The sequence below is a fragment of the Dermacentor silvarum genome, chromosome 3, assembly GCF_013339745.2.
Source record: "Dermacentor silvarum isolate Dsil-2018 chromosome 3, BIME_Dsil_1.4, whole genome shotgun sequence".
NCBI lineage: Eukaryota > Metazoa > Arthropoda > Arachnida > Ixodida > Ixodidae > Dermacentor > Dermacentor silvarum.
In genome coordinates, this window is record NC_051156.1 from 51,518,203 (window position 1) to 51,590,291 (window position 72,089).

Here is a 72,089-nt window from a genome sequence, read left to right on the forward strand (position 1 = left end):
CAATCAGCTTAGGGCTGCTAAGGATGCTTATCTCGTGGGAATTTTAGTGACCCGGCCAATCAAAAAAGTGATGTAATCTGGCGCAAATTGAATGCTTTGTTAAAGCCTAATTCAATTTCAGCTATTCCAGATGTTTTGTGTCATAACGGGCAGAAACTTTCCGGAAATGCTATATCAAACGTGTTTAATGAAATCTTCTTATTAAAACCACTGTTCAATGACGTTGATAGTCTCAGCAGCTATTCTCAATTCCTGCCTGTAAGCACGTTTAGTAACACTTTATTTCTTGCCCCAACTAGCCCCTGAGAAGTCTTTTCTTGCTTCAGTGATTTAAGTAACAGCCGGTCCCTGGATGCCGATGGTATCCAGATTCGCCCCATAAAGTATGTCCTTGATATTATATGCCGTGTTCTTACCCATATTTATAACTTAATATTATCTACAGGCATATTTCCTAAACAAATGCATACTTCACCAGTCTTCAACCACGGTGATAAGGGGGCACTAAACAACTATCGACCTATTTCGATAATTCCAGTGTTTTCAAAAGGTATTGAGAAATTATTGCATATAAGATTGCTATCATTTTTAATCACCAGAATTTGTTTCAAGATTTTCAACATGGGTTTAAGAAGCATCGCTCTACCGAAACAGCCATCTTGACTCAAAAAGAAATAATTATAGGTGCATTCAGTCGTAATCAAATGGCATTAGGCATATACGTCGATTTTTCCAAAGCATTTGACCTAATTGATTATACCATCCTCTTTCGCAAATTAGAAAACTATGGTGTGCGTGGAACAGCGCATGCGCTTCTTGAATCCTGTCTTTCAAATAGGACACAATTCGTAGATACAAACAATGAAACATCTGCAAGGAAGCCGGTAGTAGTTGGTGTGCCACAAAGAAGCATTCTAGGGCCACTCTTATTTTTTATTTACATAAATGACATTGTACACTGCACAGACAACGCAACATTCGTTTCGTATGCTAATCACACGACAGTTTTTATTACAGGGAATTTGGAAACAGAGATAGAAGCGATGGCTAGTAGAACGCTATCTAACTTAGCTGCCTGAGCCTCAGTGAATTCTTTAAAAATAAACCCTTCAAAAGCACAAGTTATTTTGTACACGCCTAAAGGAAAAACGCTGACAAAGAAGCTGAATTTATTTCTTAAATTAAATTAAATTATGGGGTTTTACGTGCCAAAACCAGTTCTGATTATGAGGCACGCCGTAGTGGGGGACTCCGGAAATTTAGACCTCCTGGGGTTCTTTAACGTGCACCTAAATCTAAGTACACGGGTGTTTTCGCATTTCGCCCCCATCGAAATGCGGCCGCCGTGGCAGGGATTCGATCCCGCGACCTCGTGCTCAGCAGCCCAACACCATAGCCACTGAGCAACCACGGCGGGTAATTTATTTCTTGGCTCTCAGCAGGTAGAGAGGGTGGATTCACCTTACATGGAATACACATGTTGAAAACCTTCATTCAAAGATGTCATCTGCCATTGGTGTCCTTGCAGGTACGGGATGTATTCTTTCTACAAAAGTGAAGATTATGATCTGCAATGCATTAGTGTCCACTCTGTTGCAGTACTGCAGCATAGTGTGGTGTACTACAGGTGTAACAAATTTGCGCAAGCTGTATTTGCTGCAGAAAAGAGCCATACGACATATTGTTGCTGTGCATTATGCTTCTTCTACAAAACTTCTTTTTGCAAAGTTCGAAATTCTTCCTGTGTTCTGTTTACATAATTATAGGCTGATGTTGTGTTATAAAGCTTTTGTTAAATATGGTACTGATACCATAATTAATCTTGCTAAGTTAAAAGTAAACACAAGTGTTCCTCTAACTAGGAACAAAGAATTGTGGGCTGTACCCACCCCTAGAACTATTTATGATGAACAATGTTTGTCCTACAAGCTACCTTCCTTGTTAAACTTATTAAACCATGAAGGCTTCGATCCTTCGTCCAATCAAAATTGTCTCATTAAACACTTCGCCCAGTCCATTTGTTCGCAGGAATAGCACATCCTTTTGAATTTTGTCCCTGTTCTTGTCGATCGCTGCTTTTTATGTTCATGCAATTTCAAGCCTATGAAAATGAGCTCTATTGTTTCGCGCTTTGTTACAAAATTTTCTGTTACGCGATGTTATTCGTCAATTTATGTGAACTCTTCGTGCATGATTGACCGTCATCCTGCTGTTTTGCCAACTGTAACCGGGTCGAGACCTCGTCAAGCTGTTAAAGCTTTTAGTTCCGTACTTCTCCTATTTAAAGGAAATAAAGGTTGATTGATTCATTGATTGATAATCTCGATGAATCATGTTTATTTTTGTGTATGTTATCAATGTGGGGTGGCATTGTGTTCAGTGTAACTAATTTTAGGAACCATAGTTCATATTTTAGTCAGACGATGTCGAAGCACCCTCCTGCCAGACATGACTGCAGCGTAATGTTTGACATGACATTGAAGCTTAGTTTCTCCTTACACAATTTATATTTCATTCATTTTCTGTGTAAATAAATGTGTGGGACCACAAGTGAGGACGCACTTTAGTCGTTTAATGTTTCCTGCTTTTCAGTGCCAATGAGTCACTTTGGAAGTTCCGCATGGCGACTATTCAGCTATGACGTCACAGCTTCTATTGCAACTTATGTGACAAACGAAATTACACAGTGCTTCCTGGCATACTTTAGCGGCATCATTTTTCCTCTACATTTGCAGTACTGACATGTACCGCATTTGGCGGCGTTTGCTGCCAGCATTGCCGACGCTTTCGACGTTGTTTTCCACCAACTACTGTGTTTCAGCTCACCCGCCATTGTGTGTATGTGCCGTGTTTGTGCCTTATCATCAATGATTGTCACGTGCGCCTCATTTGTGCCGCCGATGTTTTCATGGCCACAACAAAGAATAATTCCACGTATAAACACCGGCATCTTGTCAATAATAATTACTATGTGGTGGACATTATGAATATCTTGTTCAGTACGGCTCGTTCTGGTCCCTGAAATAAATGCACACACCACCACTACTCCGAGTGGGTGCCTGGCGTCAAGCTTTGCACTATATACGCATCACTGCTGTTGCGTGATAGCTCAGAGGCTACTGTGTGACCATTGCTTGAGCAGTGCTCCAATGAGTACTGCTTTACTGCCAGGGGCTCGAGTCCTGGTGGAGGAGCTTGTAGAGAAGTTCTCTTTTTTAATGCGAAAGCATTATACTGTGTTTGATTTTAGTTGCACCTAATTTTTAAAAATTGCCTGCGGCAGATAGCACAATTAGAATCCTTGATCTGAACTACTCAACGACCTTCACTCCTTGGCTCGGCTGTTCTAGGCGAACCTCACGACCTCCCCACTGCCGGCCACCTTGGTGTGTAACTAACCTAGGACCGGATCCTCCGCCGCTTCTTTTGGCCAGGGCTTGCTCGCTCCCTTCTAAGATACGTAGCAGCGTGTGAGAAATGCCAGCCACGCAAGGCACCATCGACGCTCCCTGCCGGGTTCGTTCAACCACTCGATATTCCCGTGGAGCCATTCTTTCGGGCTCGTTTGAACTTACTTGGCCCTTTTCCTCTATCTACATCTGGGAAGAAGTGGATTGCTGTGGCCACGGATTACGCCACGCGCTACGCCATCACCCGAAAGCTTCCTACAAGCTGCTCCACACATGTCGCCGATTTTCTTCAAAGTGACGTGATTTTATTACCTGAATCTCCACGACAACTTCGCACAGATCATGGCCGCACATGCGTATCAAAAGTTATCGCAGACATCCTGCAGTCGTGTGCAACGAGGCACAAGCTCTCTACGTCATACCATCCGCAAACAAATGGCCTCACAGATCGTATCGATCGCACTCTCACAAACATGCTCGGGAAGTATGTCTCTTCAGACCACACTGACTGGGATGTCGCTCTACCGTTTTTCACGTTTCCGTATTATCCTTCACGCCACGACACAGCCAGTTATTCCACATTTTGCCTTCTGTTCGGCGGAGAACCACCACTGCCACTCGACAGAACCCTCCCTGTTCACGTGGCATCGACCAGTGATTAGGCACTTGCGCCATCGCCCGCGCACCCACGCAAGGGAAATTGGCCACGACGGTCTTCTGAACTCCCAAGAGAGTCAAAGGCGTTTGTACGACCGGCGACACCGAGACGTGCACTTCCTGCCTGGTTCTTTGGTGCTTCCATGGTGTCCGTCGCATCACTTCGGCCTGTCAAAAAAACTGCTGTCTCGCTACACAGGCCCATACCGAGTGCTTCGTGCCGTGACTCCCGTCACCTACGAGATCGCCCCTGATGCCCCCTCTGCTTCCCAGTCCAGTGATAACGTGCACGTTACACGACTGAAGTAGTATCACCCTCCCAGTGATTAAATTTAAACGCTCCAAGACGTCGCTTCTGCCACCGGGGAATTATGCTACACGCGTGTTGTATTTGGTTGTTCGAAGGAGGCGCGCGGGCGCCCTCACTCTAGAAAAGAGGAGGAAGAATGAACTGGGCTCACGCTGTGAATCCAACTGGTCAGTGCTGCAACCGCTGTTGTAAATATATTCTGCAAATAGTTGCTCGTCTAATTGACTCGTCCTTCGCGTAACATTGTGGTGGAGCTGGAAACAGCCTAACTGAATAATTAACATAAATACCCTAATGAACTTTATAATTCTTTATTTTACAGCACATCTTTCAATGTACGAATTATAGCCACTGAGTTCGCCAGGCGTATCCACTTGGAACGAGTTCTCAGGACTGAACGAGTTTCGAGATAATTTTCAAAGTATCCGACGAAATGCATGGGCGTTCCAGTTAACTTTGTGCTTCAATGCATAAAACAGCGTCTTCCTCAAAACGAGAGTTTTTTGTTGCAGGTCAGAATGGTCGGCATTTTCAGAGTTATCCATATTCAGAAAGGAAGAGGGAGCACAAATGTTTTTCTAGAATCACTCTATTTCAGTCACCACAGTTCCCACATTTTGCCAAGAAGGAATTAGTCTATTGTTTTCATTCAGTAGCTTTTACCACAGCCAAATCCTCGCAGAGCAGAGGAATTTGGCGCTCATAGAGGCAAATCTCTTGAATGGGAACAATGCTAAAGTGCTCTTCTAGCAGTAGGTTTAGGTCGAGAGTAGTTTGGCTGGAGAATACTTGTCTACCGCCAGGCACAGAATATTTCGCTTCGGAATATGCCTTCCTCATTGCCCGGCATACTGGTATTCGAAGCAACTGCAATCAACCAAGGACCGACAAAAGATATAACAACAACTCGCGGTGCTGTCCACCGTGGCAGGTCTTTATTATATTTGTTCTTTCGTTTGAGCATCACTGGCCCCATCTCGCTGACCTGGTCTCAAAAGAAAGGCAAAAAAGAACTGGATGCGCTCCTGCTGCCCACTTATGACACACCACAAAGAAAAAAGGGCTGTGGAAACTTACGGTTGTTGTGTACATTGGTACATGCGAAATTTCTCATTTTCATCCATGCTTCCCTTTATTACCTTTGCTTTGATTACCAGTATGACGGGAAATGAGGAAGGCATATTTAGAATCGAAATATTCTGTGCCTGCAATAGACAAGTACTTTGCAGCCAAACTAGTCTCGACCTAAACCTACGGCGAGAGGAGCAATTTAGTATTGTTGCCATTCAGCAGCTCTGCCTCTAAGATCGTTCGTCCAAGGTAGTTCCAATATTCGTGAGCACACCAGTTGAGAAACGTGCGCATTGTGAACTTCTTGAAAATGCCAATAAAAGCTATTTTTTTCTTTTCTTTCTTTGTCGGTGGATAAAAAAAAATAGACCCGTAAGCATCTCATTATCTTAAACAATCAGAAAGGGCCGCTTTTCTTACAATTAAACGTCCGAGCAAACAGAAAAAAAAAACACGCATTCACTTATCTACTATAAAGGGTGTCCAGAATTAAGATTTACCGCACCTTTAGAAATCGCCTCTGGCAGGTAGCATAATTCTTATCACTGAGCTAGGTTATTCGTTGACGCGGACATTGCTTGCACGAGAAATTGAAACACATATTCAACTAATTAACGAATTAGGTCGGTGAGACTGCAAGACTCATCCACCTGAAATTAATTTCCAGGATGACACCAGTTTCGAGATATTATCTCCCAAAATGTGGGACGAAATGCATGGGCTTTCCAGTTACTTTTGCGCTTCAATGTATAAAACAGCATTTCGGTATACAAGTAAGTGAAAGAACACAGAATTTTTACGGCGAGTTTGATGGCGCATATCTCCAAAGTGCGGTCATTCTGGAAATTCTTCCCAAGTGTATACGCCTGACAAGCTCACCGGCTACAATTCGTAAATTGCAATATGTGTCGTAAAGTAATTACCTAAGAAGTGAATTAGTGAACTTTTGTTACTTAGTTGAATATGTGTTTCAATTTCTCGTGTCCGCTTCATCGAATAACTCAGCTCAATGATAATTATGCTACCTGCCACAGGCGATTTCTAAAAATTCCGGCAAGCTTAATTTTGAACAGCCGGGATATACTTATACGCAAATTGTGGGAAAGAAAGGCTGTAGTGACCTACAACATCGGTGTTTCTTTGTGACTGTGTGTTTACTATGCCTACGACGGCTGTGATTCGCAGAAAAGGCGAAAACCGCTTTCAGTCGGCCTGAATAGTGATGAAGTGCACGTTTTTAAAGTTTTTTTTTGCGCTATTGACGTGATCCCGAGCTTCCGCCAGTAAGGTGGCGTCGTTGAGTTAAGGCACTTGAAAACGCAGCGTACCCGACATGTAAGTTGCATATAGCAGTTGCATGCTGCATGTAACCGCCCCTGGTTAACTCAGGCAGGGTAGGTGACTATTTCTCACCAGCCCGTTTTGAAGATTCCAATAACCGATAATCATCATCATCAACCACAACAACGTACCGTGCCACGGGTCAAGGGATGTGAGATGTGCGCCACGTATTCTGGATACCTCTTCGGTACAGGTTACGGTGTCTGCTCGCAAGGTACGAACCGCTGCTGAAGAAGCGAATCGTAGAGCTACGTGCACGGCTACAACCAGGCATCATTGGGCTCAGCAGACTGCTGTGCAGAGAGCACTACAAGCCGCAGCTCGCCGTCGACGCCGGGCGGACAGTTCAGATCGTTCTCGTCAAAACGAGGCGAACAGACTGCCGCGAAAATCCTGTTGTGCGTGGTGCCGAAATTGTGGCTACTCTTGAGCCGCTCCACCAGCCTACGCTGTGACTGTGCTGCGTGTGCCGCGCAGGCCTGTGACTTTTTCTAAAACTAAGGCTTTTTCTTTCAATTACGGGTTTGCAGCTGCATTCCTTGCAATCATGTAAAGCACCCATCACCAGGTGCTTCCTATATTTTGTCTTCGTTAGGAGATTATTTTAGACACTGACTTATCAATTGTTTGTACCATTTTCCCAAAAACAATAGCATATGGCTGAGAATAGTATCGAACTGGGCAAGTTCAGATGGGTTCATTTCAGAAAATGCACAAAGAACAAGGGACAAGACGAAGCACAGTATGTCCTGTCACACTACTTTGCCTTTGTCTCTTGTTCTACATGCCTTTTCTAGAATGAATTGTAACACAGAGTGTCTTCTGCTTTGATCTGAACTAGAAGGTTTACAGCTTATGGCTTCTTTCACTCAAAGTTTTAGCAAGACAACATGTCTTGGTCCCACACCGTTCAATACAAGATTTCATTACTTTACTCGCATTGTTTGCTTGATAAAAGTGAAGAACAACGTCGTTTGTGCTCCTTATTGTTAAACAAGCAAGCTGTTGTGAAAATGTAGATTGACTTCGATTCCTATTGACAATGAAAAATTCTCAATGGGAATCGAAATCAATTGCCGCTTAGGCCGGGCTCCGTCCTAAGGTAAGGGGGTGGCAGGCCGGGCCGGGCGGGTAACTTAGTTTATTTCCGGGCCCGGGCCGGGCCCAGGTCTTGCCATAAAAGAACCCCAGGTGGTCCAAATTTCCGGAGTCCCCCACTACGGCGTGCCTCATAATCAGAACTGGTTTTGGCACGTAAAACCCCATAATTTAATTAAAACTTTTGGTCCGGCTCGGGCGGGCAGACCAACGTAAAAACAGGCCCGGGCCAGGCCCGTGCAGTGCTCTAGGTAGTTTGCTGCTTCATTCCACACCAGTTTTTTGATCCGTTCTGTCGACACTAATTGGCTGCTTTTCAAAAATAAAATGCTCGATTTGTTCGCAATATACGTACCCGTTATCACCCTAACAGAAAAACGGTCATCCCCGTGGTTTACCATCACAGTAAAACGTCTTAACAATTAAGAGAAAAGTATTGTTCGCTCGGCTCAACGGTTTAACGACTCAAGCGCAACAAATAAATATTACCTTGCAGAAAATGAATACGAAGCTCTAGGCAGCAAAGAAAAACGCGCGTTTTTTTGCAAACGCTGCCGGCTATGTTAAGAAATAACCCCAAAAAATTCTGGAAGGTTATTAACCCTAATAACTCCCAGTCATTAGCTCTGTTTGATGAACAAAACCATCGTATTCCCAATCGCGAAACTGCTGAACAACGTAACCGTGTTTTTTCTTCCGTCTTCACTATTGAACCTGTTAATTGAACCTCGCTTACCTAATTTGGATCATGCAGTTACGCCTGATATTTCTTTTTGTCCTTACGGCATTGAGAAACTAATTGATTCATTAAAACTTACATCATCATCTGGTGTCGACGAAATAAATGCTAAAATGCTGAAATACACCAAAACAAATGTGAGCGCGATTTCATGTGCTATATTTCAGCAGTCATTGTCATGAGGAGTGGTGCCGGAAGACTGGAGAGTAGGAAAGATTGTTCCAGTCCCCAAAAAAGGTCTTCCATCGTTGTGCACTAGTTATCATCCCATTTTACTTACAAGTGTTTGTTGCAAACTAATGAAACATGTTATTTTTTTTTCAGATTGTAAACTTTTTAGTATCCAATAACCTATTTCATCCTGCTCAACATGGCTTCCGTAAAGGTCTTTCTTGTGACACTCAACTACCTTTGTTTCTTCATGATCTAAGTTCTAACCTCGACTTGAACGTACTTGTAGATGCCATTTTCGTAGACTTTGAAAAGGCATTTGACAAAGTCCCACACCAACGACTACTCCTTAAACTTTCCCGTCTCAACATTAATCTATTTGTACATGACTGGATATGTAGCTTTCTCACTAAAAGGCAGCAGTTTGTATATACTAACACTTAGTCATCTAAACGATCTTCTGTACTTTCGGGCATACCACAAGGCACAGTTCTCGGACCACTACTCTTTCTAATTTTCATTAAGGACCTTCCTACTGAGATCTCTTCTAATATTAGGTTGCTCGCAGACGATTGTGTAGTTTATCGACGCATAACTAACACTTCAGACATAGATTTGCTTCAAAATGACCTAAAACGAATTCAATTATGGTGTAAAGAATGGTTGGTGTCTTTGAATACTAAAAAAACATCACTAATTTCTTTACATCGTAGACAGCATCACCAATCAGGGAATTACACCATATATGGCTCCGAAATATGATCCGTTGACTCATATAAATACCTCGGCATAACCTTTTCAACTTGGTCACATCACGTCATTAACATAGCCAATGCCGCGAATCGAACCCTCGGTTTTTTCCGCCGGAACCTAAGACTTGCTCCCCCATAAGTAAAATTATTAGCTTATGTTACATATGTCCGCCCTGAATTCGAATATGCCTGCTCTGTGTGGGATCCTCATCAACATAACCTATCTAATACACTTGAATCAGTTCAAAACCGTGCAGCCCGGTTTATTTACTCCGAATATTCTTATCATGCAAGCGTGTCTGAACTCAAAACCCGTGCCTGTCTTACTAATCTAGAATCACGACGTCATATTTCTCGACTGTGTCTTTTTCACAAATTCTATAATTCACCACTCCAGATTTCAGCTTTATTACCAGCTCATCGTCAGTCCAGCCGCATTAACCACAGAAAAGCCGTGTATCCTCCCCCAGCGAAGACTACCTCCCACCTACGATCATTTTTTGGGGGGAAAACCGCAAGGGACTGGAACGGTCTGTCTGCCGACGTCACGCACCACTCTGACGCACATCACTTCAAGGCTGCTCTCGAATCACTATTTTGTTAAACTAAGCCCATCCCACAGGTAATACCCCATCTTTGGGGCCTTTGAGGTACAATAAATAAATAAATAAATAAATAAATAAGAATTTCTTGGAAGTAAGCAGTATCTGTTAATGTGTTTTCTTTATCCCTGCCTTCATAAGAACTTGAAATATTAAAGTGAGTGATGCATGGGAGCCTTACTTGTGGTGCGTCATGTACTTTTCTTGACATCCAAGTGCATCAAATCATTTTGCAGGTACAAAAGAGGTAGACGGCTAGAGCGATCAATGAAGAAATGGCTTCATCTATGATGGCTCGTCCCTGGACATTGGAATCAAGCTAGACAAAGGCATCACCAGCGTCACCTGTGCCCTGAAACATGGTTTTGGATGCGACTGTTTTTCAACGTGGCATGGCCAGAAGATTCGTCACTACATACATTGCTTAATTCAAGATCTAAATTTGTACAGGAGGCCAGAATAAATGACCCTCCATGCCCTGAATCTTTTGCCCCTTTAAGGCAAAACACTCACATGTGATTACGTGTTTTCTCCCAAAATTATTATACTCTGCATCTGAAAACATACGCACACCATCCATAACATCCCTTACAAAAAAGTTGCAGTATTGCTGCAGAAATCTTACAGACTCTGAGTCACCCGGGATGCAGAATACGTGCAGACAGGTGACAGACTTTCTGTCACTTCCTGTCGCCTCCCAGCGGGCAATTGGTACACTCTTTCTGCAGAAAGTCTGCAGAGCCTGTGTAGCCGCAGGATGCAGAATGTCTGCAGAAAGTCTGTCGAGACTGTGGTCACAGGATGCAGAAAATGAGCAGATATTTGTCAGAACCAACAAAGCGAACCAACAAAGGCACACACACGATGATGAAGGTCACACAGAACTAAAGATGAGGATCGTGCAACGTAGGGTGATGATGATAATATACAGATGAAGAAGGCGTGCGTAATAAACGCCCACACTAGTCAGTTGCAATCGCGGCAGCTAAAGTTAGCGATCACTGCCTGGCGATAGCATGTTATATACGCAGAATGTGTCACGTAAGTTAAAGATAACTTACCGGGAAGGACTTTTAGTTCAATCCAACGAACGATTAACGACTGCCCTCTTTTCGCGGGGGCGAAACGAGGGTGATACAAGATTTTTCTTGGATGGCCTTGGCGCAGCTGCCGCCTGCCCACTGAACGGATCGTCTTTCTCCGGTTCTGCGGTATTCGGCGATGTTGTGCGGGCGCGCCATGCAGCAACTCCGACACGAAAAAGTGGTGCGCTGATCTCCGCTCCTGTTTGGGCTCTATATGTCTGTTCTCTTACAAGAAAAACGTGCATGAGCGATACATCGCCATGTTTCGGACCAGCCTCATGCAATTTAAGCATCAGTATATGGTACGTTTTGCTATCTGTTGCCGCAAGAGTGGAACGAGCATTCCGCTCTCTCTCAGATGGTGAGAGTATAACATTTCACTCTCTCGCTGCGGATGGAGTGAACAATGCATTTCACTCCACCTGACATTTTGCGAGAGTAAAACAATGCCTTGAAGAGTAAATTAGTCCCTTCACACCTGCGATACTCTCCTAAGTGTTTAGAGAGTGCTGCTATGGTTTTCTAATTCTTCTATTTTCTTTACAAGCATCAGAAAAACTGCGCTGATACGCATAAGCTTTTCCTAGCACAAAGTAACCGTGTCTTAAGTTTTAATAAACATGCCATTTATTTTCAATTTCGACCAGGAAACGTTTGTTTCCTATTCTATTATCAGTAATTTTCTTGTGGAGAAATCAACATGCAGCTAGCAAGACAGCCGCGGGCATGGCAGGACCAGAAGAAAAGAATCGCTTCAAACGGGAACATTTGCCGTAATCTCTTGTCGCCTGCACAGCAGAGGATTGTTAGTGATCGGAATTTTTGCGTTGCCGTCATGTCCAGTGGTCACGCAACCCAACGAATGGTCATTTACACTCGTCGCGTATGCTGTGGTTCCATACAAGATCTGCATGCCGTATTCCGCGCCTGTTGTCATCGAATGATGTGGCAGTCTGAAGAGTGTCCGCAAAATCTCCTACCCGGCCTGATGGTGGATGAAGTGGCTGTGTTCCTGCGTACATCTAGTGCAAAGGTGTGGTCCAGGTCACTTGCAGGATATAAGAGACCGAAGAACTGCACAGGACAAGGCAGAGGATTGTCAGCGATCCGCATCCTTACAGTGCCACCACGCCCACTCTAATATCCCGTGATTCGCATTTTAACAGTGGCTTCGCTTCAAATATTTCCCTTCGGTGCCATAGCTTATACGTAGCTTATAACTTTGTGCAAAGCGTGGTGTCAGCGAATGATAGCACTCAGGTGCGCTGTCCAGGCGCTGTATTCTTCTCTGTTGCAGCAGTACTGAAGTGACTGAGAGGGAAAAGCTCCCACTGCAACTTTGTTGGACTGTAATTCGGATTCCCGCGGGTCAGTCCGTATTTGTTTCGTTATAAACTTCTCGAAAGACACTATAATTCCAGCGACGGACCTTGGCGGACACCAGCGGAACCAACGGGCATCTGAACTACTATGACAATGAGCCCATAACATCTAACGCTGTAAAACGCATGCGCTTCGGTTTTGCTATAATAGCACTATATCAAAAGAAACTTTTATTGCGTTGTCGATACCACCACATCGAAGTTGAATGTTGCATGTCTCTATTGAATATTTGGTTGCTATTTTGGTAAATCCGGCGAACCTACCCTCCTTTTGACAACCTAGTACTTCATGCACGGTGAAAATTGAATTGCAGTTATATGTTGTGGCAATGTCAGGTTCAGTAAAATAGTCAGCTTACTTTGTTTGTGCCTTCTGTGTTGTTCTCAGTCAATAGGTAATCGCAGGCCCCGGTTGAGGAATGCACGTATTACCCAAATACATGTGTTCTATAGGCCAAAGAAGAAAGGAAAAACTTTACTTGGTAAACTTCTTGGACAACATAATATATATATATATTTGGCAAATTCCTAATGTAAATAATTTGCTATTGTAAATTATCTGATCTACGTCTTACCACTATTCCTTTAAGCAGCAGCAAAGCCCATTTCTAACGTGCTAAATTCATGTCTACAATAAAATTACACACGAGGCCTCTTTGCCTACATAATCCGGCTTGAGCCCAGAGTTCGCAAGTTACACAGCCAGCAGCACTTTGAGATTTGCTGCATGTAACTGCACCGTATACCACAAAGACCCAAGTTTGTCGTGTGAAAGCACGAGAGACATTCCTCAGGCCCCAGAAACTCCACTCAGATTTCTCCTACAACGCATACATTTGACTAAACTACAGCTTTCTAACTTTGAGCGATTCTTGGGCTTGATTTTTATTAGAATATGAGTTCCACATTTTTACCGGTAATTTGTCGTATACCAATGAGCATCCTTACGTAGCACTCAACTTCTACTATTCAGTGACCTTCAGACTATCGATAGCTATAACTGTTTCTTGAACATTTGACTTTGGCCCCTGAGAAGACGAGACAAAACGTCTGCTGTTGGTCAAGGGTCGAACTCTGTGCTAACAGCCATCATGTGGCACGAAACTTCATATTTCACAAGCCTTCATACAGCGCAAAAATGAATAAAGGAGAAAGAAAGCCAGTGAAGCACACCATCTGACATTACCGCGTTCAGGTATATAAAAATCCTTTTTTCTTGTCAGATTGGGCAACCACGGGAAAACTAATGCGCTTTTCCTTCCCTTTTGAAATCTCAGCTGCTTCTATAATTTCACGTGTCAGCATGTTTCTTTCCCTGCACACCTCTTTCGTATCTTTCAAGTAATGTCAGATGGTGCGTTCCGCTCGCTTTCTTTCTCTTTTATTCATTTTTGCGCGCAATGAAGGTTCGTGAAGTATGAAGTTTTGTTCAGTATGACGGCTGTTAGCTCAGATTGGTGTTCTTACATCTGTGTCGTTTTCCCCCCTGAAGGGTTCCACGCAAGCGTTAGAAGGCGTATTTATGTATGCTTATTCAGCAATAAACTGACACTTGCAGGACAGCACTCGTGTTTGTTCATTCTGTGTTAGGTCGTTGTTTCGAAGTGCGCTGCCATAGCCGATCGTTAAACTTTCACGCGGAGCGCCGAGCCGAAAGCGACATCCTGTCACCCGTTTCTAACCTCATTATTTCCTTCAGTTTCCTACAGATGGCGAAAGCAGTCGACAGTTGTGAAGCATCTCGCGTCTAACAGAAAGGCGCGATAAGGATGGCGCTCTTAAATTGAAGCTTTGAAATCTGCCGGCCCTTGCCTAATGCGGCTGCTGCTGCTGCTGCCATTCTGCGGAACAGCTCATAGACAGGACTTCACTAATATAACGAAAGAGCTTATATGTAGTGTCATCTGTACTATCCAAAAGATGAGCTGGTGACTGGCTGGGTTCTCTACGAATTTGCACAGTGAAACAGCAAGTGGAGTAAAAATATCCCCGCAACAAACATATGCCGTTAATAGCATAGAATCTTTAAAAGTTCGATGCCATCTTTCTCTGAGTTCGGCACGTCTGCTCATTTGCTCTCTTGCCGAGTAATGTGGGCTGAGCCAGAAATGGTGCTCTAGTAAAATTAGTTGATCCTGGAGGTGGCCTGATCAAAAGTGGGCCGTTGTCGGATACAGCCTATGCTCAGTAGGCTCAATTACGTGGACTGCGTGGTGTTGGTTTCTGCGGTCTTGTTCATATGCCAGGCGGGAACGTAACCGCTGTGCTAAGTAGCGCGTTGCGTAAAGATGAACAGTTTTATAGCTATGTAACACAGATTCAGTAAAGCCTCGCTACATATGGTGTTAACATATGCAGGGGATGTTTCCTCAAATATTCAGTGGGTTTCCAACAGCTGTTAAGCGGGTTTCCAGCACCGATATTTAATTACATTATAATGGGCAAAACGCCTTTCTCGGCAAAGATGGCCATGATTTTGATTAGGTTTGATGCATTTAGAAGTAAACTTCCCGCAGAAGCCATCTCACGATGAATGTCGACGTAATGCGATTAGAACTGAAGCAATGTAGCGGAACACCGAACTGACACCGCCGAAACAAGCTATGTATGAGGGGTGCATGAAGGCTTCCCTCTGGACCCGCTGAGCCATCTAATGTCGCCGGTGTGAAGTCCGGGAGCTTATAATGAATATATACAGACAACATTTTTCGAATGTATTATCACGTGGGTTGAATTCCGCCCAGCACTGGAGAAAATTTAAACAATTAGTTTTGTCATTGAAGAGTAGCATATACCCAGTGGCGACATACCCGGTGTACCAAGCAGGCGTGGGCCAGGGAAAACGGTTAGAAACGCAGATAGATAGATAGATAGATAGATAGATACCGGAAAGTGCCTGAAGCATCACAAGAACGCTAATTGCATTAGAAAGTCACAATCTAGTAAGCGTACTACATAAACTTTTATATTAGGCCACAATATTTATTAAATATTCTTGAACATAGCGATATCTCAGAATACCACGGAAACTCAGTAATAACAAATGATATCACCAATCTGTGAAATCGCCCCCCCCCCCAATAACACATCTAAAGCGGACCAAATTGATGTGTTATAAACCACTCTAAAGTATACCACTAATTTGTGAGTAGGAATTATACTAAACCCTCGTATACAATTAAACAGTATTAAGCAAGATGCAAATCTATATTTCAAATTTGTCCGCTTGAGATGCTGTGACAGATGCAGTATATACAACTGCGATGTATTTTTTGGTGCACAGTTACGGGTTGTTAAACTTCGTGCTTTATTTTTGATAACACCAATTCTCGGCACTTTCTATCGGAAAGCGTCCAATAGCCAACTGAACGAGAAAGCCGGCGTCTATCATATGCAGCTGCCAAACGGCACCTAAACTCGCATTGCCATTGGCTGCGGCGCCACGTCACGAGCTGCGCCTCGACGGATCAGAGCGGGCGAAAGGAAACACCTTCTACTGCCTTAGCGCGTCAGGTGTTGCGTGAGGGGAGAGAAATTGTTGCGACGCCACGTCACCCTCGTTATCGGCACGAGAGCTCCTCGGTGGAGCAGATCGTAGCAGGCCTGTGGACTCTGCTTTATGACGTCATGCTGCTGGAAGCTAAATTTCCACTGTCATGGCCGAGTGACGAGGCCTACTTGGATGCATACCCATTACATTCTATGGCAGTCAGGCAAGGTAGCATGACGTCATGGATCGAACTGCGCAGGCCCTGTGCTATGTAGGAGGCGTTGGCAGAGCGGGCGAAAGGGAACACTCCCGTTAGCGCGCCAGATGTTGCGCGAGGGGAGAGGGCATCGCGCTGTCGTTTATAATGACTTTATAAATAATGCCCAACTTAGATTTATGTCCAAAAAGGGTCTGGATTGAGAAAGTTCATTCGGGTAGCTCAGTCCCAAGGCTCCGTCGTAAAGCTCCGTCTCAAGGCCGGCCAAAATCTGAATCGTGAGACTCCGTGCTTATTCGAGTCCGGGAAATCTAAGTGGACCGGACTTCCGACACAGGTAGAATAATAGCTTTTATTATTTCCACCCGATTTTCATGCTTTCAATGCTATACCAAAACCTGTAGGTCTTGAAGGAAGGTTGGAACTGCGCAAAAAAAACGAGGACAAGTGGAAGGAACACACAATGCACCATGAGCGCAGATTGTCAACTGTTAATTCTTTGTATACAAAGCATTGGCTATTTCAAGCAAGAACCCAGGCAAGTACCTACATCTTCAGCCACACTAGTGCAGATAAAATAATAGAGAATGCTGCAGGCGAACTGTGTAACACTGCTTATAGCGAATAAACATAAGGGGGAAAGACGTAAACCAATCTTAGCTACGCAAAAAAAATGAGGCGGACAAAAGAAGCGAAGATGTCACGTAGTAGTGACGGTAGAGAAAACAGTCGCAAAACTGTGTATCACGAAACTGGTTGTTTATTGGGCGAACCTGTGCCCCCAAAAGCAAGCTACACTCAAAGCACAACGATAGCGGCGAAGACAGTCGGCGATCGTCGAAAATCTGATCAGCGGCGAAGCGCGTCGGCTTTTATACCTGAGTCATCGAAGGTTCCAGATTAATCCTGATGCCCGCGTGCCTTCCAGAAAGTTCTAGACAATTCGCGTCGGTCATACAAACAGATAACATAAGCGTCGGTGAAAACAGGCAACGGAAAAAAGCATCGATAACGTTCTAGAAACTACCGATACAGGCGCGTCCTGCGCCGAGCGATAACGTTTAACATTTGTTAGCCGGTGGAAAACGGCCACCGGTGAAAGATAAACATGTATACGTGTCAATATGTCTCATAACAGTAACCGGAGTGCAGGCGATAAGTGAGGTGATATAAATTTTATTGTTGGTGGGTTCCTGCAAAGGACACTACGCGTAGGAACAGCGGGGCAGCGTGAGGTGCCGTCCCGCAAGACACCAGTGACCAGCAGCGTGACAGAGCGAGCCGAGCGTTGGCGATGCTGGTGGACGGAGGGGGGTCTTCTTCAATACCGCCGCCGCATAAAAACCGCCAACCTGGCTACGTAAGACGTTGGAGGCAGATGGCTATGGTAAGGATTGGGACGCGCCACGTGGACGAGGTCACGTTCACGCCGGCGTATGTCGTCAGATGGAGAAAGTGGCTCAATTATAAAATTCCCCTGTGTCGTTCGCTCCAAGGCCTGGTAAGGCCCTTCGTTCTTTGGGACGAGTTGCGAGGATGCCCCAGGAGTTTGGCAAGAAACAGCCAGCCATACAAGGGACCCCACCCTGGGTATAGTTGGGATCTGGAAGTAAGTCGGCACGGCTTTTCTTCTGGCGCTGTTGTTCTTCGGATGTAAAGGTGCGCGCGAGCTGGCGGAACCTTCGGCTTCTCGCGGAACTTCGTAAACAGGTGGGCACTCGGAAGTGCCAGGACGGTATAGAAGGAGTGTGTCGATGGTATGCGAATGCTCGCGTCCATACCGGAGGAACTTGGTGAAAATACCGTAGTAGCTTGCATTACAAATGCAAGAACACGGTCCCAGTTTCATGATCAGATGCCACGTACACCGCGAGCATATCACCGAGAGTGGGGTGAAATCATTCCGTCAGCTCGTTAGTCTGCGGGGGATATGCCGTGCTCGTGCGCTGAATAATGTGGCAATCCGGAAGAAGAGATTCGACGACTTCGGAGGAGAAGGCACGACCTCCAATTAAGGAGTTCATGAGGTGCGCCATGTAGTAGGATGAAGCGATGTAGGATGAAAGAGGCTAGCTACATCGCGCGTTGTAGCTTTTGGCAAAGCAGCTGTTTCTGTATATCGTGTCAGGTGGTCGACAGCCACCAGGATGCACCTATCGCCATCCAATGTCATTGGAAGCGGGCCGTAGAGGTCAACGCCGACGCGATCGAAGGGTTTGGCAAGGCACGGAAGCTGCTGCAAGGCGCCAGAGACGCGAAAAGGTGGCGATTTGCGTCGTTGGCAGCCAGGGCAGCACTGAACAAACTTTCGTACAAAAGTGTACATGCCACCCCAGTACCAGCGATGACGAATACTTTCGCATGTATTAAATACTCCGGCGTGGCGACATTGTGGATGGTGGTGGAAAGAGGCACAGATTTGTGATCTTAAGCTGCGAGGAATGACTAGTAGCCATGTACGGCTTTCGGAAGCGTAGTTGCGTCGGTGCAGCAGTCGATCATTTCATTTCATGGTTACATCGTCAAAGGGAATAATTACACTTTGTTACGCTGTGAATACACGTGGTTTCACTGTACCACGGCGATTTAAATGATTGTTTTCGCAAGGCAGATGAGCTCCGATGCTGTCAAGGTATGGATGTCAATGCCGGCTTCCAGATAAGAATTTAGTAGCCGTGGCAAGGTGTTTGCGACCATTTGATGGCCGTAATTAGTTCTCAAAAAAGGTATGAGCCACTATTCATGGCTGCGCGTGTCATATGTGGGTGTATTCTTTTTTAAGTTTGCTATATTTGTTATTAAGTTGCTTCTATATTTTACCTGAATATAGTAGGTGCGTAGGAGAGTTCGTTTGTAGAGATGATGCCTTTTTGTTACGTTGTACTTGGTGAAAACACCTTCAATGTGTGAGTTGTACGGCACGTTTGCAATAGCGCGTATTATTTTTTTTGCCTCAGTAGTATTTTAATGAGATTGGAAACTGATGTTGTGCTCTATACAAGATGGCAACAATTTACATGCGAGGCAAACAGTGCTATATAAATGGTCAAATGATCTGACGCTGGTAAGAGGTACCGATTTCGATGTAGTATACCTGTTATGCGGCTTAGTTTCTTGAGTATAAAGTCCACGTGAGCGCCCCATTGCAATCTGCTGGCAAAGAATACGCCAAGTACTTTTACCGAGTCAACAACCTCTATATTCTCCGAGTTGTAAAATATTTTGTGGGTCAATGAAGTACACGTACCTCTTGTTTTTAAAAAAGATGACTGCTTGTGTGACTACTTTTAAAAAGCTGTCCTGGCTCCATTTTGAGAGATGGGTTAAGAGATTGTTCGCTGCACCAATGAGGGCTGTATATGAGGTGTTTGATTAAAAAAACTTATATCATCTTCGTAGTTTATAAATATTGCTTCTCGGTGGATAAGAACTATGTCGTATATGCAGATGTAAAATTGAAATGGACTAAGGATACTTCCCTGAGGGACACTTGTTTGTATTTGTCGTGTCGATTATATGCTAGTGTTTATAGACATATTGCTGCCGATTTCTAAGGTAGGATATCAGTAATTGAAGAGGAAGGCCCCTGATTCCACATCTTTCCAGCTTAAGTATTAGGAAGTCATGATCTATGCAGTCGAACGCTTCTGTGAAGTCTATGAATAGACCACTTATAATTAACTTATTTTCGAGGTTCTGGAGTATATACACTTTCTGTTCTATAAGTGCTAGTTCTGTTGATTTACCTTGTTGAAAACCGTATTGAGCGTATGTGATTACTTTATGTTTCTTGCTGAAAGGTGTTAACTGGATAAGAATGATTTTTTTCAAGACCTTTAGAAAATTGCGGGAGAATAGATATCAGGCGGTAATTTTTTATACCGAGCTTGTTTCTACGAGTAGTTTTCGAGTAGAACTACGAGTAGTTTGAAACTACGAGTAGTTTTCGTAGTTTCTGTTATTCTCGTGAAAGTTTCATCTACATTTATACATCCGCTTGACACAAAAATTATTTGAAATGTCGTTTTCCTGGCACCATCGAAACTCATATCAATGTTGAAGTCTCCTGCTAAGACCACCTTATATTTGTTTTCTGACGCAAATTCTAGCATGCGCTCTATAAATCATAAAAAGGTTCCAATAAACCGTCCGGCGAGTGGTACGTAACATACTGCAAAGTATGTTACGTACCAACCGAGTAACATACCTTGTGTTTGGACACACAACATTTCACAGTTTGCTGTCATACAAGAATGGTCGGCTAACAGTTCACATGATAGAGAATCATCTATCAAAACAGGTACCCCTCCACCGCGACGTGAGGTTCGATTTTTATTGAATACTTTTTGCGAGGCAGGCGAAACACATCATCAGAGCAATACCATGTTTCCAATTCAGGTAGCTTGCTCGAGACTAATTGGATATTCATGTGTATGCCAGACAGATCCTTCTTTTGAGTGGCCAAGGACGTGAACCAATCCTCCTTGCCAAGATATCACAAATGATTCATTACGTCAAAGAGTCAAATGATAGCAACAAGAAGTTGGCGTTCATTTCAATGGAGCACAAAGATCATTTTCATCCTTAACGACATTTGCCGATTCACCGTTTTTCCTGCACACGAGAACTTTTCAATTTGAGTGCTACACGAACTTGTAGCCCGCCTCATATACCCATTCTGTGGCAGTGGCAAGGAGCTTCTTCGAGCGAGAGGTTAGCGGTTAAATCCAATTTTGATGTTCTCCTCCCTCAGCCTTCTTTTCTACTCAGGCTACACTATTTAGATCACATGTCTTGTAGCCTCATGGCAAGGGTGTCAGCCGCACCGCTACTCTGGATACCAGGTGCTGCCTTCTGATGAGAGCTGCGGGTACTGACGGCGACGGAAGAAAATGACCACATTTGCTGTGCGTGTTCGTACGTTGCGTTTTACAAGTATCTTGTCTCATCTATTGAACTGTTTGCTTTAGATGTGTTCTTACCGCATCTGCTGATTGGAATGTAGAAAATTTATTCGTCCGAGCGTCACCTTGCCGTCGTTGGCTGCACCAACAACAAGCGAACGAGGAAGCTGCTCATGGGCGAGCCTGCGATCGATGTTCACGGAGACACAAGAAGTTTGTGTAGAGTGCATTCGCTGTCCACACAAGGTTCCTGCGGCGCTTGAAAAACGACGCTATAGGATAGTGGTTTTAAATAGAGAAGACTTCGTGCCCAGCAAGCTTGCTCGAGTGGGCGTTCGATTTGTTGCCATGAACTACTTGATATTGTGCGTTCCGCCTTCCCACGCTGCGGGCCCGCGATAAAACCTTAACAGTGCCTTGTAAGGTTATTCGGCGTCTGTAATTTGGGTCGGCTTGGTTCACTTTCAGAAAACTGTTCGGGTGCGCGTGTCCACTTTGTAACTTGCGCAGCGATTGTTCCATTACGGTAAATAGACAAGACTGCACGAAACTTCGCGGTTTCCACGTCCTATGTTTTTCGCGCACGTTAATGAGACATTCGAGTACTCTGGACCGCGAAAAGAGAATGCAGCATATAACTAGCCTGCACAGACACGGGTCTGCGTGCGTGTCAATGCCTCACGTGATGTTTTTTTTTATTATTTCGTGCCATGTGTGTATTCTTGAACTACTATAATTGTACGATACTCCCATTCAGGCGCACCTGAAGCACATTAAGCCGTTCCTAAGAGCTGGCGTGACCCTTGGCGATGTCATACATGGGTACGCAGATTATTGTGTGTTCTCTGTTGCCTGCGAGCTAGAGAATAATAAAGCGCCTGTGACTGCTAGCGCAATGTAAAATTTAACGCTTCTATCTCGGGCACTCTGCACTGAGTGTGCCCGTTGTCAGTGTGAATTGCTACTCATAGTTACTTCGTGTCAACACATTACGTAAACCCGTAGGAGCTAGAGCATTGCCTGCAACTGTGTGCAGTGTGCCAAGCACATAATTTAACCTTATGGTACTCATGTCGATCGTGGTACGTTAAATCACACGCAAGTCGTGATGACTAAGGGTAAAATGCAGCACAATGTATGGCGGCAGCGCGGCACAATTATGCCGCTCGTCTATTAGCCCATATGCTTCTAATTAAAAATTTTTAAAAGTATAGCATACTAGATGTCGTTTAGTTTATGTCACGCCGTGCCCCAATCGCTAAAAATACGTATAGTTAGCAGATTTAGCCGAAAAATGCTTGGCCAAGTGATTGACTTTGAAACTGCAGTGAAGCGCCAGGTGCGGCAGGGTGCTCTCGTTAAATTATCTCTGTGGTATATTTTTGTGATCTGAAATGGGATCGCAAAAAAAGAAGACATACTTGGCGGCATTCAGAGATGACAAGACAACTACAGCTCTTACGGAACCACCCAACAGAGGCGACTGATAACCGCCAACGCGCTTTGGCGCGCTGCCGCCTGCGCCGTTCCCGCCGTCCCGTTACCATCATCATCATCATCGTAACAAGAACATGGTGGCAGCGTACAAGAGCTGGAAATTCCGGTCTAGACACTCACATGGGTTGTGCGTGCGCTCGTCTCTAGTACCTCTTGGCGCTTGGACTATGCGTGCTCTCTCGTTACTCGTGGCGCTTACGCTCTAAAGGAGCGTAAGCGCCACGAGACTGGTTGGGAAATGGCAATGTGGAAATCACAATGACATTTTTTTTTCATAAAGTGCCCATCGCACAATTTTCGTGGCGGGTGCACTGTGCCTGTCATTTTATGGCGTCAGATAAAGTGCGCGTGAGAGGCAATTAATTTACAACGCCAAGCATGTTTCGCCCGTGAGCAAGATCTGCAAGATCGAGCTTGAAGTATACGTCAATTCATTGTCAAAGAAGCCACAGCGCTTAGAAATGTGTGAAACAAAAATGAGTCCTGTTTGTTCATTTCTTTCCGATATGAAGCACGCAGACATCATTCGAGGACTGAAGCGTGCCATTTATATTTTAACAGCGAAGCTGTTTGATGCACAGCGCTTGTCCATGTCTCCTATTCCTCCCCGCGTTTCTTCTCGCACTGGGTAATACCCGTATGAGTAAGCAACTACTAGCCCAGTCAGCCACCTTAATAAGCCGTTTAACCTGGGCGTTTGCAGTCAAGTGTAACGCCTAATTGTGGGCCGATCTTGGTGGTTGTGCAGAAGGGTCCAAGCGCAGTGGCGAACCCTGTGAACTGGCGAAGCTGTTTAAGCTCGAGGATGGTCCGTCGAGTGTACGCCGCAAAACCTCCGCCTGGCGATGACGTCACCATGCGTCGCCTAGCAACGCTTCGCCCCAGCTGTGCCGACCGTGCCGAGCCTCTCCGCAGCTTCGTGAGCCATGACGTCATCGCGCCGTGCGGAGTGGTTGCCACGGCTGCGCAGAGGCGGAGCTAAGCCGTGACGTCACTGCGCCATCCCACGGGATATATAGCTCCACGTCGCCGCCTTGGTGACACAAAAGCTCCGCCGTCTCCGCGCCCAGCACATCTCCGCGAAGATGGGGCGGTCGAAGTAGAGCGTCACACCCGAAGGAGAGGAAGCGCGGCGCGAAACCCGCCATGCCACTACTCGAGAGCGAGTGAGACGACTTCGGTCTGATCCCAAGTATCGCGCCGCTGAAGCGGCGTCGAGACGTCGGTGATTCGCAGAAGACTCGGAGTTACGAGCCCCCGAAACCAAGCAAAACTGTTTGAGCATCCAGAAGCGTCCAGATACTTTAATGACCGAGTGTTCGTTGCTCCTTGGGCTGTCGATAATTCCGGGGTTATCTTGCGCAAAAACGTCTCCAAGTCTCGAAGCATAACCTCGCAAACCTTGGCCGAACCGAGATAAAGCTAGGTGGGGTATCCTGCTTGGCTGTTTGCCCAGTCTTCTCAATAGTGTGAAGCTGCCCCTAATATTTTGACATGTGCATCTGTATTCAAACGTTGTATTTTTGTGGTATTCTGTCCCAGAAACATGGGTGCGATTTTTTGTGCAAGCGATTTCGACGGCTTTGTACACATCAGTCACATTTACCACCGTCCACACACTTTAACAGCAAAAACTGCAAAACTTAATTACTTTTGTGCAATTATAACGTCACCGAACGTGTAAAAAAGTAACGAAACGTTAAGGAGCTCGAGCCGCCGAGCTTTCGTCGTTCAAGAACGATGGGTATTACATAGTAGGCGATGGCTACCAGCATTTATTGGGAAAACTTGCAAGGGCTTGCGAGTATTAAACTAACTTCTTTATGATAAACAGTGCACAATCTGCCACTTTGAGACATCTGCTATTTGCTATATATAAATATATATATATATATATATATATATATATACTTAAGGGGTTGATTCGGGTCTTAGAGCAGCAGCGACAAACGTAACACCAGCAGGTAGGGCGCAGCCAGAGAGCGAAGTAGTTAAGAGAGGTCAGCGGATCGTAGTATGGCTTGAGCCGGTCAATGCGCACAGTCTGTCGCACGCGACGACAGAGATCGGAAGATGGCGACATGGGTTCTACCAGGCAATCAACTGGTGATGTTTGCGCAAGCACGCGGTAGGGCTCTTGGTAGTTGAGAAGGAGCTTGAATGACACGCCACGAGCAGCAACATTATATATGTATATACGGGCTACTGAAACTGAAGTGCAACTGAAGTTGGTGTGCTCCGGACGAAGAGGCAGGACGTGTGTGCGGTGAGCTTCTGAACACTTTGCAATTGGGTGAACGCGATTTAAATCATGGATCCGGTACCTCAAAGAGGAGCGATGTAATAATCTCGCATTTATTACTTAATCGTCGCCTACTTTCTCTTCGTACTGTGAAATTACAGAATCGAGAGCGAGCTTTCTTTCCTCATGAACGGCCCTCCATAACTGTTATTACCTTTCTTAAACTTTATTCTATTGTGCCTCTTTGTTTCTATTTAAACATATCAGCCAGCTTTGGTAATTATTTTAAATTACAACCAATTACAGCCAATCCCCTCTAGCCATACAAACACTGCGTGCAGATATTTGTATTAAAATTTGCTAAATATGTAAAACATTGGCGGTACATCCATCCTTTAGAGATGACTGGCGACTTTATTGGTATTTGCAATATGTCTTATGATTTGTGAGTAATTCCTCATTACATGATTTCTCTTTGCAAATTATGAAAGGCGGCACATTCTCAGTGACACATGTCGAGTTACCTAAGTTGCACCCTTAGAAAAATGCCTATTAAGAGTATTTAAACCTCCTATCAACTTTCTATTTACTTTACTGACATTCTATTTACATTTGCATTCTAGTAACATTTGTGCATAGGATCTCAAAATACTTGTTTATTACTTTTGTATAAATGATATTTTAAATTCACCGTTAACAGACTTCCTCTTTACTTTTGTATAAAGAATGTTTAAAATACGCTTATCTGCTTCACGGGAATTGTTGCTTGCTGTGAGAAAACTGGTTGAAAAGTAATAATTACGTACTCATAATATTCAGTGATTTCGCTTCATGACACGGCGACAAAGTTCTCAACTCCGATAAGGTTTTGCCGTGGCCATACAACATTCATAATTACGGCATTCCACTGTACCAAGAGCCCGAACATCTAAAGCATGCTTTAGCCGTGCTTCGGGCGCTTGAAGACTGGTAACGTCATTGCCGCCACGCGTTAAACATCTCTAACTATAAAAGTAATATTACTTGACAAGAATACTTTTCAGCATTGTCTTGCGATGGGCTATATGAAGCAAATTTTCGTCTTTGAAAGCAGCAAGTGCTATCTGATGTTCTTGTGCAAAATACAATAACCTTGAAATAACCGTGATAACTGGCAAATTTACCCTGTGGGATGTGATTTTTCTTTTAATTTTTATTGCATTTGGAGAAAAAGCCGTCTTCATAACAATAGTTCTCTCGAAAAATAAAATTATACAGCCCCTAACAGCCTCACAAAATTAAGCCGGCTGTTTGTGAGGTTCTTTTTAGACCTCGGCCATAAGGTACGTTCCTCCCTCTAAGTGCGCTCCCCCATGAAGGGGATGCGCGCACAAAGGCCCGTCACACCTAATCACCGAGGGGAATTCCAGGTGTCATTCAACCCTCGCAAGGAAGGGGGCTGCGCACGGTTTGGCGGTGGTCAAGGCTAGCTGATGGGTGGAAAGAATGTCACAAGCCTTCCTCGCGCATGCGCACAAACTTACACGTGGTCCGAGTCCAGCCAAAGAGGAGCCCATCTTCATCGATACCACTTCCTTGGCCACGCTGGCGTGGTACGGTCGGTGCGATGTAGGGGTGTTTGATCGCGTTTTGTATACGTTTTTAGCTATTTTTGCTGCTCCTTGTGCTTATGCTGTGTTGTGGCTGTTTCATCAATACAAGAGGACTTCCAGGCACACGTGGATGCGTAATTTGTGACGGAAATAGTCAACTAGCACCGTGCTTGCGAAGGCGACGGCGTTTTCTTCGTTCCGTGACGTGAACGTTTCTGCAACTTCTATGCCAGCTTTTCAAGACAGCACTGCGCCGAAGTTCTGTCTCCAAACTATAATAAAAGGTATGTGCTTTTCATCATTTTTCACAAACATATTTTTTTATTTCAGTTTCTTATACCGCAATTTTGCAGGTTGTTGTTACGAGCGCGAAATGCAATGACGTGAAATGTTTTAAAAACGATCTTTTTACAAACTTGAGCTATTTCGCGTCATGCGGTTCGCTTGAAGTGGCTATAAACGCGAAGCGTACAAACACGAGGTTCTTACAGAGGTCGCGATGACTTAATTTGGGGTAAATAATGTATGATCATGAACTAATCCTTGGCTCTTGCCTAACTGCTACTCACTTCCTTTTTCTTCAGGATACAACGCCAAGGCTCTCACAGCAACAAGCTCACAAAAAGAAACATTTACACTATAGCTAAGGTGCAACTACAACTAACGCCCAAAATGCTGAAGCTGCTTCGCATAACTACAGTCTCATTTCTGCGGTTCCCAAGATTGACTGATTGAATAATGTAATAAATGTGTGATGGCAATCTTCGCAACGCTTCCAATTTGTCAGACCTTTATTTTCAGTAGCTCCTTTCGCAACCTGTGGCTTCAGCTGCACATCGCGTCAAGAGCTTAGATAATTTATCAATACTCCAGTAAGATCCCGTAAACATATACATAAGGTGACAGACGTTAATAGCGTCCAATAAATGAAATGAATAGTTGCGGCTCTGAGCATTATAGGGTGGTATGCTGGTGTACTGGGTGATCTAAAGTTATAAATTTTCAGGTTTTCATAAATTTATAAGCAGCGTTGAACATGTTTTTATTCACTTACTGTGACCAACTGTGGACAATGTTTGTAGATTGCCTAAAGAGAAAATGTTGGTAGCAGGTTTGAAATAATTCAGTCATAATGAGACCCAAAAAACTGTCAGTAGAAAGCTGGTAGGATGTTGACAAAGTCTACAAACATGTTTCTATTCAATGTTGGTGGCCAATTGTTAGAACAATGTTACTACGGTTAATGAATAATGTTACTAGGGTCAAGAATTTAATTTAAGAGCGCCACGAACCCGGTGGCCCAAGTTGGCGTGAAAGATGGTCACTGAAGAGTGGCACACACCCTGTGATCTAAGTTGGCCTCAAAGAGGTTCATTAATTAGCATTGGATACCCAGCGTTGCATACCTAGTGAACCAAGTAGGTCGAATGGTTGGTTTTAAACCAGGTGCCCTCAGCATAGCATCCCGATGATATATGTCCATTTCACCATGGACTACCCATTGACAGAAGTTGGCGGGAATGACCTAAGGCGCGGCCATACCTAGATAACAGACATATTGCCAACTGAGTGAATGAAAGGAAGTAGTAATAAAGAAAAAGAGCGTAGCTGTCAATGGGCCTTCAGAACCTCTGAAATTGTCTTTTTGGGGACCTTCAGAAACAGGTGCGCGTGAGTTCACTCCAACGTATTAAGGAGCTGTTAGGCTATCTCATAAACATGTCTATTAAATCTAAATCACACAACCTAAGCCACCAATGTTGTCCACCATGCAGTTCACACGACCTCGGCAATCAGCATGGAATCTTTAATCGAAAACAAAAGGAATCTTCAACTAAAGTTCCACATTTCATTATTACTTAGGCACTGTAACTTGTTGTCAGAAAGCAACGGAACCAACAAGCGAATGAGAAAGAGTCTTTATAATGACCATTCAGCTTTTTTTTCATCAAAGTGAAGACAGCCATGGTGACATAATGGTTAAAGTAGTTGCACGGCACGCTCATTTCCATAATAAAAAAAGCAAATAATAAAAATAACTTTCTGGCTCCCGTTCCTGAGCCAGTAAGTCTGGTACGTAACATGCACTACAGTTTGTCGTGTGAGTCGATCATCTGCGTATTGGAGTAGGTTTTCTTATATCTGTGACACAAGAAGCCGCCCGCATCGGAAGTGAAGAAAACTGCTGACTGTTTTAAGAAATGCATTAAAATTGCAAACACGCAGCGTATTATATCGGAAACTTTCATGTACCCCAGCAGATGACATAAATGTCCAGACGTTCTGCGCTGCACAATGGACACAGAAAGCGGGCGGTACGCCTAGGCACAATAAACGCAGTTTTCCCCAGTTTTATCCGCTTGCATAAATTCTGTACAGCATCAGTACAAGTAACACGCTGAATACAATCAGTTTTGTGTCTCTTTTGCATATGGTTAGGCCAAGAGGTAAATCCAACAGTTGGCAAAAAAATAAACGCTGTCGTGTCAGAGTCAGTCCGGCGCACTCTTTCCGAAACATCCGATACAACTGGATTTCACATTTTAAGACGCACTGCTCTAGCATCGCGCAGATCGATATGTTGGTGTTGTAATTACCGCGACAATGCACATTCTAAGTTTCCTTGCGGTTATCGTAAATGGTCAAGAAAGGTTAGCGCATAATTCGCACCTATTTTTACACCTGAAGGAGGAAAAACGCCAGCAGCTATAGTGTTCACTGTTGCCTCTTCATCGCTGGTAGGATGTCTCCATTGGCACGGGATTATCACCACGACATCCCACTTATCACCACGACATATATTACATCTCACCGCGTCGAATTTATTTACTCATGACGTTAGGAGTTTTGGAGTCAAGGAGGTATCTTTTTCCATATTTGATGCGTCGAGGAAGTTAGACGGACACTCACTCACCTTGCAAATGTATCGCGTACGTGTCTTTCACTCCACTATTGGGGTTTTTCTTAATTAGGAGCCAAACTGAGGCTGCGTCACGTTTTATTTATTTATTTATTTATTTATTTATTGTACCTCAAAGGCCCCAGAGATGGGGTATTACATGAGGGATGGGCTTAGTTTAACAAAACAGTGATTCGAGAGCAGCCTTGAAGTGATGTGCGTCGGAGTGGTGCGTGACGTCGGCAGACAGACCGTTCCAGTCCCTTGCGGTTTTCACAAAAAATGATCGTAGATAGGAGGTAGTCTGCGCCGGGGGAGGATACACGGCTTTTCTGTGGTTAATGCGGCTGGACTGACGATGAGCTGGTAGTATGGCTGAAATCTGGAGTGGTGAATGATAGAATTTGTGAAAAAGACACAGTCGAGAAATATGACGTCGTGATTCTAGATTAGTAAGACCGGCACGGGTTTTGAGTTCAGACACGCTTGCATGATAAGAATATTCAGAGTAAATAAACCGGGCTGCACGATTTTGAACTGATTCGAGTGTATTAGATAGGTTATGTTGATGAGGATCCCAGACAGAGCATGCATATTCTAACTTAGGGCGGACATATGTAACATAAGCTAATAATTTTACTGATGGGGGAGCAAATTTTAGGTTCCGGCGGAGAAAACCGAGGGTTCGATTCGCGGCATTGGCTATGTTAATGACATCGGAAAGACTAGGCTACAGTTTCGTCATAGTAGCCCTAACAACTTAGCTGTTTTGACTTGTCTGCCACAGATACTGCTCTTTCCGCCTGGAAATTACTTTTGCACCTACAGTGAATCTTGTGTACCTGTAGACTGTGATGTGAAAACGAGTTGTTGATGCGTTTAGAGCAGATAGCGTCACCTTTCCCTTAAGAAAGAAAAAAAAGCTAAGCCATTCTGGCCAAGTCTTGTCAGGCGAACGTACGGAAAACGTAAAAACGGCTGACCATTACAATATAACTTTTTTTTCCTTTGCGCTTTCTAGAAGACTTGCAAACGCTCTGCATAACAACGGCGTGCTCGAGGAAACATCAAGAATAATACCACAATTTCCAAGGTCGCAACAACGAACCAAAAACACAGATGTTAAAGGCTGTGTATTCTGTAGTTGCTTTAATGGTCAAGGCGGTGGTAAGGGGCATGCCGTCTGCGGATACAGGGTGAACGCTGATCAAGAGTTATTGCCGTGGCCACGTGCGGAACCCTGAGTCCGGAGGTGGCGGTGTGTCAGTGGTCCGAATGACCAAGGAAGCATTTTGTTTCGTGCAAGCAACGTTCCTTCCGCATGCCAAGTTTCTGCCTCCGCATCCCAACCATTAGACCCCTGCGTTCCCAAATTACCGCCTAAACTGCACACATCACGCCAGGCGTGTACTTGTCGAATGGTCTCGAGAATGCAGTTAAAGGCGTGTGCCCTTCGTCTTGCCCGAAACTAAGAGCTGTGATATTGCTTGCCGTCTCACAGCTTTGTGCATGCACTCCCCTGACTCTCTCCCTGTGTTTTTTTTTCGAGCCCCTCACCAAGCCATCTGTACAGTGACAGGACAATTCCACTGTGTGCTTTGGACTGCCCTCGGATTTTGCGCAGTCCTATATTCAACAGCAGCGAGCCCATAAATTAGTCTGTTTCTTTTATCAGAGTATTCCCACAGTGCTGGCTTCGGCTTGCTTGCGCTCTGTGGTACGTATAAGTGCCATTCGAACGTTATGCTTTTTTTGGATGGGCCTCACAGGAGCTTTTGTAGTCCCGAGGGCTTCCGAATCAGGAAAAATAGGCCAAAGTGCGTGTTCGTAATCGCGCTTAACCAAGTATTCAACAGTGACACAGGCAACAGAAGTAGCGGTGGAACTGAGGTACATGATTCGTAATGCCGAGTTATTCCGCGCAATGGTGATCGTACTTCTTTCTAGCTCTTCTTTCTAGCAGAAACTAAGTAAACTTAGGTTCATGAATCACTATCGCCCAAAGAGCTGGACATCGGCAAAGTGCTTCTTTTCCGCGACAGCGGACCAGAAACACAAGCCATTTTTTAAACATGAGTTTGCCCCCAAAGAAATGTGAAACGGCGTTTGACAAAGCAGAAATCACCTGCCCAGTGCTGCCATCTGCGCAGCGACACACCAACTAGCGCGCAAGCGAGCGTGTCTCGTTCAAAACACTCAAAACGAGATATTACACTCGTCGTAAACGGTTTTGGAATAGCTCGGAAAAGACGAGCTGGGCTCGTCCGAAACGGTTAGGAGGTTAAAATTCATGCTAATGCTTATTACCATGGGCTATCAAAGGAACTGTGGCGGCTGGTGCAGCTAGGTTAGATGTCCCAAAACGCGCGAATCAATGTTAGGCTCTTGCAAGCTTTTCCGCACCACAGGATGGAGAAGCCAACAAACATCGTCAAGATCCTCACGAGATATTAAGTCGTAGTTTTCGCACCACTTACCAGCGCTTCTTGCAGGAGATGCAGGAACAAACGTCCAGGTTTGGACGTTTCAGGACCCATTATATCTCATGTCGCAAAACATTTGGCAACAGAGAGCAAAACGAATCATCGTGTCAGCACATGTCAAATGTGCGCGCTCATTGACTACGGGGCCCGTATTGCTGATTCCGTCAAGCCTACTGTATATTTAGCTAGAAGCGAACCGCCAACCTATGTGGGCTCTTGTGGACAATGGTGCTTGGGTGTACATCATTAGGAAAAGCAAAGCAAAGCGAGAACATATATTTTCTGGCAAACGAATACTTGTACTGGGCTTTGATGGCAAGGAACGCGAACACTGTGACTGGGTACGTGTTAAGTTGAAGTATACGTCACCGACTACGGAAGTACTAGATTTGGCTATTGAGAACGTGGAATACGATTTTCTGCTCTCTCGTCCGGACATGAAGTTAATGAAACTGAATATTTACTAAAACGACAGTGAGTCGGTGTGCCTTGGTGTGGTTAACGCGAGTCAATAATCCAGCTTGAAACAACTGCAAGTAGCGAAAAATGGGGACGTTATTCGCCAGTTTATCGAGAACTGGTCAGTTTAGAAGGCTACCCGCCGGCCACAACCAAGTTTTAAATCTCATTTGCTTTAAACGACACACGTGCAATACGAAAGAAGCCATATAATCTGGCGAGAAAAAAGAAGTCTTGTCTTAAGAAAGAACAGACACCATTATTGCTGAAACTGGCGGACGCACATAATTTTGCGGGTTGATCTTTTCAAAGAGTATTGACAAATGTCACTTCATGAAGAGACAAAACAATACAGTGTTTTTATTACCCCTTTTCATATATATGAATAAAATCACCGGCCGTTTGGCTGGAAGAATTCGCTTAGTTGGATCTAAACGATGATGAACACTGTTCTGATTTCCGACATTGGCCGCATTCGTAACGTTTACATTGACGACTCCATTGTATACTCTAAGAATGAGCATTTAAATGGAGAACACGTGGCACATGGGCTCACAGCTCTCTAAGACGGCTCTACAAGCCAACTTTCAGAAGATTTATTGCTTCAAGAACAGAGTGACTTTTCTGAACAGAGTATTGGAGGGAGCCACCAAAACACAATGGAACAGCCTGTGATATGTATCACAAAGCTAGTGAAGCCATATGATATTCATTCACTCCGAGTGTTTTTAGGTTTGGCCGGACACTTTATAGCATTTATGAAAGATTATGCCCTGAAAACACGATGTTTGACAAGGATGAAAAAAAAAGAAAGTACCCTTCTGCTGGGTGGAGGAGTCTGAGGAGGCCTACAAAAATTTGCTTCAAGCGATCTCTTCTGATCCTGTCCTTTGCCTTCCAGATTTAACCCTTCCTTTTGAACTTAGTACAGATGCTTCTCATTGCTTAACCGCAGCAGTTCTGTACCAGCGAGAGGACAGCCAAGCAAGAAATTAACAACTTCGTGAACTTGGCTACCACAGTTACACATTCACGACAACAGAAGTGAAATACACCACAACATAAAAACAACATTAGCACAGAAGATCCGACATATCTTCGATATTACTTCTGGCCGACCTGATGCGGCCAAAAAGATGGTAGCCGACCGCTGCCAACAGTACGGCGGGTCGTTTACTTCGTATATTGAAGACGTCTTGGCACTTTGCCGACGCGCCAGTATGGTGAAATGATGGACGCAAAACGCACTCGACACATTTTGTAGGGAATCAGCCCCGTCGCAATTAATGCCTTGGTGATTCAAAATACAACTTCGGTCTCTGACATCACCACGACATGCCATCGGCTTGACGAGCTTAACTTCCTTCGGGTGCAGCGTCTCTACGACATTGCGCATCTTCCCGGTGAGGCTGATATACCGGCTCTCATACGCACCATCATACGTGAGGAGTCTCACGGTCAAGATGCGACATTCTCCTCTGTTGCCTCTCACAAGTACGCAATTTCTGGATTCCGCTAAATCATAAGGGAAGAAATAGCGTCACTTTCATATGCACTACGTGCACTCTGTCGACCATACCATTGCGTCCCCACGTAAGCTGATGTCACTTTGAACCACCTCTGGCACCGCCGACTTCAACGCCTGTCCCTGCATTCAACCAAGCTGCTACGATGGGACTAAACCGCCACCCACCGCCCAATATCAGGCTGATGTACCCGTACGCCCGCCCGCCCTTGCCGATGTCTTCTGCTTGTACCCACCTAGCTTCGATGGCAACCCACGCACCGGCCACGACCAGGGTGCCTCGATGCCAGCGCCGCTTTACTGAGTGGGTACAGCCTTTGAACTATCCGGCGCCGGCGCTCTGGCTTTTCGGCGCCATGTTGGTTCTTTCGCGCCCGCTGTCGAGTTAACTGGCGCGCGCTTCATTTACTGTCTTTGGGGCGTTGTAGTGCGACAGCTCATGTTTTGGGTAGTGCCTTCAGATGTTCGTGCTTGTTAACGAAACATGACGGGCTGTTGTGTCCCTCTGTGCACTGGATCGAGCGCAAGAGGGCAAAGAGTATTTCGTTTCCCCCGCGACGTGGAACGATGTAATAAATGGGCAGCGCGAGTAAAACGTGACAAGTGGGCACTATCGGTCACAACGAAGATATGTGAGGAAAGGATCATGATTTTGTTAAGAATAATATCGCTTTGTAATCCTTCTCATTTTCATAGAGAAGCTGCATGTATATGTTGGCGTGCCTTTTGTAGTGATTATAAAGCTGCCGTATGCTGTAGTCGCCGTGTTTGACTTGTTGCAACGGCGTAGGTTTATTCTAGACGTGTGTGAATTGACCTTTTTAGTAGCTAAGTATTGGGGCACTTGTAAGCTCGTTTTCTCTTTGAGTTCAGGTAATGATCTTTTCTCTGTAGGCATGAGAGGTTCATTTGTTTGCTGACTCGGGCATGTGCGAGCAAAGTGATCTCGTTTGCTGGCTCGTCATTCAATAACATACTGCTCCTCGTGTTTTCATTATTACAGCTCCACTTGGAGCAGGATCAATTTGAAATAAATCGTCAGGGTGAACGACGGCTCCTCGAGTGGAATGCGTTGCCTACTCTGTTCGACTACAAGCGTACGTAAACGTGTGTATGATGTTTGTTTTTTTATAGTTTGGCATTGTGCAAAGTCTTCTAAAGGGTGCAGTCATGTGTTGTGTGCGTTTTCTGTACTTGCTTCTCCTACCAATTTTTTATTGCGATAGCAATTATATGGACACTCAAAAGCAGATTTCTGCCGTCGGCGTCGCCGTCGCCGTCGCCGTGAGGTTCCGTATGACGTCATTTGGAGATGAAATCGTCGCCGCGCGCCGAACGCTGTATGTGCGAGTGAAAGGGCGCGAGGGGCGCGTCTTTCACGGGGAGTGAACGCACGGCGGAGAACAAACGCGCGTTCTGCGCCGTGCTCGCTTAAGGGCTGCAGAAGTAGGCGTCTCTTTTCTCCTTTACAATCACCATATATGTAGAGCAAACGCGCCTTCTTCGGACGCGCGAGAGGCCGTGGGGGAGGGGGAGGGAAGGGAGGCGACGTTTAGCTGCGGCACCAAGTGCCTATTTATATCAGAGGCTCCAGCAACAGTCACCAACGCCGCACGCATTTTGAGCTAACGCGGGCAAAACGCCGATGGCGTCGACAACAGTTCTGCGTGTTGTTGCTACCAAAGCCGCTCACCTTACTTCGTATGACATTGCTGTGTTGCTATCGCATTCATTGCTTCGCCCTTAGGGCGAAACTGTGACATTTTTTTAATACAGTGCATGGTCGTTGAGCAAATTCATCGCTTTTATTTTCCGCAGACTACACTCGCTTACGTTTTGCTCATAAAACGTGCTTATGTTACGTGGATTGCTTATTATAAAGACTTTCTATAAATCTTACACGCGGGTTTGCGCAATGGAAGCGTATATTTGTTTACTCTATTTGATCAACTGAATATTGAATCTTTAGGTCAAATATATTGCAAAACATTGTCAGCAAGGGTTCTTCTTCTTCTTTACAGCCCCATGACTGCATTATCATTGCCAGTTCCTCAGCAAGTTCAGTGGGTCGCTTCTGCTTTCATAGTCTATTCATTGTTGTGTTTATGTATTGATACTGCTAGTTGGTTAGCGGACTTTTTTCTCAAAGGTGCAGTCCTCCCTTTTTTCAACATCAATTCGTGTATTAGATACTGATGCTGCACAAGCTTCGAACTTTAAGCTATGTTCTTTTTAAATTTTCATGATAAGACATAGATGCTGATTTGTTTCCTTGCGGTGTCGTGCCCACCAGAACTTAGTGGTATATTGAAGCGACTCTTATGTTGTGCGTATGTATGTTGTGCCATGCGTGTACTTTTATTAATGCTAGCGGGTGACGTAGAGTCGAACCCTGGTCCTATGAATAAGGCGGAGGCTGACGCATTCGCCCTTGCCCTTAATGAAATACGTGATCTCAAAGAAAGTTACGAAGCTTTATTTTCTAAGCATGCTACCACTGAGATCGAAATTAAACAGCTGAAGCGCAAAGTTGAAATGCTTGAAGAAGCCGTTGTGCGTCTTGCTGACGGGGCTGGTGCTGATGCTGACGCCCTACGTGTCATGTCTGAAAGCAGCCGACAATGAAATTGAAAGTTTAAGTAACAAGGTGAATTTCCTTGAAGAAATAAATGACTCTCTGTCTGTGACCGCACCTTCTAGTTCAGTTGAAGTTTTACGTGATGTGTCGAGCCAGCTCCCTAAAATTACGAATAGGTGCGATGATGCCGAAAATTGGTTGCGTCGGTCTAACCTTCTTTTTTTTTGGCCTAGAAGATGGCCCCAATGAGAATTGGGCAGTCTCAGAAGATAAGATAGTGAAGTTTTGTTCCGATCACCTAGGCCTTTCCTTAACAAGTCAGCAATTAGAGCGTGTGCACAGGCTGGGGAGATTTAACACGGATAAACGAAGGCCTATCATTGCCAAGTTTACATTTTTCAAGGACAAAGCATTGATTTTGTCAAATGCGCGTAAGCTTAAGGGTTCTGCTTTTTACATACGTGAAGATTTTTCTACGATAACGCGACAAGCGCGCCGTAAGCTCCTGGAATACGCAAAGGTTCCAAACAAGCCTTTCAAACTATCCGTGGATAAGCTTCGCATTGACAAATAATACCTACGTTTTTGACAATTTTAGCAATGTCGTTGTACTGTATAAGAGATAGCATACAGCTAACACGCGCCTGCGTAAGCGGAGTCAGTTAAAGTCCCCATCCTTTAGTGTTTCTTTTACTAATATTCGAAGTCTACTGCCCAAGAGGGATGAGTTGTGTTCTTATCTAGATGATAGCGATGCTGACATATTATTACTCACGGAAACATGGCTCTATCCTGGCGTAACCAATGAAGAACTCTTCCCAGATAAAGACTACTATAACATATATCGGTGTGACCGTGTTGAAAAACGAGGAGGCGGCGTGTTAATAGCGGTGAAAACGACAGTCTTATCTTTTCCCCTTGATACTAACCCTACTATAGAAATTACTTGGGCTACTTGCGTGACGTCTTCTGCTAAGATACTTCTAGGTGCATGCTATCGCCCACAGGAGGCGGATTCTTCTTTTTCTACGGAACTACGTCATAATATAGAGCGAGCTACACAGCTATTTTCAGCGGATGTAATATACCTTTTAGGCGATTTTAATTATCCGCTCATTGATTGGTCTGCCTTATCTTCCACATGTCTTGCCTCATCAGATTTTCTTGAGTTAACTCTTCATTTCAACTTATCACAAGTTGTAAACCAGTGCACCCGTGGTAGTAACATTTTGGACCTGGTTCTAACGACTGCACCACAGACTACTGGTCCGATTTCTTACATAGAAGGATTTAGCGACCACAGGCTTCTTAACTTCCAAATTAATCTACCTTTAGCTTTTTCAGGTTTAGCAACTAAAAATATTCGGGATTATAACCGTGGTAATTACGGTCGGTTCAACACCAAACTAGAAGTTTTTTAAAACGAGCTTTTTCTGCCGTCGTTTGCCTCACGGAGCGTGAATGATAACTGGATTCTCTTTAAACAAAAAATAGTAGAGTTAGTTGATAAGTATGTGCCGCTAATCTCTATATCGAACGACAAAACCAACCCTTGGTTTAATAAGCAACTTCGAACACTGCGAAATAAAAAGAAACGTTTATACAATACTGCGAAACGTAATAATTCCGCGTCCTACTGGGATAAGTACAAGCACTGCTTACAAGCTTACTGTAAAGCATTAGGAGCAGCCAAAAAGAAATGTTATTCGCAGGACTTGCCCTCACTTATGAGAAATAATCAAACAAAAATTCTGGCAAATAATTTCTCCCTGTAAGTCTTCTGATCACATTACACTACACGATGCAAAAGAAACTCCGCTTTCCGACGAAGATTCTGCGGTAGCCTTTAATGCATATTTCGGGTCTGTTTTCACACATGACGATTGTTCCAATGTGCCATTTGTTTCAGATAAACCCTTCCCTTTCATGGCTCCAATCAGCTTGACTGCTGAAGGTATCGCGAACTTCATCACAAATCATAAAGTTTCTACTTCATCTGGCATTGACAACATCAACTCTAAAATACTCAAGAATACTACTGGTATTTCCAGTCGTTTTCTGTGTACTCTATTTAACCAGTCTTTATCATCAGGCGAGCTGCCTGTGGATTGGAAAATTGGTAAGGTAGTTCCTCTATTTAAATCTGGTGACAGACACTCACCCCGTAATTATCGTCCAATTTCAACAACTTGCATATGCTGCAAATTCCTTGAACACATTATAGCTTCTCATATCTACGATCACCTTTAATCAAATAACTTTATTTTCCCTAGTCAACATGGCTTCAGAAAAGGCTATTCATGTGACACTCAGTTATTCGAATTCACAACTGGCCTTCACTTCAACATGAACACTAACGATCAGACCGATTGCCTCTTCCTCGATTTCGCTAAGGCGTTCGATACTCTACCTCATTGCCGTTTAATCTCCAAGTTGTCTGCCCTTTGTATAGATTCTTTAAAACTGTCTTGGCTCCGTAACTTCTTGTCTTCACGTCAGCAATTTACAGTGGTCAATAACATTTCGTCTAACCTTTGCGACGTCACGTCCGGCGTCCCCCAAGGCAGTCTGCTAGGTCCATTACTTTTTTTAATATACATCAACGACTTGCCCGCTAACCTTTCATCCTCCGTTAGGTTGTTCGCTGATGACTGCGTCATCTACCGCAATATTAAATGTTTCGACGATCATTCTAAACTGCAAAATCACCATGACCTAACCAATAGATGGTGCGTAACTTGGCACATGTCCCTTAACGCCTCAAAATGCAAGTTAATTTCGTTTAGTAGAAAGCGCACTAACTCGGTATTTCACTATCCAATTGATGATACCATAATTTCGGCTACCCCATCGTACAAATATCTCGGCGTTCACCTTTCATCGGATTTATCCTGGACAACGCATATAGCAGCTGTCTCATCGAAAGCTTCTCAATCTCTCTCTCTCGCAGAAACTTGCGCAACGCACCTTATGATGTACGTAAATTAGCATACCTTGCTTATGTTCGCCCACAATTAGAATACGCTTCATCCACATGGTCACCATATCAAGATTATCTAATCTGTATGTTGGATGGTGTTCAAAATAGGGCAGCCAGATTCGTATCTGGCAACTACGACTATCATTCAAGTGTTGCTCGAATAAAGCAAGACCTTGCTTTTCAGTCATTGGAAGATCGCCGTGTCATCGCTCTTTTATGTCTTTTTCACAGGTACATTTATAGTAATAAATTTCACTGTTTGCCGCTTCATGCACCTATGCGCACATCTCGACGCATTCACAATGCACTTAGTTTTGCACGCATTCATGGTCTAACGAAGTTATTTAACTCATCACCATTACCTCGAGCTATTGCACATTAGAATAGTCTTCCGGATCACATTGCATCCATCTCTAATCGCGAAACATTCCGTGATAACTTGAATTCGTTGCGTATTAATATTGTATAAAGGTCTTGTACTTTGCTTTTTGTAATATTTGTATTGTTGCCTTTTTTTCGTCTGTATCTTTGTTTTTTTTTAATTGTTTGCCTTGTAATTACTGTTCCCCCTCCCTTACTCAACGCCCTTCAATGGGCCTGTAAGGTATTTTGAATAAATAAATAAATAAATAAGTAAGTAAATAAGTAAAAGTGTATATTATGTGTTGTACGTTAGTCTTCTCGGGAGCAAACGTTCTCGAGACAAGGTGGAATGCATTGCAAGGTATTGTGACCTTCAAGCTATGAAACTTGGTGTAGACCTGATACGTACTTATGCATGAAAATGCTTCTTCGTAGTATGCTAATGCGTAAGCCTACTCAAACTTTTGCTGCATAGTAGTATGAAAGGAACTTGTGTACATTGTAAAAATAGCATGCTCTTTATGCGCGGCTAAATACTTAGGGACACCACCATTTGTATACCTGATATTTACATTTCAGCGAAGTTTCCTCCTTGCCCTAATACTTTGGTAGCATTTTTATAATTATTTCTATGTTTATTTTTGCAGCTCGGCTCAGCAATAGAAAGCCTCCATGTCAGCGAACACTGCCCACGACTCTTGTCCTCAGTGATCCTCAGTTCGCCTGCTGTAGAAGGGGATTGTGACAGTAGTCACTCCGATTTGTGACTCTCCGAGTAGTGACTCCGAGTTGAACATGGTTAGACCCAATTAGCAAATTTTGGGTAGGTCCATTGCACTTTCAATGACACACACCCGACTGACCGCCGTTTCCCTCGCCTTGATGCGGCAAGCATCGGTCCAAAGAAACTTCCAATGTTTTTATCTCTTCTGAACCAGTGCCTGCGCAAAAAGGCGCTTATTTTCGGCCGCCCAGTTTTCATTGATAAAGACTGGAGTGGCTGGGATCTGAGAGAGATCAAGGTCTGTCGTAGTTAACCTGGCCTTTCTATCTTTGCTGATAAAATCAGCCTTTCTTGTTCTCAGTCAAAATCGGGCTATTATGTTTTTTGTCTTTCTTGGTGGGTACACGGTGACTGACGTGAATATCTGCAGGGGCCACTGGACACCCAATCTTGTCTCCGATTTTTTGCAAAATGGCATTGCAGTCCTCTCCTTGCGTGCACGGTATACCCTTAATCTCGATGTTGTTGATTCGAGAGAACTGCTGCGCGAGCCTTTTGACTAAATGGTCGTTTTCTTGCTTTAAAGCTTTGTTGTCCAATGCTAGCGCTTCCTGATCTTGTTTCACTTTTTCGTACAAGGAGTTTAACATCTCTAGGCTTTTGCGCATTTCAACCACTTCTCTTCGAAGTACGTCAACCTCGCGCGCCATTTCTGCATTCTTGACCACATTTCACAAAGATACACCAGGTTGGCAACAGTAGGTAATAATAACTGGATTGATGACAACACCTGAAAATCATTAGAGGTAGCGCGCGCGTTCTCCATAGACCAAGTCCGTCGATCCACCTGCAAGATGTGCGAGAAAAATTAAGCAAATCAAAAGTGAAATTGGGGTTATCAGTTCTACTTTTTTCGACAAACCTTTTAGCAGAAAGGCTGCATGGGCCTGTTCTGTTCGGTTAGAAAACGTTCGGGGCCGTATTGTCATGTACACCCTGTGGTAGTACGCGCTGAGTGAGTCTCCAGGCGTTAGCACTTTACGAAGGGTAAGCGTCGATGCGCGATACCAAGACGAGCCTCGTTCTCCTCTTCAGTCCCTTGCACTCCTACACCATGTGGCATTACCCCCTCCTCCAAAAACACGGAATAAGCTCAGAGCAGATGGCATTTCTCCACACGATGCTGAATATGATGCATGTGGTTTAGTGGCAAGGACTAGCGATCGCAAACGGGCGCCAATGTCTTCCCATTCGAGATATTTTCCGAAATATTCGTGGAGTTCATGAATTCTCACAAATCTTGTTTACGTAGCCAGCACCTAAATAACCAGCGGTGCATCCCTACTGATGGAAAGCGTTCTCAAGTAACACTTTCGCGTGTTTTAGTACGTCGCCTGAGCACGTCTTTCCCCGTTATAGAAATAAATGTGAGGTCGATGACCGCCTTGCTCACATAGTGAATCTAGTGAATCTAGGTCATTTACTGGTCGCACAGACTACGGCTGCGCCTGTGCGCCTCCGGCCATTCTATAGCGTGAATCGAGGTTTTCTCTCTGCGCCAGAAACTCTGGAGCAATGTGGCTTATGTCCGGTATGGAGTTCGACCCGCCGAGCGACGACATAACGCCATATGGGCGGCTCCATTTTTCTACGTGCTCTTGCGACGCCTGAAACACGAGAAACCACTCAGTGTCCTACTTCCTCATCTTCCTTTTTTTTTCATTTCACTGCTTTGACATCGGCTGCAAAGTGGTCGATGACGGAAAACACTTAAATCAGCGCATCGAAGGCGCCTGGCGCGCTGGCCACGCTACAACGAGTTCAATCTGGTCGTGCTTCACTGACACTAAGCGCACTTTGGTTTAAATGAACCTCCAGCCAATGTTTGCACTGCGTGGTTTGAAAGTTTCGAAATTTCGTTCGCATGCTCAAGTTGCGGCTGAAGAGGGTAAGTACAACAGCATACAAGGAACGACGCCTCATGCTTATGTGCCTGTAAATACCAAGATCCTGATTTTTTAAAACGAACCTTTCTTTCCCTCTTCCGCCTGCTTGGTAACTCATATGGCTTCTGGCTCTTGGCTGCTGTCTTGCTTGCTGAGCAGACAACAACTCCGACCGCTACGAATGGGCACGAACAGAGAACTTGGGTCACTGGGTGTGTGCAAATGGGCGTGCTCGAGCAGGGAATGTGTCCATTTTGTGGCAATCAACCAGAATCGGTAAGTGACTTAAGTACGTGACCGGAAAGAGAAGCAGAACAAGGGATAGTAAGCGTAGAAGTCAGTAACAACACGAACAAGAAATATTTTGGAATGACGCTGAATAATTACTTATGTTGGAACCTTCACATATCTTAGATTTGTTTGAGTGCATTTAAAAAAAAATTTTTTCTATTCTACTCTCCATTGAAGCAAGTCATGCAATGAAATAGAATAGAGGTACACCAAAGACGAAGACTTGAGTACATGATTTATTTATTTCCTCAATAATACGAAACTAGCGCTGGAAATCACCTTAGTTTTGTCGCGCTTAACGACTAGACACATCCGGCGCCACTACGTTAATGAACGAACAACTTAATTTGAACAAACTGACAAGTTGAAATTTGCCATTTTCTACATGGCATAAATGCTTAGAATATTTTAACCGAAACTCTTCCTGCAAATGCTCAAATAGCTCTAATTGTTTGTTCGCCTTCTTTGTACTTTTTCTACGTTTATAATGTCACCCTTGTATCAACCTCGAGTAAACAACATGAATTTCAATTAAGAAAAAGCCGACGCTATTCTTTCTACTATGCTATATTTAGCAGCTTGAAGTGTTGCTTCATTCACTGTTATTGGAGGTACATTGGTATTTGATGTGCATTTATGGATAAAGTCCTGTCTTGTTCACTAGACAAAAAGTCGCCAACAATAAGTAGAAAGAGTGCCCACACTGTAAACGACTTTGCACCTTAAATGAGATTTTGAGCTCCAAAAACCACCTTTTCCTAAAACACATTTACTGAAATCTGGGTGTAAGGGCGTTTTCATTACCAAAACAAACGTTTCGTTTCGGTAAGGATGTATTGTTCACCTAAAACCCCATTTTGGTGCTAAGGGTGTTATGTGCTGTAAAAACACTGGTTATTTTTACATGTCACCACCATGCTGATAATTGGCAGTCGCTAGCCGAATGGCATTCAATATAGCGAGATTTGATATTAAAATTTATGTGCGGTTTTGAGGAGCCCACTATCTGACTTTATCGAAATAAGCATTCTGTTGACATGTCTTGTTTATTTGCGTATGATATCAATGCTCTTACTGGTACAGCACTATCTAAGCCTGTTTTGGCTATATAAGCCTGTTATAAGATGCATACGTGCAGGTAGCGCGAGCAGTGTTTGTATGCGAATGTTGTACATGTACGTCTGCTCTGTGTTGTGGTTGCTCTGATGTGCACAGGACGTGCACGCTTGTATATCTATGTCCTGCTGTGTTGTGACCGTCGCCGTATCATAATATTGGTCTGAGCAACAAAACAGAAACAAACTCTGAATTTTTTTTCTAGCGGGGCTTAGTGGCATCTATCGTTCCCTATAATTACTACTTCGTTTTCGTGGATGTCTTTCTAGATGGTGCTGACTGCTCATTCTTAGATTATTATGACACTAGTATTTACGGTGCGTCTATTCAACATCAAGCCATAACCATAGTCACGCAATATAAATACCTAGGCCTATACATTAATTAAGGAAACACTTACTCAAGCACCTACCAAGATAATCTGAAAATAAAGGGGAAGCGGAATGCAGCAATAATGAAACATAGATACTTTGGGGCCACAGCAAATGTAAGGTGATGCGTGTAATCTGGAAAGGAGTAATGGTGCCATCGCTAACGTTTGCAAATACCATTCTGTTCAGCAAAGGTCGGTAGCCCTGTTCACTATGGGAGCCCATGGAAATCTACAAATGAGGCAGAGCAGGGTGACATGGGCTGGGCCTCTTTTGAAGTCAGAGAAGCGCAGAGCAAAATTAGTTTTGAAGAAAGACACAGGAACATGGATAAAAATAAATGGCCGGCTGAAGTGCACAAGTATCTGTACCTGAAAAGCATGGACACAGAATGGAGGAAGAGGTCAACGAAGTTGGCAGCCAAGTAAAGCATAATTCAGATTGTAAATAGGAAACCAGGAGTCATCATAAAGAAAGTAGTAGTAATAAAGACAATGACATGGCTGCAAAGAGTGAAAACAAAAAGGATCATAAATATTTATACATAGAGAAGGTTTGAAGGAAACAAAAAAAAGATTAAGGCAATATCTACAAAAAGGCTAGAATGGAAAACATGTATCGCATACCTGAATAAATCAAGCAGGATAGGTGACTATTTGTCACCGCCCCGTTTTAAAGGGGATGCCAGCAAATCATCACCATCATCATTATCATCGCGAATTGCTTTTATATAGAGCGAGTGTCACACGCACCGCTATACCCTCGAGACCAGGTGCTGCATTCTGGGGGCGTATTCTCGGGCGATCACTTTCGGCGTTACTATAGCCTTCGTAGTGCTCAACCAAACAATGAACTGACCCGGTTTTGCTCAACCAGCCAGTTAGCGCGCGCCTGATGGCCGAGGTGGTGGTATCGCTAAATGTGATCGTTCCTGGTGAGGGCTGCGTGGACTGCGGGAGACAGTCTAAAATGGCTGCACTTGCGGTGAGTGCTTTTACCGGATCTGTTGAGCGCGATGTGTAAAGGTTATGCATACAGGCGGCACTGCGCCGTCGTTGGCTGCATTAACGACCAGAGAAAGAGGTAAACTGATCACGCGAAGGCCCTGCGCGATTGAAATTCACGGAGACTCAAGAATCTTGTGTTTGTGTGGAGTAAATTCACTGCACAAGTTTCTTGCCGCGCCTGAGAAACGACACCATAGGATTAGGCCTTTAAATAGAAAGTATTTCGTGCCCAGCAAGCTTGCTCGGGTGGGTATTCGTTTTGTGGGTAAAAAACGCGACAGCGTGCGTCTTACCTTCTCGCGCCGCGTGCCTGCGATAACAGCACAGCAGTGCCGTTTGCGAACTTTCGGCGTCTTTATTTTGGGTCTGCTCTGTTCCGTTTCTGGACGGAAAGCGCACGGAGGTCAACGCGTACCAAGAACTGCGTTTTGGGATACCAAAGAAAAGTAAGCAGAAAGTGCTCGGGTGCGCGCGTCCACTTCATAACTTGCGTAGGGCTTGTTCTGTTACGGCATATAAACAAGGCTGCACATAACTTGACCATTTCTTTCTTTTGTGCAATTAGTGGGTGCTTGAAGCGCTGTAATTGTTCGATGCTGACACTCAGCTACACAATGTTAAGTCGTTCATAACATAACTGGAGCCCCCTTTCAGCAATGAAGTAAATGGATACGCAAATCATTGTGTGTTCTGTGATGAATGCGAGAGACAATATTAAAGCTCCTGTAACTGGTTGCACACGCGATATTAAATGCAATTGTTCTATCTCGTGCACACTGCACAGGTCCACCGATTGTTAATGTTGCTGAGTGTGTCGGTTGTCAATGTGAAATGTTGCTCACACTTCCTTCACTTTTCTCTCACGTAAACAAGTATGAGCTACAGTTTTCCTTGTGATTGGGCGTGGCGTGCAAAACATTGAAAGTCATATCAATCGTCATATGCTAAGTGGACACGACGATCGCGCTGACAAAGCAAGGTAGAAAATGCAACACAATGTAATGCGGCAGCACGTGGCATAAATGTGGTACTCGCCTTAAAAAAAGTACAACTTACTAGATGTTGCCTGGCATCTTTCACACAGTACCTCAAGCAAATCGCAAATTACGCAAATATCACAGAAAAAAGCTTGGCCAACTTCACGACGGTGCAACTGCTGTGAAGCGGCCGACGCTGCAGCTCCCTTGATACAGATCGTGCCGAACTCTGTTGTCATCTCCATTATGTATTTCCAAGACCTGAAATGTGAACGCATTGAAGAATACAGACTTCCCGGCATTCAGAGATGACAGGACGGCTGCACGGCTTCCGGAAGCAGCCATGGCAAGTCACTGTCAACCGCAAGCTCAGTCTGGCCCGCTGTCGTCCGCACCGATCCCTCAGTTCCAGGGACTCAGGAACCGGTGTGCAGGGGGGCCTCGGTTCAGGTGCCCCCCGGAGTTTTACTTTACAGGGCTCAGATCCTACTTCCCTCTGTCTTTCAATCCCGCTCCTCCTTACCTGTCATGGCACAGTCTACTGCTTGTTGCCGGCCTGCCGAATGAACACAAAGTTGGTCAACAATTCATCCCTTCCCGTGTCTCTCGTGCTATCTGCCCCTTCTATGTGATGATGCCAGACGGTCAAATGGACAAAAAGCGCTGTTTGATCTAACCTCAGACATGGCGGGGACAGAATTTCACAAGGACCCCACATGCCCAACTGCCCAACTTGAATCCCAAGTTTTCGGCGAGCAGCACCTGTCGGTTCCTTTAACTTTTCTTCAAACACCGTTCTTCTCGCTGCTTCGAAGCTATCAAGAACACGTGCGACACGGTTGTAGGTGTAGCGCTAAAATGAGACGCAAACAAGTAACGAGAGAGCATTGCGCAACCACCGCACAGCACCCCACTCCACAAAGTTCGCGTGAGTATAATTCGGGCATTAAAAATGTCTTAAGGCCCGCATATGGCATGTACCGCCGACAACACGTGCACACAACTGGAGTAGACGTATAGAATGAAAGTACCGGTTTTCTCGGCACAGTATGTAACACTAGACTACGGCGTCGATATGACCGTCTACTTGATCAAACCTCCACCGCAACGAGCAACCTCAGTTCCTGTAAAGAAACGTGATGTCGGGACGATTATTCTCCTTCTTCTATTTTAATCGCACTCTTTACATGTATGGATACATGTACATACTATACGTATATGCGCACCATGTACTCCGTGAAGCGCCGTGCCTATACATGCCATTCGCGTCACCAATATGTCAACAGTTTGACCGGCGTATTCGTCGCACGCCTAAAGGCCGAGCGCTTAAGGTACGCCGGCGAAAAAGAATTTTGCGGAATCTTGCGTCACCCGGCCACTTGCATTCGGTGCGCTCGGCGCCCCATGCCTAGACTGGTCGCCTTCGCACACTCCGCCTCGTGGTATCTTAGCTGTGATAAAGAAAAGTCGCAGTTTCACCTGAAAGGCGAAGCATCGATTGCGATAGCAAATTAGTAGACCGCTATACAAAGTAATGATAGTAGTTTCATCGGCCGTATAAACTTGGAAACATTCGATTATTAACGGAATTAAAAAGCGTCGTGTGAGCGCACACAAGCAAACATGAACACATCACACTCTATGACCGCGGACACTCACTGTCAAAACGCTGGCGTGGGCAAGCGCGGCTAGAGCAGCGAGCGAAGTGACCTTTGTGCTGTCTATGCTTCAACGCTGAGCGGCGAGAACGCAGCATACACAAAGGTATGTGCCATCGCAAATCGCTTTCAAGATATGGCGCGCGACCACGCGCTGCCGCGCAAAGTACGCAGTTGCTGGCGGAGTAGAAGCCGCCCCCCTCCCTCCCACGCTTCCTCCCCGCTTGCCTCCCCTTCGCGCGCGCGATCTTCAGTTCCCCTTGCGCCTGGCTGCGAAATTTGCAGTTGCTTCCGGAGCACAACGCCGTCCGCCCTCCATCTCCCCAGGGACTTTCGCGCGACAGAAGACGTCGCATTTGCTGTCCGCTTTTCTCCCTCGCGCGCGCCAGATTGAGTCGCGATGGCCGGCTCCCTTCGCGTGCTCTCACTCGCAGATACAGCATACGGCAAGCAGCCCCGGTGTTATCGGTCTTTGGGCTTTATACGGAACATCACGGCGATGGCCAGGCCGACGGCAAAATGCGTCTGTTGTGTCCACGTAATTGCTATCACAATAAAAATAACGCGCAAAAGGATAAAAATTGTGAGGTCTTTATATTGCGTAAACGCTAATGAGTACCGCGAACTTTTATTGCAATAGCAATTATATGGACATTCCAGGTGCATTTTTGCCGTTAGCGTCGCCATGGAGTTCAGAACGTGTGCTTATGTTAGATAGCCTTCACTTTTTCTTCTGCACTGAATCTGCTGCTGAGGGTAAAAAGATGGAAAGAATAAAGGTGATATCGTTTGGTTTGTACTTTATGCCATATTTTAATCATTAAGTTTTGTTGTTGTTGTTGTTGTTGTTGTTGGCACGCGCTTTTAATGAAAGCGTGCAGCCTGGATACTTTTCCGAATAAGAACGTGCAAATCTAGATAGTAATATTTGTAATTCTCTAAAAATTCAGATTCAGGTGTATCTTGTTTTTCTTGTGTGCGTGGATATTTTCTAAAATTACCCGATGAAGCCCGGACATAAGTATTGCTGATATAAGCTAATATAGAGAAACTAGCCACAGTATAGCCGTGAATGCTAAATGCACTATACAGTGAAAAAGATGCACACCAACAAAACAGTCCGTGAATAATATGGGCGTAACATCTCATGAACTTATTAACTAATAAAATATGGAAAGCTGAATATTGCTTAAAATACAATGAAAAGTGCTGCCGTTCCCTCGTTTGCGCTGTTCTTGTGACACTCCCCCCCCCCCCCCCCAATACACTGAGAAAATACTTCCGGAGTTGTTGGGCAGTCCGTTCGCCATCATCATGATCATAACAAACACATGGCGGCCACCTACAGGCGCTCCAAATTCTAGCCAATAGCGTCGCGCTGTTGAGGTCAAAGTAGCTGGTTCAATGCCGGCTACGGTGAGCGCATTTCTGTGGGGGAACTGCAAGAAACACTCATCTACTTAGATCTAAGCGCACGTTCATTAATTCCACGAGGTCAAAACTACACCGGAGTCCCTCACTACATCATGCCTCATAATGAGATTGTGGTTTATGGACGTGAACTCTCGGAATATTTTTAATGCAGAAATGCTCATATTGGTGCGATTTCGTTGCAAACGGAAACTAAGGGGGGAGTTGGCACCTTAACTATTTGATCTGTCCCGTTTGTGCTCACGAGTGTTTCGGTGGGCTCTGCGCTGACTCGTTTCCCAAGCGTGTACTACCCCTGAAGAAAGCCAAGAGCCACACCAGGGGATGTTTCCAGTTCACTGATTGGGTGGTTAGAATGGGAAGGTGTGAATACCGGCGGCGCTTTCTTTCGGGTGCGCGTGACCCCCTTGCGCGCCGATGCCACCAGGGGAAATGTGGCGCTGCCGCTCGTGGCATGGTAGGCTTAGCCGCGCCGGCCTACCGACCTCGCCAGGCCTCGCCTCGCCTCGCCTCCGTGCCTTCGCCATCAGTTGGTCTCGTCGCCTGTTTTGGGATGTTTCGCGCGATACACAGCGTGTTGCACAGCATGGTCGCGGCATGCATTCCTAGTATTATTCACGAGGCCTTTCACGCTAGCTCAATCTGATCACCACCGTCTATTCCTTTTTTCCTGTTGCCTCTAGCTTTATCGTTCGCGACTTTTTTAATGAAACAGATGTCTGGATACCACATCGCATTCCTGCCCTCTCAGAAGACGCCATGCCCACAGTATTTCCGAACTTGCCAAATATATTAGCAGGACTCTGACGAAAAAAAGAAAAAGGAGAGATGTCTCACACGCTTCACGGGTCCCAGGTTCGGCACGCAAACCACTCCGGCATAGGCAGTTCTGCCTTCTGTGACCGGCCAGTATGTCTGGACTACACATTCGACTCTCTGAGTACGAATAAAGTATTATTATTATTATTATTATTATTATTATTATTATTATTATTATTATTATTATTATTATTATTATTATTATCATCATTATTACCTTCATGAGAAGCGGCGCTTGTCTTGACACGACGGGGGAATGCCCACCGGCAGACGTGGAGGCTGCAAATATACAGCGTGATCGCATGCCCAATCCAGTCGCAGAAGAATTGTTTATTTTCCAGCTTAAGCGACCTTCGGAATTGTGGTCACTGCAGAAGTTTAAACAAAACAACATAGCCCGTTACCACACTGCAGTTTGCAATGAACGAAATGCCGCCTGTTGTGTTAACCAAAATGGCAGTGTTCTGCCATTTTGGTTAACACAAGGGACCTTGGGGGCCTTTTATATCATCAACATCATTCTACAAGCTGTTCAATGCCCTTGAAAACAAACTCACTCGTGCATTCAGTATAACACGTTTGCATGTCAAAGCTGTGGCAGAGATTATGCAGTCATTTGGTGATGTGCCGAAGATTGGTTTCCTAGAGCATTCTGCTGCCCTGGCAGCATCAGTTGTACGTTTTTATTGCGTCACAAAGATTCACTTTTTTTGCTTAAAGGTATCAATCAGCAGGGCAACGAGAATGAACTAAATACACTGAAATCTTGCTTGCTGTAGATCAAACTTTCCCGTTGTTGTTTTGATCACACAAATAAATGATTTCATGACCAGATCTGGTTGCTCTCTGCAATTGTAATAAATTGCTTATTTGATCGTCGAATGTACATGCTACACGTCTGCAAGCGCTGGCAAAAAGTGGTTTGTACGTCGATAAGTAATCAGGTAATGACTGCAGTTTACTGGTCTTACGGCAAGCATAGGGTGATCGACTGCTGACCTCGAGGACGACAGTGACATTTTGAGGGAGTCGAAATGCAAGGCACCCGTGTGCCGTAGGATGTCAGTGCGCGTTAAAAAACCGAAGTGGTCCAAAGCACCCCCTCCCTCCCCCAGCCTCTATGATCCTGAGCCTCTTCACAAAATGTGCACTGAAATAACGCGTTTGAATCTATCGATCCAATGCGAACTGGGCCGGTAAAATTTCGCAGGAGTAATGATGAGGGCTGATAAAACGTTGTTTTTATGATAAAGACGTATTCTTTGACGCTAGAAGAAAGCGCGCGATAGCCGAAAAGTGTTCACTGTAACTTCGGTGGTAGAGATGCAGCCGACGCGAGGCTGGCGATGCGCTCATTTCGGCTGCGTGCCTTACCTCGCCTTGGTCAACAGCGCCGCCCCGCGGCATCGGCGCCGCCACTCGGGGGTCACGTTTGCGCCGCCAGTATTCACACCTCCTCATTCTAGCCACCCTACCACTGAGGCAAAGTGGTGGGGGACGGGCAGCAGTGAGAGTAAAACCCGTGACCTCCCGCAGCCGAGGCGGGCACATAACTACGAGGCCAGGACTGCGCTAAAGAAAAAAACACCACCCAAGCACTCCGTACAGATGGTTAACCAGCGAAGCTGAAACGTGCGGCCCCGGTGTTGAGCTGTGGGTTAATCCCAACGCTCTATTGAAGCGTTTCACAATTATTGGTTACGTGTTTGTTTTTCTAGTGGAACAAAGCCCCAATGGCGGGCGGATGCTGCTAACCACGACGCTAAGCTAACTCCAGATATCGAACGCATGTTATTAAAAAACATTATTTTTTGTGCTTTGTAATCCGTTTAGTATACACATATTAGTACTACCTGCCGACTGCCCAGCCTGCACACAAGCAATGTTGCTTATGCGGGCTGGATCTGTAACTAGGATGTAAATGAATGCAATAAATATTATTATTATTATTATTATTATTATTATTATTATTATTATTATTATTATTATTATTATTATTATTATTATTATGTGACAACGGTGAGCCGAGGAGGTGGCGTTGCGGGCAGAGCAGCGTCAACGTCGCAATGGCGGGAACGCGTTCGCCGCGGCCAACGCCCGCTTTCGGTGGGAGTTTCTCGAGGGGCACTTTGGCTTCGGCTGCGACGAAACGTCCACGTTGAAATCGCGAAGTGGAACGCAAGCGCTAATGGCGGGCGGGCGCTGCTAACCACGACGCCGAGCTAACTCGAGATATCGAACGCATGCGACAACAGCAAGCATAGGAGCTGGCGTTCAGGGGATAGCAGGTACGACGCAGAGAATGACGTATCTGACCGCGCAGCCAATGGAGACGTTTAGCGAAACATGGGACGAACGGTTTTTCGTTTCGCCTAGCCATGCACAGCTTTTGCTGTAAAAAAATGTCGCATTTTCGACCGAAAAACGAAGCATCAATTGCGACAGCAAATTACTAGGGAGCTATTCGGAGTCGGGATAGTAGTTTTATCGGCTGCATAAACTTGGACACATTTGGACTAACTGAATTAACAAGCGTGGTGTCAGCGCGCACAAGCAAACAAGATTAGATACACAGAATGACCGCAGACAAAGACTGTCAAAACGCTGGCAGCAAGTGCAGCCGCCGCAGCGGGCGAATTGTTCGCGCGGTCAATCGCTTCAACGGAAACTGAGCGGCGAATGCACAGCGCATACAAAGGTCAGAGCCGTGTGGAGATGAGACACGGTGCGGGTGACCGCCAGCGCCGAGCAAAGAAAGTGCAGAGGAGTTGTGCAGAGGAGAAGTTGCCCCCCCTCCCTCCCGCGCTGCCTTCCCGCTTTCTTGCTTTCGCGTGGGAGATTGAGTGACCAGTTTCTCTTGCGCCCGGTTGCAAGATAAGCATTTGGTGAAGCGGCACAACGTCACCCCGCCTCCCTCCCTCCCTCCCATACCCCCACGGCTTTCGCGCGACGGTCGCGTTTGCTTTCCGCCTTGCGTTCGCTCTCCGTGATAGCGCACGTCCCCCGCGCGCTTTCACTCGCGCATACGGCGTGCGGCGACGGTTTTATCGCCCTTGGAATCTATACGGAACCTCACGGCAACGGCGACGCCGAAGGCAGAAATCCTGTTGAAGTGTCCATATAATTGCTATCGCAATAAAAAGAAACCCCAGGCTGTGCTACATGTCCTTAAGCACAGCGGCGATGCGTTGTGAGCCAGGCCACGCTGCTCTCGCCGTGAAATGTGTGCCGTCCGCTGGGCACGTCCTTCAGTGCGGTGCGTTACAGCTTGCGCGCAAGTCTAGGCTAGCGAATTCTGCTTCGTCACCCAAGCACTCACTATGATGAAGCTCATAGCCAACTCCAGATTTTCAGACATAAGACGCAATAGCCGGTCATGTTGGCTCAGCAGGTGTCGCGTCCCGCTGCTACGACGGCTATATTTTCAGGCCGTCGAGGCTGAATTAGCGACTCAAGTAAACGCTAAGGCACCCGTGCTCGGCCATTACTGCTCTCGCTAAATAATCCCAAGTGATCAGGAATTACTCTGCATAGTCAAACGTGGCAGCCCGAATTTCATAGGCGTAACTTTAGTATTCTCAAAAGTAAAAGTCGGAAGATCCCACGCCCTGTGGGAATCAATGTTATGCGAAGCAGTGTGCGGGGATCCTACCAAGTTAACGAAACGCCCATTAGAGCACCAAGACGTAGGCGGCTGTTTTATGACCTACATGACACGCATGTCCTGAGTCCTCAGGAGTCCTTTTAGCTGTGCCTAAGAGACCTTTAGGCGAAATCCTTAGTCGTGCTCATGACTATGACTTCAGCCATCAACCTTTAGCTTTTTCCTTCACATAGTACTACATCCGAACCCATGCCATTGGTTTTGAGTGTTAATCTTTTTCGCTGAGTCAGTGTCGTTTGCGCTGAATCATGGTCATGATTATGGCTTTTACCACCATACTATAGTGTTTCCTTTTCTTAGCACCCACGCGTCCGAACCCATTTCAGTGGTTTTTGAGTGTTAACCTTTTTCTGCTGAGTCATTGTCATTTTTGCTGAGTTAAGCTCATGATTATGACTTCAACCATCATCCCTTCGTGTTTACCTCACTCATTTCAGTGATTTTTGAGTGTTAATATTTTTGCCTAGTCATTGTCATTTTTGATGAGTCATGGTAATGACTATGGCTTCTACCACCATACTTTATTGCTTTCTCACTCAGTACCCACGTCCGAACCCATTTCTGTGATTTTTAAACTGTCATTCTAGGCGGCTGTTTCATGACCCACATGACATGCATGTCATGGCATTCATGTCATAACCTATCATTTATGTTCCTCATACCTTGTTGTCATACGATGCCAATTTTGGTACCTACCCAGTTAAAGAAACGACCACGAGAGCAGCAAGAGTAGGCGGCAGATACAACAGTATCGGGTAGATACATACTGTCGAAGTGGCAAATGTTCGCCAAGAACTTCTTCACTATTGTTAGCAGTGACCAGCCACCCACGAGATAACGACACAGGCTTCGCTCCCGCTCCACCGACGACGCCAAGTGAAAAAAAATCTCTTTTGGTGCAGGCCACTTGGAGAGGTAATAACAATTCGTTTACAGAACAAACCACCTCTAGGGCATCCCGTCGCATCGCTCAAATTTCAAAGGTTGACTAGAGTAAAATAATAAACTCAAAGCCCGCCTACATATAAGCACTACCGAAGAGACAATTCTTCCGTCGGATCCCACGCGGTCTGTCGGTAAACACGATTCACTGCTCCTCCGATACTCCACCCCGAACAAAGCCAGGTAACACAGGCCTTCTCTCTAGAAATAATTTTTGTTTGCACTCTGGTACTTTTGCAGTCATAGCGCCATTAAAAAATAATAACGGCAATAAAGATACAGTGACGTGCTCCTTTTCGATAAAACTACTGATATAAAACCATATACCGTTGGCCAGACATGACCGTTCTGATGGAAAGTCTCTAGTGCGCGCCCACCAATACAAAAAAAGAAAAAAAACATTGTTATTTACTAAGGGTCTACGATGAGTAGCGAGAGAAAGAGAGAGAAAGAGACAGCAGAAAGGGGAAAGGCAGGGAGGTTAACCAGATCGGAAGATCCGGTTTTCTACCCTACGCTGGAGAGAGAGGGGAGAGGGAGATAATAGGACAGGAAAGTAGAGATAGAGAAAGAAAGGAGCACAGATACGCAATCACATTTGGTCACAGGTGGCACAGCACACTTGCACTTGCATCACTATAAACATCTGTCTAAGTCTGTTGCCCTTAGAAACTGCAGCAGTGCCCTCGTCGCCCTCCGCTGCGATGGCTTGTGATGTCGGCATTCTAAAATAAGTTCCTCTGTTAGATGTCTTTGGTCAAAACGCGCTATCGCGTGCACGAGCGATCGTCTCTGTAAAGTGTAGCGAGGACAGTCACAGAGAAGGTGCTGAAGAGTCTCCTCGCTACCACAGTCATCACACGAGGCGTCGTCGGCCCATTCGATTCTGAGTGCAAAAGACTTAGTTAAGGCCACTCCTAGCCATATTCGAAAAAGTAGGGTAGCTTCTCGACGGCAGATTCCAGCTGGGATGCAAGGGCGTAGAGAGGAGTCTAAGTTGTGTAGCCGGTTGCTTTGAAAACTTCCTGCGTTCTATAGGGAGAACGTGATATCACGTGTGAGCGTTCGAAGTTTTCGAGCGGCATCTGTCCTTGATAATGGTATTGGTTCCTCTTCGTCGCCTTGAAGAGCCGACCGAGCAGCGTTATCGGCGTGTTCGTTTCCTATGACGCCGCAGTGACTTGGAAGCCACTGAAATGTCAACTGGTGTCCTTTTTCAGTCAACGTATGGATCAGTTGTCTAATCTCGAATACCAGTTGTTCGTGTGGTCCACATCGCACGGCTGATAGCAAAGACTGCAGTGCTGCCTTCGAGTCACTCAATATTGACCACCTTCGAGGTTGTTCTTGGCTGACGAGACGAAGTGCAGCGCGAAGAGCTGCAAGTTCCGTAGCCGTCGATGTCGTTGGGTGACACGACTTGAAACTGATGGTGGTGGCTTTCCCTGGGAATACCACGGCTCCAGAGGAACACTGGAGAGTTACTGATCCGTCAGTATAGATGTGTACGTGGTCGGCGTACCTTTCGTGCAAAAGGAGCAGAGTGAGTTGTTTAAGAGCAGGTGATGACAGCTCAGATTTCTTTCTAATTTCTTGTACGGTGAGGTGCACTGCAGGTCGATCCAAACACCATGGAGGAATTGATGGCTTAGTTGCGGGTGAGAAGCCTCATGGAAGGCGAGTGTAGTACTCCGAAATCAGAGTGCAAAATGATGCCTGCGGCCTTTCTAACGGTAGTGTTGCCAGATGATGGGAACAGGCCCGGGCAAAGTGCCTAATGTGCACTCTCAACATTTCCACCGCAATGTGCGTTTGTAGGGGTTGGTCCCGGGTGGTTGCAATAGTCGCCACTGTTGATGTGCATTTCGGCAAACCAAGACAAACCCTTAGAGCCCGAGCTTGAATCGCCTGTAGAGCACGAAGGTTTGTCTGGCCAATGTTGGTCAGTACGGGCAAACTGTATCTCAAGAAGCCCAGAAAAACAGCCTTGTACAATTCCAACATTGCAACATTCGCCAAGTCTTTCCGCCCAGAAACTTGAAAAGCTGGGAGATAGCTGTCAAATGCTGTTTCAAGTAGGTCACGTGCGGGCTCCAAGAGAGATCTCTATCAATGATTATGCCAAGAAATCTGTGAGTCTTCTCATAAGGAATTATCTGGCCATTTATACAGATGGCATAGGGTGTCATTGGTGTGCGGGTGAATGCCACCAGTGCACATTTGTCTGACGAGATTTCAAGACCCTGGTTATGGAGGTATATAGCTGTCAGTGTAGTAGCTTTGTGAAGCCTTGCACGTATCTGCACTCTAAAAACTAAGAGTTCCGGGAACTCTCTTTGAGGGAGTATCTGCTTGTCCCATATTTCACTCCCTTTTCAGGAGTAAAACGCCTCCATCTCGGAGAGAGTACAGCAACTCCCCCGGACAGAGTATTAGTACTCCTCCTCCACAGAGTGCTAGAACTCCTTCCAGAGTACAAATACTCCACCCCACAAGAGTATTAGTACTCCTTCGAACCGAGTGCTTCTACTCCCCCAAACAGAGGGCTTGTACTCCTCCTAATAGAGTGTTTGTACTCCTTCAGACAGAGTGCTGGTACTCCTCCCAATTGTGTGAAAGCACTCGCTATGCAGTGCCATGGTCACATCAGAGGCGATTCACAACACTTACATTCGGGGATATTTGATTCCTTCATAAGGAGCTCCTGCACTTATGCTTGGTGAATTGGATTTGATGTTTAGTCGCCGAGTCACTCGAATGAAACATATTTTTCTTAAAAGGTCAACATTTTTATTGATCAAACAGTCACAAGGCTAACAGTAAAATTTCGAAAAACAGATACACATCATGCCATTCAGTTACACGGTACACCCAGTATACCCACGTTTAAGGTTTCTCGTCCAAATTGCATGGCAACGCATTTTGATGCTTTGGAGTGCGCTCCTCTGCACCATGTGGAGTCGTGCCGAGCTGGCACCTTGACACCATTTTCTCCTTGCAGCTGCCTTCTTGAGTTTTATAAAACGGGTGCCTGAAAAAGATTGTGCGCGCAAATGAACACGAGGAAATATTGTGAAACCATCTAAAAACAGTCAAGGAAAGTCATGGCACTAAGAAGCCTTAGCACTAAGTATTTCTCTGTAATGCAAGTATTTGTACATCTAAATTACTGTAATAGTCCACTTCCAAACCAATTAAATTTTTTTGACTTAAGGAAAGAAAAAATAAAACTGGCCATTAGGCCTCAGTCCAGCACCAGTGTCACAAAAATTCTGAAAAATAAAATATTGGTCATTGTTGGCACACTTCGTAAACGCATCTCCTCCTCTAGGGGAGAGAGCAGTGGTGGTATTGTCTGCATCTTATTTCTGACGTTATGAACAAATATAATTCCTGAAGAGAATTTGGGCTCTTTGGCTTATCTAAAACAAAAGAAATCAGCCGCCGAAGTAAAGGGAACATAGCTAGTGGAGTTAATAAAAGTAAATGCACAGACATATCGAAAACACTAAACGTGGACACCGAGCCAGTAGCAATAATGTAGAAAGTCCCTGTCACTGTAATCCTACAACAGTAGCCATTGTATTCGATTCCAGTGCATAACTCGCCGCTTGACCAGACACCGAGTCCATACACAACGCGCCTGGTCACATTCACACCGTGCTCGGAAACTGCAATACGAGACACAAAATCAGACATAAATTCAAATCAATTTATTACATTGGCAAAAAATGTGTCTTATTCAGCCCAAAACAACAATTCCCAATGACTATTCAGGCAGTTTAACATTACGCGCCAAACTGACCTCACGCAGCGTGCAGCTGTATGCCTGCGGCAACTTTCTAACAGGCGCTAGCGCTGCACGTAACTTCACTGGCCGCAGATTACCCATGGGCGAAACACACTGTCAAGCGCGCGCCTTAATATAATGAAAGCATGCCGCCAACAAGCTGACGCCTTTTGTTATGTAACTCCTCAATTAAACAGCGCTCCGCACGCCTTAGACTGCGAAACTGAATAAATTCAAACACATAAAACACACGCTTACCACGCTCGGCATTGGCACGGAATCATGGGCTGGTGAAGAAACCTTTTTATGCGATGCCGCGCCTCACGTATTATTGAACACACCGTGCATCACTGAGCGTTTGCGATTTTGAAAGCTCTTACGGATTGCGGCAACTGATAAAATCACATGCAGTCATCGTGACGACTGCTTTTTCTATTGACATCGAATGACACAGCACGCATACATAGTCCGTTGGCAATCGCGGCGGCTTAACAGGCTTAACTTCGCGATCACTGCCTGACGATAGCATATCATATACGCAGAATGTGCCACGTAAGTTATAAATCACTTACCGTGGAGTATTTGTTGTTCAATCCAACGAACGATGAACGACTGTCCTCTTTTCGCGGCGTTGAAACGTGGCTGACACAAGAGTTTTCTTGGATGGCCTTGGCGCGCACCGCCGGCCCGGGCCTGCCCGCTGAACGCATCGCCTTTCTCCGGCGCTGTGCTCTTCCGCGACGTTGTGCTGGCGCGCGGTGGGGCGACTTCGAAACAAAAAGTAGCCTCATGCAGTTTAAGCTGCAGTATATGCTACGTTTTGCTCTCAGTTGCCGCGAGAGTGGAACGGGCATTCTACTCTCTCTCAGATGGGTGGAGTAGAAATAACATTTCACTCTCTCGATGCGGATAGAGTGAACAATGCATTTCACTCTCCCCGAGATTTTGCGAGAGTAAAACAATGCCTTGAAGAGTGAATTGGCCCCTTCACTCCTGCGATACTCTCCCTAGTTTTTAGAGTGTGGGGGCGTGTCACACCTGAAGTCCATATACATATGTCGTAGTCAAGAATTCGACGAAAGTTCGTCTGGTCAGGTAACATGATGAGGAAGAAGATGCGGTCACTGACCAAGTCAAAGTAATACACAGATATGTAGTCAAGAATTCGACGAAAGTTCGTCTGGTCAGGTAACATGATGAGGAAGAAGATGCGGTCACTGACCAAGTCAAAGTAATACACAGATATGTAGTCAAGAATTCGACGAAAGTTCGCCTGGTCAGGTAACATGATGAGGAAGAAGATGCGGTCACTGACCAAGTCAAAGTAATACACAGAAATGTAGTCAAGAATTCGACGAAAGTTCGTCTGGTCAGGTAACATGATGAGGAAGAAGATGCGGTCACTGACCAAGTCAAAGTAATACACAGATAATACACATATGTCGTCTGCGTACATAGATAACTTGATCGCTGCTGGCAGATGTTCAACGAAACCAATGAGTGTGAGGTTGAATAGGGTCGGGCTTAGTACTCCGCCTTAAGGGACGCCTCGGTAGGTGTAGTGTCGTACGGTTTGACCATCGCCGGTACTTATAAAGAACGATCTCATAAAAAGGTAATGAGAAATCCATTGACAAACTCGAGCACCTAAGCCAACCATCTCAAGAGCATCCAGAATAGCCTCGTGAGATACGTTATCGCATGCCCCCTTGACATCCAAGAACAAAGCTGCAGATAATCTTTTGCACGACTTTTGATGTTGGACATACGTAACGAGATCAACAACACTATCTATCGATGAGCGATCTCGACGAAAACCAGCCATGTAATTTGGGATTATCTTGTAGTGTTCCAGGTACCACTCGAAGCGGTCAAGGATAATCTTTTCCATTATCTTTCCCACACAGCTGGCCAGCGCTATGTGGCGGTATGAGGTCAGTTCAAGTGGGGACTTGCGTTGCTTCAGGAGAGTAACCAAGCGGCTTGTCTTCCATTCTTCGAGAACCATGCCATCTTGCCAGGATAGGTTGTAGAGATCTAACAGTCCTCTACGTGCGCATTCACTCAGGATTTTCAAGGCGCGGTAGGATATTCCATCTGGTCCCGGGGATGAAGGACGCCTGCACAGAGGAAGAGCCGCTTCAAGTTCCTCCGTTGTGAAAGCAAGGTCCATGCGGCAGTCACGCGAAACCGGGATGTCACTGGGGGCTAGACAGCCTGGACCGGCTGCTTGGCCAACGATCCTAGCACAAAAATCGTCTGCAATATCAACATTCAGCCGCCTCTGGAAGAGCGCCAGTGCTTTGAACGGGAAGCGTTGTTCAGGGAGGGAACGTAGACCACGTACGGTTCTGCAGATGTGGGAAAGTGGCTTCCGGCGATCTAGTGATTGGCAAAACATTGTCCAACGCCGTGATGCCAATCTGTCCACGCGACGTTGAATTTTCTTTTGGAGTCGTCTGGCGGTCATCAATAGATTTGGTACGCCGGCATCGCTGCTCCGCACGACGACAGAGTGCACGAAGTCGCTGCAACTCTATATCCAAATCCGTGTGCTTCAATGAAACCATGACCGTGCGTGTGGCGTCTCGCATTGCACACTTGATTGTTTCCTCTAATCCAGAGGACAAGCCATCTCGACAGGATGTTCCATGGCAGAGGTAAATCTAGTCGAGTCAGTTGATTGAATAGTGTTCCGTGGGAAGGACCTGGACATCCCTTTGATGATAAGGTACGTAGGAATGTGATCACTGGCATGTGTCTCGATATCCAAAAACCATTTAACACATCTTGTGAAAAAGCTGCAGGCGAAAGTTAGGTCAAGACAGCTTCCATAATTTACGCCTCGTATAAACGTTGGGCTGTCGTCATTAAGGAGTGAAAGGCCGTGGTTGCAGGCGAATTTTGATAGTCTTTGTCCCCTTGCATTTGTCCTTGTGCTTCCCCATGCCATATGGTGCGCATCAAAATCTCCGATGACGACATATGGAGCAGGACACACCGACAAGATGTTCGTTAATCTTTTCGAATCAAAATTACTTGAAGGCGATATATAGACGCCTGCAAGTGTAAACATGACTTCGCCCTTTTTGATTTTTAGGCAAACATATTGATTGCCATCATGAGGCGGAATCGGCTGGCGAACATAGGTAAGTTCTCGACGAGTAAAAAGGATGACTTTGCTGCATGCACCAGTTGTTGTGCACATAACAGCTTCGTATTCCGATAATCTGACTGGTTTTGACACGTTAGACTCACATATCACAATTATTGTGAACAAATTAGTATATACACATGGATGAAAGTCTGAAAGGCGTGACTTTAGTCCTCTTGCGTTCCACTGGATGATTGACGCTTCCTTGACTTCTTCTCGAAAGGATGGGTGGTGGTTGGCCATGTCTTTATTCGAGAGATTCAAGCACTGGGCTTAAGGTGTCCAGTACTTTCAGTGCACTTTGAGCAGACGTGGTTCCAATGTTCTACAAGATCACTCGAGTGGCATCTATGAGGGGACGCGGCATTGAGATAACTTGACGATCTGCTTTGGGCATGTCATCAGCGGCAGGAGTAGGCTCCCGAGCTGGCTTGACAGTCTGTGGTTCTTTGGGAAGTTGCTGGCTCGGAAGCGCAGGCCATTCTTCTTGAGAAAGGTTCCCTTCTGCTGAATTTCTTGTGCTGTTCAGCCCCTTTGGGGCCTGACTGGAGACTGGGGGTGTTACAATAGAGGGCCTACTTTCCTTTCGTTTTTGTGCCTTCTTTGAGGAGGTTCGGTGACGCCGACGCCGCATCGTTTCAGCAGCCTCCCTGTGGGACGAATTGTCCCGAACCATTTGCTTGAGAACTGCGACCTCCTTCTTGATGCGAAGGCAGTCCTTAGACGAGGCAGCATGACAACCATTACAGTTGCTGCACTTTAGGACAGTAGCCCGGCAAGTGTCCTCCGCGTGAGGCTCAGCACACTTGGGACACAGTAACGAGTCTGTACATGTTCAAGCCTAAAGCACTGATGGCATTGAAGAGGCTTTTGTACGAATGGTCGAACAGGTTGTCGGAGGTGTCCGACTTTGACGTGTGATGGTATGCAATCTCCTTTGAAAATGAGTTTGACGCAGCCCGAAGTTCCAAGGCGGCTCACATGCGTGATGACAACACCCTCACTTGCTGGTTTGACGAGTACAGGCAAGTCCGCGTTGGGAATGGCGACATCGATGTCATAAATTACACCTGCTGTAGATGCATCGTCCATCGGGATATAGGAAAGCACTTCGATACGTCCTAGCTCCGAGATTTGCTGCCGTTTTCCGAGCGCACTCCCGTTGTAAACACCGATTGCGAGGATATTTTTGCGTGTATTTATCCGAGTGTCCTTAATTTCATTCAGCACAACCCCTTCCAAGAAAACAGATAGTTCTTGCCTGTTCAACAATCGGAAGTTGCTTGAGGGTTCTTCAGGCACGAACACGATGACGTGAGGCCAGCGTTCAGGACTTGACTTCAGAGTCGCCGTGATCGGTTGCGTTGATGCATTCGCGTTGACTGTCCTCCTTTTGGCCCTCTTTCTGCGGACAGAGATGAAGCTATCATCTGGCGAGTCATCACCCGACACGGAATATAGCTCAGTGTCCTCGGTGTCGCTCAGCATGCTTCCTCTTTTCCTCGTGAAGGACGGCCGTGATGACCTCTGGCCAGGAGGACCTCTGGAAGGCTCCACGTCCATGGCCACAAGACGGGGAGCCGAGGCATCAGGAAATTCTAGAGAATTCGCCAGAAACCAGAGAACACAGATAGAAGCGTTCTACTTTCTACGATGAGTAATAATGTTGAATGGAATCGAATGCAAAAATTTACGACAAACAACCTTCGAATATCAAGCCGACTGTCGATTATTTACTCGTTTGTAGGCAAACGGGAACGTTAGCGTCTACTCCGTTTGTTAAAAAAAAGCCGCAGTTTCGCCCGAAAGACGAACCATAGATTGCGATAGAAAATTAGTAGACAGCTACACGAAGTAAAGGTAGTAGTTATATCGGCCGTATAAACTTTGAAATATTCGCTTCCTAAATAAATTAACAAACAAGGTGTCAACGCGCACAGGCAAGCCTGAGCACATTACACAGGAAAATCGCGGATTCTGGCTGTCAAAATGAGCAGCAGCGAGACAAGTGCCCTTCGCGCGGTCTATCGCTTCAACGCAAGCTGAGCGACGATTACACCGCACGCACAAACGTATGAGCCGCCTGCAAATTGCTTTCAAGATAAGGCGCGCACGACCGCCCAAAATACGCAGTTGGTGTCGGAGAACAACGCCGCCCCCCTCCCTGCCTCCCTCCCTCCCATCCGTCCACAGCCTTTCTCCTGACGGAAGACGCCGCGCTTCCTGTCAGCTTCCCTCTCTTGAGCGCGCGCCAGATTAAGCCACTGTCTCGGGCTTTCGTTCGCACATACGGCACCCGGCGACAGTCCTATCGCCCTTGGACTTCATACTGAACGTCACGGCGACGACAACGGCGACGGCAGAAATGCACTCGCTGTGTCCTTATGATTGATATCGCAATAATAAGGCTTACTTACATTTCTCTACCTTCCTGAATATAGTTCACAATTGAATGACTGATTACCTGACCAGCTAATAAAATATCTCAGTTTTCATAATAAATCTCAGTTAAATAATAAAATCTTTCAGTTATCACACGCACAACAACGATGAGAGAAATAAAACAAGAAAACAGCTAATCACCATACGTGCCAAGACTTCGTTTGTTGGTGCAGCCGAATGTTGTGCTACAACAGCATGACACGTCAGTTAAACAAAATGCAACTGGGGTGTGATTAGCCAAATCAAAAATTCAACGTGCCCAAATCGGGACCACAAATGCATAGGGTTTCTATAAGGGAGTAATGCTTATTGAATGACTCGACGTTATTGTACATGAGTTGGCTGCTTCACTCGTTCGCTGTGCAACTGGTGCACCCATGCAGCATACGCAGCTCTCCTGCACCCCGAAACATTTCAGAGAGTCGCCCCGCCTGACGTCCCTCTACTTCCCTGAAGGCTCCAACGGTTCAAATCAAATCAGAGTTTATTTTCATTGTGTCAAGATATAGAAAAAAGAACTGTGATGAAAAGCTAGTTTACATCACCGTAGTGTAATTGTTTTTATTTCAACATAAGTATGCGATAATTTATTAATAGGAAGTTGTCAAATTGAATATGAACCAAATAGCAATGACTTCGATCGGTATTCAAGATATTGAACAGTCGCACACATTACTCTGCTGCGTTCAGTATTCTTCCAGTAAGTACACTCCACATTCACGCAAATATCCATCTACTTCCTCACTACATTTCCATTTTTGGACTCGTACTCTCCCCTAGAGCACTGCACGGGCCGATTTTGTCAGCCCGGCCCGGGCCCGTTTTTATGTTGGGCTGCCCGCCCGAGCCCGACCAAATGTTTGATGACAAAACCCGGGCCCGGCCGGGGCCCGGAAAATAATCTACGTTACCCGCCCGGCCCGGCCCGGCCCGCCACCCCTTTACCTTAGGCCCGAGCCCGGCCCGAGCCCGCCTCGAAACCGACCCGAACCCGGCCCGAGGCCGAAAAAGACATGTTTTTCAGGGTAGAGACGAGCGAGGACAACTAGTTGCACGTTACCTCACACCACCAGAAAGTCCGAGCCCGGCCCGGGCCCGTGTCAAAAAGAACATGGCGTGCCCGAGCCCGACCCGAGCCCGCAAAAAAACTGCCCTACCCGGCCCGGTCCGGCCCACGGGCCGGGCCGGGCCGGGCCCGGGCTTTCGGGTAAGCCCGAGCCCGAGCAGTGCTCCACTCTCCCTTCTCCACCACCTTCCAAAAGAAGAAAGAGAAGGGAGGAAATAGGAGCCGGAGGATGATGTGAAAGTGCCAATTGATTATATTGCTACGCGAGAGACATTCATCCTGGGGCAGACGACGAAGAAGACGGTTCTCTCTGGTGCTGGTGGCTGTCCACCATCTTGGCTACTGTGTCTCTCTCATACTGTAAATACAGTGTAAATAGTCCCGCCTTGTGCCGTTTTACGTAACATCTTTTTGGTGGAAGTGCTGGGTAGTTCCCTGTTTCGATCACGGAGCTTCGCAACGGCCGCCTCATCACGCTTGCGACCATGTCAGTCGGTGCAGGCACATCATCTTCACCCCCTGCCACTCCCGTCGCTCCGACCTACATCGTTCTGCCTCCTGCTCGTGATCCTGGCGTATTTTCCGGCCAGGATGGGGTTGACGTCGACAAATGGCTCAACCTTTACGAACGGATCAGCGCCGGCTACAGGTGGGACCCGACCCTTATGCTCGCCAACGTGCTTTTTTACCTCTATGGCCCACCGCGGGTGTGGTTCGAGACGCACGAGGCGGAAATTACCAGCTGGGACTCTTTCAAAGAGAAGATCCGCGACCTTTTCGGTGACAGCACTGGTCGGCAGCTTGCTGCGCGGAATGAACTTGCAACTCGTGCACAAACATCCTCCGAGTCATACGTCTCCTACATTCAGGACGTTATCGCTCTTTGCCGCCAGGTTGACGAGCACATGTCTGAGTCCGAGAGGGTTTCTCATGTGCTCAAAGGTATCGCCGACGATGCTTTTAACCTGCTCGTCTATACCAACGTTGATACCGTCGACACAATCATCAAAGAGTGCCGGCGGTTTGAACACGCGAAGAGCCGCCGTATTACCCAGAAATTCACCCGGCTGCCCAATACGGCTGCAACTTTATCGTGTGATGCCGTTCGCCTGCCGCCCACCTGTGACCACGTTACTCGCATTGTTCGTCACGAAATTGAAGCCGCCTGTCCCGCACCTATTCAACCCCCCGTGTTTACAATCCACGCCAGTGACCCATCGCAGCCATCGGTGTCCCTCATTCAAACTGTCGTCAGGCAGGAGTTTGCTAATCTTGGCCTTCCATCAGCGTGCCCACTGACTCGTCCTGACGCTCGGCCTTATTCCTCTGGACCCGCTCGACGCTCCTACACCTCTCCCGGCTCCTTCCGCAATCCTGCGGAATGGAGAACGCCCGACGATCAGCCCATCTGCTTCTCCTGCCATGAGGCCGGGCACATTGCTCGTTATTATATTATATTATTATATTATATAGATTATATTATATTATATTATATAGATTTCAGAGTAAGGTGAACGAAATTACATACATTATCATGTACGCATCCGTGTAATTGCGTTTATTTATACATTTGTAATTACGCTACAAATGTGTAATTGCCTAGTTAGGTGAGATGGCGATCTAAGCCCATCAGCGATGTCAGTTGTAAAGCCTGCCTTCTTTGTCGCATTCATTACCGAAATTTGGATTGAATTTTCCTATACTGAACAACGCGATGGGGTTGAGGTGAAGAAGGCACATACTTCTCCAGCCCTAACGGGAGCACGACTCATTGTCTGCGGGAACAGGCATGCGGGAAGAAAGAGGATAGAAGAATGAGGGCAGGGTTAGAGGGTGAACGTGGCGTCCCATGGCGGTACTGGCAGAAGGCAGCTGCAGACCCCTAGAGTCTGCTGGACAGCTAGGTGTCCCCCATGATGCTGACGACTGCCTTGAAGCCGTGGCTTTTGCGGCGAGTGGTAAAAATCAGGTCTTCGATGGTGGAGGCAGGGAGGCCGTACTGGCGGATGGGAAAAGCGCGACGGACGTCCACGAAAAGGTCAGAGAGGCTCCCCGCTTTCATGGCCGGCTGTCTCATGCGATAAACTACCCACAGCGAAGTACATAGCACATGAGCTCAACAGCATTACTCGTATTCAGACAAAGAGCAGTCTGGGTCGATTATGAATGTGCCTTTAAGAAGGGCACCATGCACGGCAGCTTCTCTGCGGCTTATATTCGCACGTTATCGCCCTCAAAGCTGCGCTTTCTTGCGCGGTGGTCAGATGGGAATAATCCGTCCGCAAGCTTTAGCTGGCTTTGGTGTGTGAAGCACAACCCTGTTATAATGCTGTTTATATTATGATGCTTGTTTATGGGAGGTCATACAACACAACGGTTTATGCACACCTTTGAATGCATCAATGTGCACAGAGGCTTTTTTCCATATACTCACACCCCCGAACTGATGTAGCGAGCAATCACAGGCATGGCAGGGTGCTCGACATAAGGTTAGGCTAACGCTGACGCTCCCCCTCCGAGGCCGTTCGTTAATTCTAACACAGATTGGGACGCGTCTCTTTGTTTAGCAAAAATTACCTGACAGCATGTTTACACAGGCAAACATGGTGGGCACCGGCGCTATACAAATATGATGCCGGTAAATGTCCTCATCGGTGAAGTGCAACGACATTAGCGCTTCCAAGGCTGTGTGCTCCTGCTTCCTCCTACTTGTTTTATTAACTTACCGAGGAAAAAAGCTCTTTGTCATACAATAAAATTTATTTCTAGATGCCTGTTATGTGTTGTGTTCTTTGACGCATATTCGTACCAGCACTTCCAGCCAGTTGTTTTCATAAGTAGAGAAAAAAATTCAGCGATGATTATTCTACTCCTTAATGCGAAATCTGAGTGCAGCTCTACACGTGTTTTCATTTCGCGTGTCACTATTTTGTGTTATAAATATATAGGTACAAAGTTCATATTAAGAAAAGAAACCTGCGAGTAGCGTAGCTGGCGCGGACAATCTGTCTCGTGCGGCGCATTGCAATCAGAGCCAAGGATATGGCGCGACTGCCTCGCTAATCGGGAGACCGCGAGAGGCAGGGCGTTGGTGACGCGTGGGCGCGATTCACTACAGCCGCCGCAGATAGACTGCCGCTACTGCAGCGCCTTGTTTCCATACAGACGACGCGCGCTACTCTGGCGCCATATCGTAGCCATCGCCGCCGCACAGCCCGCCTTGCGTGGCACGACGCCTTTCTTCGCACGCTTCCGTTCCACCAACGACGAGACTGGCCCTTCGTCGCGGGTCGTCACTAGTGTCAGCGGCGACAACACCCAAGGGAGCGTCACATAGAGCCATACTCGTAGCCGCTCGCCATCGCCCCTTGCAGAAGCAGTGAACCCAGTCACACACGCTGGTATCGCGGACCGACCTCCGCAGCCGACGCCGCGGACGAGCGTTGTGCTCCCCACCTCAGGCCACTCTGCCTTGTCCTGGGAAGTGCAGGTGAGATCGCCCACGCGGCGGCGGAACCGTGGCCGCCAGCAAGACAGCGCATGCGCAGGCCGTCTCTTCCGCCGCAACCTTTATTTCATCTCCCGCTGCGTTCCGCGTTCGCCTTCATCTTTTGCTGTGGTCGGTGGCTCGGTTACGAGGTAGTACGACGCCGAGGCACGCCGACGGTCAGCGCCGGAACGGGCGCCTAGCTAAGAGCTGCGCTCTAAAATGGAACATACGGTAATAATACCATTCACTTGATGGACAGCGTTGCCAAAGTAAACGTTTAAGTTCGTGCACTGAATTGATCCAAACGACAATTACTGATGCCTTGAAATCCACAAGCTCACCGCATTGTCACCAGCTTGTCTGCTAGGCTACACAGCAGCCGATGGGTTGTCTATTCGGCGACATGCACACTGACGCAAGTTGTCTACTCGTAGATCCACAAGTATATTTGGCGCGGAAACGTTGACAAACACCAAATCCAAGAAAACACGCAAATATAGGTACGCTTGAAAAAGAAATTCCGGTATAACCCATCTCGTAATGAAATTCGACGTTAAGACGTTAATGCGATTAGCATTGCAAAAATGCAGCGGTACGCAGGATTGTCATTACCGCAACGCATCGTGTATGAGGCCTGTGTGCCGCAGTGATTCCTCTCGCGCAGTTCTAACCAAGGAGGTTTAAATAAAACTGCTGGAGCGGAGGTCGCCTAGACTTACCAATGGGCGGCGGTGAAGCCGCGCCAGGGGCACGAAACTCCCTATACCTCCCGTGGGACGCTCGGTCCCATGCCGATACTTAGCCGATACTAAAGTCCCTATATAAGAAAAGTACCGCCATCTACTCTTTCCTACGCCACCTCCTCTCCTGAAGCGCTTACTTTTTTCTTTACTTTTTGCTTGCGAAATCCAAGTCGACGGTAGCGCACCTAGAAAGTCCACGTTGAAGCTTTCAGGCCAGGGGCGCGCCGCCGCCGCCGCCGGCGACTGCGGCAGCGCAGAGGACTTTCAACATGGCTCTGAGGCGGAAAAAAAGAAAATATAAAGAAGTGAAAAGCGCGCGCTATCATCGTCCCATCGGAGATACGGGAGAGAGAGAGAGAAGCGGCGTTTATCAAAGAATGGCGGTACTTTTCTTATATAGGGATTTTAGCCGATACGCGGCGGCAGCGCCGCTTCCACCACTGGCGGCTGCCGCATATCCTACTGGAAATAATTCACAAACATTACAATGCCTCCAAGACGTCACTGATGAGGTCGGAATGTAGAGGGAGAGGGCGCGCACCCGGGAGGAGGAGGGTTGCCGCTGAAGCCCTCCTTTCCCACTTCGCATGCAAGCGGACTGTGTTCGTGCTCTCTTGCAGGTCCGCTGGGCCGTGCGGCGACATTGGCCAAATCGCGGTGCAGAACCCGCTGAAGTGTGTCGTGTATTAGGAAGCGCTTTCTTCCTACCAGGTTTACCTTGCAAGCTGCTATTCATTTTCTAAACCACTGGGACATTGCTCGTACGCAACAGTGCTATGTAAATATAACGAAGAAAATTTATATAGCGAACCATTGTTAATTACCAATATTCACGGTTAATATATCACATTTCGTCATTTCGTGAAAGTAGTCGCTTTCGAAGTCCTAACTTGCAGTTACGTTTAGGGCTACACTTCAGCTAATACGCAGATATAGTAGGGGGTAGCTTAAAGAAAATAACTTCCTGGCACCATCAATCGTTAATCTTGTTCGTATGTTGTGAAGTGGATCAACTAAAGCCGGCCGATTTCACGTCCAGCCAAATCTCAACACGAGTAAAAGTTGAACGCTTTTGTTTTTATTCACACATTCGGTACTGGAAAAAGACTGACCTCCACGCAGTGCGAAAGTTACAATCTACAGAAGCAATTTTCATTCACAACGAAGATTTGTACATAAGGAGTGAAAATAGATTCCAGAAGATCCAAACCAATGCGAAAATTAGTAACCACCACGGCTGCGTCTTTCTTCCTTTTCTTTTTTTTAACTTTGGCTGCGCATGCCGACAAAGAGTGAACAAAATGTATAGCCCAAAAACACGCACTCAAGCCCTTCAATACACGTATTTCACCGGCAACAGATGGGCTGCCGTCATGACGAATGAGTCGAGCGACACTGCTCTTATGTCAGTCCACTCAGGCTTGCACAGAACTGGCTTACTCATGCAAAATGAATACCTGCTCGGTAAATAGAGTGAAATACTTGTGCTTACCCGTGGTCATTAGGAAACCTGAAAAACTTCGCAGAACTAGAATTCCTGGTGTTCGAATACCACAAAGCCGCGCAACGCATGTGATTCCCCGATTTAGCCATCTTCGTCTAACGCTTCGTCAACCTGAGGCTCTATTCTGGACGTTCCGCCATTTTCTTCGAGGTGTGACGTAGGTGCGACGCTCACAAAATGGCGCTGATGGCCCCGTTTTGCTTTCGTAACGTGAGGCAAATTTGACGTTTCGCCTAAGAAGCTTTAACGTAGGCATTGAACCTGGCGTGGTTGATAAAGCAAAGCACTTTTCCTCCCCAATAAAAATAAAGCAGCTAGATCAAAGCGTACGATTATTCCATCAAAATTGTTTCTCGCTTCCGTCGTCTGCGTGCGCACAAGCTGTCGTCTGCTTCATTAGCTAGGATGCGTGTCCCCGGAAAACGGAATGAGTCATCGTATATTGGCGCTCACGTGCTTGCTTTCTACCTTGATACAACATACGTGACCTGCCAATGATGATCAGCGCACCCTCTAGGCCGTGTTATCGCTATCTCGTGAACCGCAAGTGACTCAGCCCGACTAGTCTGGCTGAGAAGCGGCCGAATATCATCGATAGCGTTGCGCGCGCCACAGGTATCCGCTTGAGCGACGCAAGCGCCGGCACTGCCATCTCTTGTGCACTTCGCTGCTTACTCACACCGCGAGAGGAAACTTGAAGGCGCCGTCTTGCATACATTTCTTTTTTATAAATTAAAAAGTCATCATCTTCATAGCCTTTGATGACGCGAAAAGTCATTAATATTGATTACAATACAAACGCAATAGTGAAAAGTGCAAAATGTCGCATAAAGTTTTCTAGTTTCAACCAATATTATTTCAAATAAACGTGTTTTTAATAAGAATGATGGTTCAAAACACAAAGGCCAACACCACCCGAGAGCGATGCAAACGCTATGAGCACGCGTTGTGAACAAACTATTTTTATGGCTCCAAATGACAGGGAAAATGCGGCGATACACATGCCTCTCCACTACAATTTCATATGGCCGCTCATTACCATAATTAGCGTGGCTCGTCGTACCACAAATTATGGCGGAAAATTTCTGCAAAGGCGGCCCAGCGCAA